Source organism: Magnolia sinica, chromosome 5, assembly GCF_029962835.1.
Source record: "Magnolia sinica isolate HGM2019 chromosome 5, MsV1, whole genome shotgun sequence".
Classification (NCBI taxonomy): domain Eukaryota; kingdom Viridiplantae; phylum Streptophyta; class Magnoliopsida; order Magnoliales; family Magnoliaceae; genus Magnolia; species Magnolia sinica.
In genome coordinates, this window is record NC_080577.1 from 14,057,758 (window position 1) to 14,129,846 (window position 72,089).

Here is a 72,089-nt window from a genome sequence, read left to right on the forward strand (position 1 = left end):
AGCAATATTTTCAGGTGGTTTTTATCTTGGATTGAGGGTCATTCGATAGAATCGATATTCAAATATCGATGATATCGAGGCCGAGTCGATAGCATCGAGAATGGACATAAATTGTCCAGCAAGCTTATCTGGAAAATCCTTTTGATTTATCGATGCATCGACATGACCTTCGATATCATCGACATTCAAATTCCGATGATATCGAGTGTACCTCGATCATATCCTTGACCTGAAATATTTCTAAGGCTTGTCTCTCTCACTTTCAACTGTCGAGAAATCAATCCTCGTGTTGATGAAATTGGAGTTCAAAATTCGATGACATCGACGCATGTTTCGATTCCCTCGACCAGTTGGCAAAATGTTTCAAAAGCGTATGACATTTGAGTTTGTGTCATCGAGCGGGCAGTCGATACAATTGAGAGTATACTCTCGATGATATCGACCTTGCTCGATGATATCAAACTCTTTCATAAATGTGACCGTTATATATCCATTGGAAATTTTGCCTATATATAGAGAGCTTGTCTTTAGTTGCTGGTAGAGAAAGAAGTGAGTGCTTTTGTGTGTTTAACCTTAGATCATATACCCAAAGCCCTTTCTTTCATGGGAGTTCATCCTCCAATCTATCCTCATCATGGACATTCAATAGAGTAGATTGGGGAATGAACTTCCGCATTCAAGGATCCTCCAGCAACCATCTTAATGGCAAATCATTGAGTTGGGATGCCTTGAATGCATGAATGATTGGAATCGCTCTACCTTCCTTATAGGAAAACATTTAGGAGAGTAGGATTCCATCATAGCCTTGACCCAATCCGTCGCCATATATTGGTACATTTTCTGAATTGTGGTTCAAGGAAGCAGAAGACTCTTCATCAACAAAGGAGGAGACCTTCGACAAAAAGATAAAAGAGACTCATCCACTTATCTGTAAGTTATTAGAGTCCAGAGGACCCTTGTGATCATTCCTTTGTAGGATTGGGTCTAAGGTGTTTCTCACCCCTTTCAAGTCCTCTAAGAGGCTTTCTGCGGGAGTGTACGTGGTGGGTGCGTTGTGTTGACCATTTCTCTGTGGAAGCATAAATAGTTAGGGTCTTGTAGAAGATCATTGGCCAATGTGCCTAAAAGTGGGTGCCATATGTTGACCCTTGCTCATGAGAACATAAACATGAGAAATTCCTTATGTAGATCCTTGGCCAGTGTGCCTAAAATCGGGTGTTATGTATTGACCCTTGCTCAGGGGGAGCATAAATAGTCAGCCTAAGTGTAGGTTGTAAAGGTTAAAGTTGAACCTGATTTAAAACCTTGGGTTTGAGGTGAACCGTGTGAAACCTCCTTAGTAAAATCTGGTATACTCAAGGGTTGAGTGCGATTGCCAGGAGTGGAGTAGACAAGTTGTCGAACCACTATAAAAATGATTGTGTTTGAGATTATTATTATCTTTCATTACTTATGTGATTTCCTTAAGTAGTTTCATATTTGATTATTTGAGATCACACCTTACACACACACAGTCATATCCATCATAAACTAACTTGTACATTGCTTATTTCTCTAATAGTTTGTGATTGGATCCTTTTTCGGGCTTGGAAGCCAGTAGAGTTACCGTTGAGTAATCCTAATGTATACTTTCTGTTAGGTTTAGAGTAATAGGATTTTAAATTGTTATAAAATTTTATAAAAGTTCTATTCACCCCCCTCTAGGACATATTGGCATTTTCCTACTTCAACTAAAGCCGTCTTTATCGCAATTTTAGTTATCAAAGGTCCGCCCTTGTTCCGCCAAGCGCATAAAAAAGTATCAACCGAGCTGTTGCAGATTCGACCGTACTTGAAACAGATAGAGAAACTCATCGATAGTCAGTAGGGGCTGCTCTGTCTCAGCCCATAACGCCGAGCATCCGAACAAGTTCCTCCACCCGTTCGGGACTATCTGCCCAGGCGTTATCTGAATTCGGGAAAGCAAATCCCAAGCAATGCCTTGGAGAGGCAGACGCAAGCCGCATTGCAAGGCTACTTAAAAAATTACGACCATCCCCATAAGAGGACGGTCGAGTAACTCACTCGATAGGAGGAGGCGAAGGATGATTGAGTCTGGGATATGGTACTCGACTCTAATCCTGTCTAGATCCGCCTCAGTTAAAATTGAGGGAACCGAACCCCTCTACTCGTCTCTAACCTCCCCTCCCTGGCCGCCGACTCAGCAGCTCTCGCCGATCTCCGGTTAGGGATCGACTCATTGGCTCCCTTGGCCTCCTTATCCTCTTCTTTCGATTCCTCCTTAGGGGGATTGGGTCTGCCAGGGGCAGTTGCCAACGATGCCCCTCTATGAGAGGAACCTGCCGAAGAAGGACGCTCCGCTGAAGACCCAGCTTCTCTTTCCGAGTACTAGAAAGCTTCATTGACACTTATGGCCATCTTCGCCAACAGCGAGGGCGATTCCGAGACATTCCAGAAGTGTCTCGCATTGCCCTCGTCACCGGAAGCTCCCTCCCGGGGGCTCTGGGAACTTTGCATTGTTACGGGAAATAAAAGTGAAAGGGAGGGAGATAGTTGGAACTCACCGGAGATGGCGAAAGGGGCGGACGTGGGAGCAAGAGAACGGAAACAAAAGTGAAAATGGCAAAACGCGAAAGAGAGAGAGCGGGGAAGAAGAAAAATAGGCGTGCGAAAATGAGAGTGGAACGTCCTGCTCCTCCTTATATAGCCATGCCACGTGGCAAGGGCATTTAAGGAGGAGTCGAATCGACAGCCGTTTCGACTCCCCTGCCCGACACATGGCACGTTTCAAACGATGCAAGCGTCACCCTCACCATGCATCCGACACTCATAAGCGGAAAGAGCACCCTGACGGCTGCCCGCTCGTGTGTTCACTCCCCAAGTATAGGGTTGTGATGTAGTAATAAACTTGGTAAGACCGAGGTCGAATCCACAGGGACTGATACCTGTACGTTATCTGAAACCAAGTAGAACTAGAACTAGACTAAGATGTGATCTAAACCAAATAGAATTTAAGGAATAATTATGGAATAATTATCTAAAAACTTTAAGGAATTCAGAGGAAGGAAACTAGGGATTCAGAGGATCCACTTGTAGAGATCAGGGAGATCTTATGCCTGCTTCAAAAATCATGAAAATTAAACTGAACTTCTTCTGATATAATTTTAAAGAGATGAAAGGTATATGAATTAGAATGGATTCCATCACCACACTATGCCCAGGAGACAAAGTTAACAAAAGAATTAAACTAATTACCAACCAATCATCATGCCATGAAGGTCAGGAAGGGTACTATTATCCATACCATGCCCAGGAGACGATGGTGAACAACAGGGCTTCCTAACGTCATAAACATCGAAAGGAAAGGAACATGCTCCAAGCTATCGCAGACCCATTGTAATTTCAGTCATAATAGACCATTAAAACTAAAAACATTCCCTTAAAATCAAACTAATATCAAGTTCAATTCAATGTAAATAAAAAGCACACGCAAAAAGTCCTCCCATCACGCTGCAAGCTTCACCTCTTAGCCCTAGCTAAGAGGTTTAGCCTATAATAGACATGATTAGACTAATCCTCAAAAATAAAGAAAAAAACAAAATTCAAAGAACTTCACTCCCTGTCTCTTCCTCTCTCTTGGCCTCCACGGCTGCCCACGCCAAGCTTCCAGCCCCCATACGGCCCTCTCTCTCTTTCTTCTTATAGGATCTCGTGTGCGTAGCCTGCGCGTAGCCTTTACGCACAGCAGAAAACGGTGCGTGCGTAATAGAGCTTACGCTGGACGTTGGTGGGCCCCACTTCTTGGTGTCAGGTGAAAGATCCACGCCGTCCATTAGATTCTGCTCGAAAAATTATGTAGAATTGACTGGTTTTGGGTTAGATTCGGTGTGGCCCACAGAACGTTTCATTGCACCGTTCGTCTTCCGTTTGGATAAGAAATTCACACGATCACTTGTATGGGACCAGAAAGGAATCATATCCAGGGTCTTGGCCATCCTCCAGAGCAAATGGACGGGTCAGATCATCTAATGGAATGATGGGTGGGGCCCACTGTCAAAACCCAAGTGGAACACGTCCGTCACTGGACGTGCGAAACTTCTCAATTTGGATGTTTTGCGCAAAAAATAGGTGGGGTCCACTGTGATGCCTGTCCTAAAAATCCACTCCCTCCATCAGCTCCTGTATATAGTGTTGGCCCATTCCCTCTAATTTAAAGTAGATCTGACTTCAGGGTGGGCCACACGCTTAACCGATGTATGGACAACATTCACCGTTAAAAATACAATTTGCTTCACGTAAGCCATGCATGGCACATCTATTTACAGATTTGCCCTTCTCTTTTGTTATATCTTCTGCCGTCAGTATCTCCTAATTGCACCATGCAAATGACACAAAATTTCACTAGGATTTGTTATTTTTCATGCTCTTTCTAACGCCTAAGTTTGAGCCTTAATCGCTTCTGGATTGCCATGATGCTCTTTAACGGCTAGCACCCTCTGATTTCTCTGTTGGGCCACTTCCACGAGGATCTAATGGCTGAAATTTGACGTGTACGGTTAATTTATGGTCCTCAGGCCATGTATGAAATTTCGAGCCGAGTGGATGGTGGAAACCCTGTGATCTTGCATTCTGACTAACTTTCAGGCTACTTGAGCTTCAGTTTCTCAATTTTCTCGGATCTCTGGCGTGTATATCCATCGATCTCGGTCCCCTGGAGTTCATTCCTTGCTCTGGTGACTTCGGAGCGTTAAATCCATACTTTTAATACTCTTTTTCAATCAAAGCTCCTTATTACATCCTGCAACAAAAACACGATTAAATTATAATATTAGGCATTATCGTGTACATAAAATCAGGCAGTAATCGGGGTCTGATATGCAATATTTGACCCTCAACATCGTGCGACCTCGATAAATTAACAGATGCGTGTTCTGGACGACGCACGACTCCTGCGAACATTAAATGCTCCATCATAACATCGGTCCCCGGTTCAAACCGACTCAAAAACTCATTACTCCTTAGGATCAACATAGTCGACACAAGGAGTAAGGGGGCTTACTGTTAGGGAAAAATATGACAAGTCCGAGGACCCAGTTATGGAATGGACCAAATCTATTGACACTACTCGGTGATCCGAGGGAATAAGCCCGACCGAGGCAGGGAAGCAAAAAGCCTAAAGGAAAGACTTAGCTTGGATTGCAAGGAATAAACCCCGACCAAGACTTATAAAGTCACGAGCCACAAGGCTAAGTATATAAGATGCATAAAGTTGATTTGGAGAACGAGGAAGCAACATCTAAAGAGACTGATCAAGGCCCAAAGCTTAGAAGTCACTCGACCGATCTTAAAACCGACCCAAATTAGGTCAGTTACATAGTCAGCTATCAGATTAAGAAGGGATCGATTATGGATCAGTTACATTTTATCCGACAGATGGCGAGCAAATTGATCCTTAAAGCTGGCCGAGACTAACTCATCATCAAAGTCGGTCAGGACTGGGCCGAGCAAGGAAAAGACTGTAAATGATAACGCTGTCTCGAAAATCTCGTAAAAGGATCCTCGATCCCGATGATCTCGAGATCGGATAGAGACTAAAAATGGATTAAAATCAAATCTCCAAGATATCAGGAGGAGAATCCCTCCGCGACGGGATCCTCCCATTCCTATAAATATAGGAGACCTCCAAGGTGAAAGGTACGCAAAAAAACTTTCTTAAAACCTCCTACTACGTCCCCTATATTGACTTTTCGAAGGTTCTCCGGCTCTAACCAGGGTCTTCATTGTCTTTTTCTTCGTGTGGGTGGAAGGACGGAAGGAGACTCACTAGTTTTTGCATCAACAATTACTAAATCAACTTTAATATCTCTAATTAGTAAGATATGTAATTTTTGACACAATGGTTGTGATAAGCCCACTGAAATATATGATTTGCCCGAAAATGATGAAATTCTAGGTCTCGGATAGGCCACAAGCACAAGATTATGTCTGAGTAACTAAACAACGATTTTTAATCGTTGATTTACATGGACAATGTTTGGACAGTGCTCGACAATGTTTGGACAGTACTGATTTACATAGACAATGTTTCGACGGTGTTGATCATTATTAGTGGGCCATGTGCCCAATAAAATGATAGTATAGTGACACACATGTTACACTTGTAATTATTGAAATGATGTTGCATGTAATCCAATCTCTGGCGGTGGATTTCAAACCCCCTTGAAAGCCCCTCAAATTCAAGATGCCAAACGACCCCTAATCAAAATGGTTTCCATGTCTCTCCGAATCTAAAATCCCTGTATGCCATCGAAAGATGCGGCCCACCTATATATAATTCTTCAACATGGGCCCACTTGTCAGAATAAAAAACGCATTCTCTGGTGAGAAAGAATGTAGGCCAGCAGCATATAATTCTTGTTCGTTTATATTTATGACCTGGACTCATTAATTCTTCACCACCATCTTAAAATGGTATTTTTCAACTGCATACACCCTAGTTGTACGGCAATCCAAACGGTCCAAGTCCGTGACCCAATCCTGGACGGAACATGACCAGCATTTACAGTGGGAGTGTGACAGTAGCCGGTTCCGCAGTAGTTTACTTCTAACTAGCCATTTGATAGCTATCAATCGGATGGTTTGGATAAGTTCATCAATGTGATTTCATACCAAGAAGAAAGTTACGGTCTGTCCTGCCATTCCCTGCAATCTTTGGATTCTTCTCCGTTAGGCCCTCAATCTGAAAAGTGTGGATTGAAGTAGGTGTGTTCCACGTGTACATTGGCCTGAGCAAACGTGTGATGGTTCATATTCCGGCGCATATAGTATAATAATCACTTGAGGGGGCGTTACCTGATATACTCTGACAGACAGAGTAGGATGCTTGATACACAGGAACTCAGAAATTGTATGCATCGAACAAACTAACTCACCCAGTGTCGGTAAGCCACAGACACAAAATCAGATCAGCTTGACATTACTAACCTCTGATTTTTTAACTTTTTTTTTTTTTTTGGAAAAAGAGATATTTTCATTTTTGACCGTCCACTAAAGGATCTCCAATCCGATAGTCATATGTCAAGTAAATGTATATTTTCATTAATAATATGTGTTTTATCCACACCGTCCGTTCATTTTTTCAGATTATTTGAAGATTTGATAAAAATTTAGCCTGATCTAAATCTCATGCACACCCTAGGAGAACCGTAGTAATTAAATATCCACCATTAAAAACCTCCCTAAGGCTGACTTGTAATGCTTCTCTGACATCCAACCAATTGGTTAGGTCATAAGGTAAAAACAAATGTCAACTTGAGTTTTGTGCAAAACTATTTAATGGTAAGTGTTCAGCCAATAATGTTTGATGAGAAGTCTGAGTGAAAGATATATTGTTACGGGGCTGAGGTCTTGGCATCGAATCCCTAATAGGGTTGCTAACAATGGAGTTGTGAACTGACAGTGGGAGTGTACCAACAAGCTAACAAATAATAATAATAATTGTTGATGAAGTTATCTGGTTCGCCCTCTTAAACCTTCGTGTACCTGCACAAAGAGAGGACAAAGGAGACCCTGGCTTAAGCAGGGGACCCTCCGATGCCAAAGTCAGGCCTGGATTCTGGGTCTAAGCGTATTGAGGGGTTTTTAGATAGAATTTTTTTGCCTTACCCTACCAGACGAGGGAGGTCCTTCTTTTATAGCTGCTGGAGCATTTATTTGTACGAGGATTCTTCCCCTGATATCGTGTGCGGGATCCTCTCCTGGTATCACGGAGACATGATCGTGCCTATCTCCAGTCTTCGTCCGATCCCGTGAGCTTCGGGGTCGGGGATCTTGTCCCAAGATATTCGGGATGAGGCTTTATCTTGCGCTGGCCGATCCGATAAGAAGATCGGCCCGATGCATGCCCGGATTGCTGATGTGTAGTCCGAGCCGGCTCAACTTCTGTCTCGGTTCAGTAAACCATGCCTCGGATCTGACACATCCTTTGGCGACCCGAGGCATAGAGTCCGAGTCTCCGAACTCCGTATCTTTTGTCCCCAACAGTAAGCCCCCTTACTCCGTGTGTTTCATATGACACTTAGGAGTAGCGAGTTTTGAGTCGGTTCATAGCTCAGTCCGAGACAATAAGTAGTCATTTAATGCGTTCTGTGTCGCCTTTGACGGGAGACGGTTCAGTTTCTGACATCGCATGCGCCGTCAGCCGTCAAATCGCTCACCCCGCCAATGAGGGTTGAACACGTAGCAAGGGCATTATTGTCGTCAGTAGACGTGCGCCACGTGTCGAGTGGGGGAGTCGATGCAGGCGTCGAATCATTTCCCCATTAATTGCTTCTGCTACATGGCAATCTTATAAAATGGTGGGGGTCCCGCATTTCGAACTTCTACTGCCATTCCCGGTTTGCTTTTCCTTTGGAGTTTTTTCGGTCTTACATCTTCTTCCTTTCCTCTCTCTTAACTGCCAGCGCCTCCTTTCGCCATTTTCGTTTTCCTTTCTTCCTCCAGTGAGTCTCTCCTTCCTCTTTATTTAGCGATAATGGCGGCTAGAGGTCCTCGAAGTCCCCAGGAGGGAGTTTTCGGAGATGAAGGCGAAGCGCAACGTTTTTGGAATATTACGGAATCGCCTTCCTTACTGACAGAGATAGCAGTTGATGCGAACGCTGCTTTTCTTTCTGAGAGGGTTACTGAAGCTCCGGCGGAGCGCCCTGCTTCCGTTGATCCTTCTCGTGGTGGGTCGTCTTTATTGACCCGCCCGGGAAGGCCTAATTTTCCAAGGGGCATGGAGGAAGAAGAGGAGGAAGAAGAGGAGATGTTGATTGCCGAGGGAACCTCTGGGTCGGTTCCTGTTGATGAGTCGGCACACGCCGAGTCTGAAGGAGAAGGATCGGGGGATGATCTAAGCGGCCTGGTTCCTTCAGTTTTGACTGAGACGGATTTAGACAGAATCCGAATCGGGTATCACATCCCCGAATTGGTTATCACTTATCTCCCCCGTCCGAATGACTTGCCGGATCATCCTCCTGCTGGGGCGGTCGCGATCTACCAAGTCTCAATGCAATGCGGCTTGCGTCTGCCCCTTCAGGCCATTGTCCGGGGAGTTTTATCTCGGATTCAGATTGCCCCGGGGCAAATAGTTCCGAATGGGTGGAGGAACTTATTCGGGTGTGCGGTGTTGTGGGCTGAGATGGAACAGCCACTGCTAACAGTCGACGAGTTTCTCCACTTGTACCAAGTGCGCGTGAACCCGAACTACCCCTGCTTTTATGTCTTCACTGCTTGGCGGGGCGGAGGCGGCTCCCTAATAACTGACCCTCCCACTTCCAACAAACATTGGAGAGAACGTTGGTTTTGGGCCTGTGGTCGCTGGGAGACGGCTGAGTCCGGGTCCTGCGAAGCTCGTGTTCCTCGAACGTTCCAGAGAGCAGGTGACTTGGGTCTTCTCCCTTGCCCTTTTTTATTTTCATAATATTCTGAGTCTGACGGGCTTGTGTCTGGCAGATATTCCGAAGAAGCGGCCAAAGCTCGGCTCCAATGCTTCAGCTCGAATCAAAGAGTTGAGGGCGTTGGATCCAGCAGATAGGTCCTGGAAGGTGCTTTTACAGCCGGAGCGTCTTCATCTCGCAGGTCTAGATTCGGCCGTCACAGGTAATTGAGAATGTATCTTCATGCATCTTCTGAATTTTCCCTGACTTACTTCGTTTTTTTTAAATTATTTTTAGATTTGCCCGAAGCTCGACTCAATCTCAAGATTGCTCCCGAACCGGCTCCCTCGGAAATGACTGGAGCTCGTCCTCCTCTTAGGGCGGTTACGAAGTTAAAGGCTCCTCCGCGATCAGTTCTTCTGTCGGAGCCTCGGCCGCCGAAGAGGCAAAGAGTGGTGCGGAAGGAGAAGGAGCCTGCGAGTTCTTCCGCCCCTTCTGTCGTCGTAATTTCTGACCCGAAAGAAAGGGTGGAAGCGACGGTGGCCGCAGCCTCGGAACCTCAGGCGGCACCCGACTCGGGACATGTTGCGACGGATGTTCCGAGACAGGAGGAAGAGGCTAGGGCTGCGTCTTCCAGAGGGGAAGAAGAGACGAGGACTGCATCCTCCAGAGGGGAGGAAACGAATCAAGAAGGGTCGTCCGTCCTGCAGAAGGTGGTGTCGGGGATGGTTCCCTGGGCCTTAGCCCATGGGGGCGAAAAAGAGTTCATCAGCCTCTATAACGCCCCCTCATCGCAAACCGTCGGCCATGCAGCAAGGGTGTTTTTTGAACTCGCTCCCTGCTTGATTAAGGCCAGCAAGGAGTTATCTTCGACTCATCGGCTGCAGGCTCTTCTGTCGGAGGCCGAAGGGCGACGCGAGGAAGCCGAAACTCAGGTCGGCGTTCTGATAGGCGAGGCGGCCCTTGCCCGGAAAGCTGCCAAAGACGCGAAAGCAGAGGCGGCTTTCTCTAAGGGAGCCCTTGATGAAGCGCAGGCCGAGGTCGCTCGGGTGTCGGCTCTCCTTGCCAGAGCTGAAGAAGAGAACCGACGAGTTCTCGCAGCCCATGCTTCTTGTGCAGATGACTTGGCTCGGGCTAAGCTTGAGGCGGCGGAGCACATTTAGCAGGCCAACGAGAAGACTCGGGAGGCTGAGAAGGCTAGGGACCAAGCCGTCCAAGCTTTCCTTGAGTCAGCGGAGTTCGAGGATGAGAGGGATCGCTTGTTCCAAAGCGGATATCTGGAATGTGTCAAAGACATAAAGAAATCTTTTCCTGACCTTGATCTCTCAGAAATCGAGGGAGGAGGAGCCTCAGAATCCGGACGCCGCTGCTGAAGTCACTGCTAGGGATGAGGCCGGTATATGCGAGAACGCTTCGGGTGCCGCTCCTACCGGAGGACAGTAGCCAGGGCCCCTTGTGTTTTTTATTTTTATTATTATTTTATTTATTATTATTTTTTTTAAAATTGATGTACTCACATGTTGTACTTGCATGCATGCGATTGATGAATGAAAGGAAACGCTCAGTTTTATTCATTTGACTCGGCTTCAATCTTTCTTAGTTCAGAGTTTTTAAACATTGAGTACTAAGGATAGTAAATCTTGAGGTGCTCAGCGTTCCAAGGATGAGGCAACGATTGTCCGTTTAGATCTTCTAGCCGATACGTTCCTGGTCGGATGGTGCCCGAGACGATATAGGGTCCTTCCCAATTGGGCCCCAACGTACCCGATCCAAATTCCTTGGTATTGGAAAATACTTCTCGGAGAACCATATCTCTCATTCGAAACCTCCTGATCTTAACTCGGGTATTGTAGAACCGAGCCACTTGTCGTTGCCGTGCCTCCGTGCGCAGCCACGCCACTTCCCTTTGTTCGTCCAGAAGGTCGAGCCCGAGTGCAAGGAGTTCTTCATTTTCTTCCGCATTGAACGAAGTGATTCGAGCCGAAGGTAATCCGATTTCAACGGGAGTGACGGCTTCGGAGCCGTACGCTAGCGAAAAGGGGGTTTCTCCTGTGGCGGTTCGAGCTGTAGTTCGGTAAGCCCAAAGAATTTTCGGGAGCTCTTCGGCCCATGCTCCTTTGGCCCGGTCAAGCTTGGTCCGAAGATGTTGCTTGATAATCTTGTTAACCGCCTCAACTTGTCCGTTAGTTTGAGGATGATGCGGTGAAGAATAGACGTTTCTGATTCCGAGGTTGTCGCACATCTCGCGAAAGCTCCTATTATCAAATTGCCTTCCATTGTCTGTAATAATGGTACGGGGTACTCCAAATCGGCAGATAATGTTTTTCCATACAAACTCGGTGATCTTCTGCTCGGTTATTTTAGCTAATGGCTTTGCCTCGGCCCACTTCGTGAAATAATCCACTGCTACCACAGCAAACTTCGTCTGACCTTTTCCCATAGGGAGTGGACCTATGAGTCGACACCCCACTGTGCGAAGGGCCAGGGACCAGTCATCGGCGTCAGTGCCTCGGGGGCTTGCCTCGGAATTGCCGCGAACCGTTGACATTTGTCGCATTTTTGGACGAGCTTGCGAGCGTCGTGTTGAATAGTGGGCCAGTAATATCCCTGTCGTAGGACCTTGTGGGCCCAGAGATCGCCCTCCAGAGTGGTTTCCGCAGATTCCTTCATGGATTTCACGTAATACATAGTTCGCCTCACTGGGTTTGAGGCACCGCAGCAACGGAGCGTAGTAACCTTTCTTATAGAGGGTTCCGTTGAGTATGGTGTAACGGGAGGCTCGGATCTTAACTCGTCAAGCCTCGGCACGATCTTCAGGCAGCTTTCCCTCGTCGAGGTATTGGCGGATTGGATTGATCCAGGAAGGTTCCGAGTCGATTGTATTGATGGCCCCGCTAATTGGTTCATTTATACTTGGCTTATCGATGTATTCGACAGGGACGGACCTGGGTATATCATCTTCATCTGCGGAGGCGAGCTTTGCTAATAAATCGGCTTTGCCGTTTTTTGTACGAGGGATCCGAGTGACACGACAGAGTCGAAATCCATTGATAAGTTCTTTCGCTTTCTCCATGTATGCTCTTAATTGGTCTTTCCGTGTCTGGTATGCACCGGTAATTTGATTAACAACCAACTGAGAATCGCTGAAAACACTTAGGTGCGTGACTCCCATGCTAGCGGCGAGTCGGATGCCGAGTAACAACGCTTCATATTCTGCTGTATTGTTCGACGCTTGGAATCCAAGTCGTAAGGCATACTGTATATAGGTATGATCGGGGGTTTCCAGCAACCCCGGCCCCACTTGCCTTCGAGTTGGAAGAACCGTCGACAAACAGCCTCTAGGGAATAGGGCAGGGTAGGGTCGGGGGAGTGGTTGTTGTTGGAACTGCAACATCCTTTGGCATATCGTTGACCGGGAGTTCGGTTGGTGGTGTTCCCTCGGCAATAAAATCAGCTACGGCTTGCCCTTTGATTGCTACCTTCGGTCTGTATTGAATGTCAAACTCACTCAGTTCGATAGCCCACTTTGTGAGTCGGCCGGACGCTTCTGGTTTCTGCAATACCTGGCGAAGCGGAAGATCGGTCATCACGACGATGGTATGGGCATGGAAATACGGCCTGAGTCGGCGAGAGGAAGTTATTAAAGCCAAGGCCACTTTTTCCAAGCTTGGGTATCTCGTTTCTGCTGGCAATAATGCTTTGCTGACGTAATAAACCGGCAGTTGCTTTCCTTCGGATTCTCGTATCAAAGCCGAGCTAACCGCTGCCTCGGATACTGCTAGGTAAAGGAGCAGGGACTCCCCTAGTTCGGGTTTTGATAAGAGAGGTGGAGAACCGAGATATGATTTTAATTGTTGGAATGCCGCTTCACATTCTTCCGTCCAACCCATTGTTTGTCTTCCTTTCAACTGTTTGAAGAAAGGGAGACATTTATCCGTGGCTTTGGACAGGAACCGATTAAGTGCTGCGACTCGTCCAGTCAACCTTTGGATGTCCTTAATGGTTTTAGGGGATTCCATATCAATCAAAGCCTTTATCTTCTCAGGGTTTGCTTCTATTCCTCGCTGACTAACCAAGAAACCGAGGAACTTTCCAGAGCCCACCCCAAAAGCGCATTTACTCGGATTCAACTTCATCCGAAACTTCCGTAGGATGAGGAACATTTCTTCCAAATCATCCACATGATCTGCCGCGTGTATACTTTTGACGAGCATGTCGTCAATGTATACTTCCATGGTTCGGCCTATGAGCCGAGCAAATATTTTGTTAACTAATCTTTGATAAGTTGCGCCGGCATTCTTCAGACCAAAGGGCATCACTCGGTAACAATAAAGGCCTTTGTCGGTGACAAAGGTAGTTTTTGATTTATCTGTTTGATGCATTACAATTTGATTATACCCTGAGTATGCATCCATGAAGCTAAGGAGCTCATGCCCGGCGGTACTATCTACTAGCTGGTCTATCCTCGGAAGCGGAAAGCTGTCCTTCGGGCAGGCTTTATTTAAGTCAGTATAATCAATACAGACTCGCCACTTCCCGCTGGATTTCTTTACAAGCACGACATTCGCGACCCATTCTTGATAGTGTATTTCTTCTATGAAATTAGCCTGGAGGAGTTTGTTGACTTCTTCTTCAATGATGGCGTATCGTTCAGGGCCGAGCGGTCGTCGCTTCTGTCGGATCGGTCGATATGATGGATCGATGTTGAGTCGGTGAGTCATCACAGAGGGGTCGATCCCGAGCATATCTTCATGACACCAGACAAATACGTCGGCGTACCTACGGAACAGGGCTATCAACTTTTCTTTCAAGGGGGACTGTAAAAACGAGCCAATTCGTACCGTCTTGAATTCATCTGTCTCGACCAACGGGACTGAGATAAGATCTTCGACCGGCTGCTCTCGTTCATAATTCTCGCCCCGAGGGTCCAATGATTCGATCGTTGATATGTTGATCGGACTTTTGTCGGCGGTTCCCTTTACAGCTATCATGTAACAACGCCTCGTATCTTGCTGGTCTCCTTTGACAATTCCTACTCCCGACTCAGTCGGAAATTTCAGTGAAAGATGGTATGTGGATACCACGGCTTGGAGGAGACTTAATGAAGGTCGGCCAAGTATTGCGTTGTATACTGAGGGTTGATCGACGACCAAGAAATCAACCATCATCGTCGTCTGATGTGGGGCACTACCAGCAGTGAGTGGTAACGAGACAATCCCTTCGGGCAGTACCTGTCCTTCGGAAAAACCGATCAACGGGGTCCGAACTGGGTGTAGCATGGATCGTTCGATCCCCATTTTGTCGAACGCCTGTGTAAATAACACGTCTGCAGATGATCCCGTATCGACGAGTATTCGGAACACTTTTCGGTTAGCGATAGTCAGGGTGACAATTAATGCGTCATCGTAAGGGTGATAGATACCTCGGGCATCTTCCTCTGTAAACGAGATGCAATATCTTTCCCTTTTCTTCTCCTTTGGTGGCCGATCTATAATCATAAGCTCGGATTTAGGCTGACTGAGCTTCCTCGCGTGATTCCTTCGAGCATTGTTTGAGTCGCCTCCACCTCGCGGGCCGCCGATAATTGTCCGGATTTCTTCCATAGGCTGACTCTCGGTCGGACGTCCCTCAGCTACCCCAGCTTTAACCACATGCTCTTTGAGTCGGCCGTCCCTTATGAGTCGTTCGATCTCTTCCTTTAGGTGTCGGCAATCACTTGTGTTATGCCCGTGATCACGGTGATAATGGCAGTATTTATCCTTGTCCCGCCGATTAGGATTACTCCTGAGCTTACTGGGCCAGTTGACAAAGCCTTCGCTTTTGATTTCCATCAATACCTGTTCCTGAGTCTTGTTCAGGGGGGTATATACGGAAAATCTTCGATCTGGCCGTTTGCCTGACCTTCGCTCATCATGCGCTTGATCATCCTTGCGTTTCCTTCCTCCGGCCGAGTCGGCTTCCTTTTTGGCCGACTCTTTGACCAAAGTTTTGGTTTCACGCAGAATTCGCGTTTCTTCGGCGTTTGCATACTTATCTGACCGTGCCATAAATTCTGCCAGAGTATCAGGCGGAGTTTTGTCTAGAGATGCCAGGAATGGCTTATCTCTAACTCCTTGCATGAGCGCATTGAGAGCCGTTTCTTCTGAATGTTTTCGAACCTGAAGGGATTCGAAATTGAAACGCTTGATATAATCTTTCAATAGCTCTCCCTGCTTTTGAACTATGTTGTTCAGATGTGCAGGGGGCTTCAATTTCTTTTTTCCGCCGATGAAGTTTGTGAGGAAGGCGTCGCTCAGCTCAACGAATGAGCTGATGGACTTTGGTTTCAACTATTTGAACCACAGTCGAGCTACATCGGTCAATGTAAGAGAAAAGGCCCGACACATTACTGCATCCGAGGCATCGTGGAGCTCCATATAGGTTCTGAAGCATTCGATATGCTCCGTCGGGTCGGTCTTGACGGTGAAAGGAGTGATTTGAGGTAAGCGAAACCTCTCGGGCAACCGAGCCTCCATTACCGAGTCCACAAAGGGGGACGCCTTTGCTTCGGATCTGACCGAGTACATATTCCGGCCATGCTTTATGTCTGCCATCTCTTTCGCCATTTCTTCCCGCACTTCTCTTTTAAAATTTTGAATATCGGCTTTCCAAGGTTCACTGCTCTCGGCCGTGCCTTCCATGGAAGGGCGGTTGCGTCTTCTTCGCTCTATCTCGTGTCGAAGATCGGTCGGGGGCAGGGAAGCGTTGGCCGACTGCGCTGGAGATGGTTCTGACTCGCCTCGGGAAAGACTGCGGCGCGGAAGGTTGAGGATCAACCGTCGCAGTCGGTACGTGCGCTGTCTCCCCTTGAGGATGCGGGAGTGGCTGCATTTACTGCTGATACATTCGTTCCAGAATCTGCTTCATCATGTTCATATCAGACCGGATTTCTTGAACCTCCTTGTCCAACCGCCCATCGTCGCGACCTCGCTGATTGTTGCTTGTTCTGGTCGCTCCTCGTTGGCGGTTGTTATGTGGGTTCTGGACCCGCTGGCCCTGTAATCGCAATCTCATTTAAATCTTCTTCTGGGACCGTCCTTCTAGTCATCACCATGGAACTCAATATAGAAGTATGAGATGGCTTCTTTGTACGGTTCCCAGAGACGGCGCCAAACTGTTGATGAAGTTATCTGGTTCGCCCTCTTAGACCTTCGTGTACCTGCACAAAGAGAGGACAAAGGAGACCCTGGCTTAAGCAGGGGACCCTCCGATGCCAAAGTCAGGCCTGGATTGTGGGTCTAAGCGTATTGAGGGGTTTTTAGATAGAATTTTTTTTGCCTTACCCTACCAGACGAGGGAGGTCCTTCTTTTATAGCTGCTGGAGCATTTATTTGTATGAGGATTCTTCCCCTGATATCGTGTGCGGGATCCTCTCATGGTATCACGGAGACATGATCGTGCCTATCTTCAGTCTTCGTCCGATCCCGTGAGCTTCGGGGTCGGGGATCTTGTCCCAAGATATTCGGGATGAGGCTTTATTTTGCGCTGGCCGATCCGATAAGAAGATCGGCCCGATGCATGCCCGGATTGCTGATGTGTAGTCCGAGCCGGCTCAACTTCTGTCTCGGTTCAGTAAACCATGCCTCGGATCTGACACATCCTTTGGCGACCCGAGGCATAGAGTTCGAGTCTCCGAACTCCGTATCTTTTGTCCCCAACAATAATAATAATGTTTAATGAGATGTGGCCCACTTGAGATCTAACTCATTTTTTTCTCCTGAAATAAAATAATCTTAAAAAAATGAATAGATGGTGGGGATGAAAGACATACATTATGGTGGGGTCCACAGTCCACCGATCAGTACCCACTGGGTGCTGGCAGTGTAGTGGCCAAACTGCGTCCCTTTAATACGGGCGCGGGTTGTACTATCCCGCCTGTTCGGAGCTCGGGACAGGTGAAGGCTCCCACTTGATGTATTAATTTTATCCACCCCGTTTATCTATTTTTACATATCAATTTAGGTTATAAAACAAAAATTAGAGAAGAACAAAGGCTCAATTGAACCACAAAGTGGGGAAGTAATTCTTATGGTTGAAATATTCTTGGGAGCCACGGAAGTTTTTAACCAAGATGATATTTATTTACTTTCACTTCATCCATATGTATATGACCGTATAAACAGGTTGGATGGAAAATAAACAACACAGTGGATCCCAAAAAGGTTTCAATGATGGATATCCTTAGCACTGCTGCTTCATGTGGTGTGGGCTACTTTAGACCTTAACCTGCCTTATTTTTCGTCCGGTACTCTAAAATGATACGTGGCTATAGATGGAAGGTTAGAAAAAAATTAATACATCAAGTTGGTTCGGAGTTCAAAACAAGCGGTGTAGTACCTAATCCGCGCCCCTTCATTACACGACACCTTCGCAATTTCAAAGGAACGCGGATCGGGTACTACCCCACCTGTCCCAGCTCGGAAAATGCTGAGTCCGTGAGAGGGGCTCATCGAGATGTATGGGTTTATCCACGCCGTTCAACAATTTCTTCATATAAATTTAGATTATAAACCTGTAAAAAGGTAGATACAAGGCTCAAGTGGACCACATCAAAGGAAGCAATATTGATAATGATGCTGACCGTTGAAACCTTCATAGGTCCCAACGGGATTTTTTATTTTCTATCCAACATTTTCATAAGGTCGTATATATGGATGGAGGTAAAAAACAAATATCAGCTTAATCCAAAACTTCCAGTTTTTAATGGTGGATACTTAATCCCCACTTTGTGGTCCAAATGAGACGTGGATATGACTTATTTTTGGGAATATATTCTAAAATAATATTAAAAAATATATGAACAGTGTGGATAAACCCATAAATCACGGTGGTTCAGTCTGAGGGCAACATGTTCGCAGGTCGGTGTACAGGCGAGGTGGTCTAGTCCCCCATTCGTGGCTGATTGCATATGCCCTCGGGCACAGAGACATACGTGTGCCCGGGCTGTGTGGAGCCTACAGAGTTTTCTGTGACAAATCCACTCTGTCCATCTGTTTTCAAAGACCACAATAAGATAATATATTAAAAATCAGTCATATAAAAAACTCAAGTGAGACACCACAAACGAAACACTTGAAACTGAAATGTCCACCGTAGAAACCCTCCTAGAGTTTACCATGACATTTATATGCTATCCAAATCGTTCATATGGTTATTAATACTCAGATAAATTGTAGGAACAAATATCATCCCTGTACAAAACTTCTGTCGCTCCAGGCATTCAATCCCCACTGTTTCATGTGGCACGGTTTAATGAGTTTTAGATTCCTGTCTCATCGTGGTTTTTAAAAACAGAGGGACGGATTAGATTTGTTACTGACATCTCTATCGGCCCCTCGCGGCCCTGGGCATATATATATATATATATATATATATATATATATATATATATATACACACACACACACACACTTGCAATCCGCTCTCATTTCTAAGGTCCTGCGTATCATCTATCACCCTATGCTGGAATATCAATTTTCTCGCCACTTTAATGGCGCGTCAGAAGAGTTGTTGGGATGCACACAATACGCATGACCCAAGGGCTGGGAATCTTCGGCAGCACCAGTTTTACACAGCGCGTAAAATACGTATGATCTGTGGGCCCCAAAATGTCGTATATCTAAATCCACTCCGTCCATCGGGTGAAAACCCTTATTTGAACGGGCCACAACAGATGGAACAATGTAAAATTGCTTCTATGGCCCGCATTTGTTTTTTTTAGCTTCATTCCGACGAGGATGACCTGATTTTTGGGTACGATGAAAGAGAAACACGTCCGTGGCCCCACGCACAGACCTATTGTCGGCATCCCATCCCCATTTTTTTATATGTGGTATGGTCCACATAGTTCTGGTTATGATTTTTTTTTTTCCCTTGTATTAAAAGAATATAATCGAGGATAAAAACCTGATGTACGGAGTGGATTTTACCCTTACAGCATGATGGGCCCCACAGAGCTGGGTGTTTTACGCGCTGTGTAAAAGAAACGGTAACGAGGACACTGGTTCTGACACGGAGACATTGAAGAGGACAGCACACTCGAAATATCTTCCGGGCATTTATCGTAATTTCAATTTTACTCGCTCGCGTTAGATGGAGAAAAGTCTGCTTGTCATATATATGTGGTGGATAGGATATGTACGAAAGATCAGGAACATTCATTAGGTATGGGCCACTATGGATATGCTATATACCAAAACACAGCTCATCCTATTAACAGGGTAGGGAGAAAAGTATATGTACCTGATCTACTGTTCATTTTATTTATGCATATCTAACTCATTGAAGGAGAATACGGACCCCGTTTCCTGCCGCAGAATCCAAATATCAGTAACCATATGATGAGCGGATCTGATATTGTCTGCAATAGTCATATTGATACATCCGAGAGGCTAGTGTTAACAGAAAGTGTACTCCCTCCATTTCATTACACGCTTACCGATATTAACTGCAATTTGACCAGTAAATCGGATTGCGTACTGAGCTACTCAGTTGGGCCAACCGCGAATGCATATGGTTTATCCACGCCGTCCATTCGTTTTTCCATATCATTTTACAGGTTCAACCCAAAATTGATGCATATACAAAGCTCAAGTGGACCATACCTCTGGAAAAAGTGGAAGCATTGATGTCAACCGTTGAAAATTTTCTAACGCCCCCAATGATGTTTATTTATCATCCAACCTATTAATAAGATCAGAAAGACATGGATGAAGGGAAAACACAAATATCAGCTTAATCTAAAACTTCCATTGTTCCCAAGATTTTTTCAACGGTAGATGTTCAATTCACACTGTTTCCGGTGGTGTGGTCTATTTGAGGTTTGTAATATCCCATTTTTAGAATAAAGCTCTAAAATTATGTGTTAAAAGAAATGGACGGACCGGATACAATGCATGAATGACACTGGGGCCCACGGTGTTTACTCAGTAGGCTTACCGTACTGAGTTACTCAGTTCGCAATCCGCTTCGACTAGAGGTGGAAGCGGATAAAGGGAGGACGCGGATCGCGTACTACCCCTGCCCGTCCCTTGCTCCGAACGGGCAGTTCTGTAGGTGGGCCCACCGTGATGTATCTATACATACAAACCGTCGATCCATTTTCTCAAATTATTTCAAGAATAAACACAAAAATGAGACATATCCAACGTTTAAGTGGACCACACCAAATAATAAACTTGGTTGCATTAAAATGCCGGAAGCAGATTGTTGGTGTACCTCACGTCACCTATATAGCTGCTGTATTGACATCAGCAAATTATGTGAGTCTGATCATGAGGTATGTATTATATCCAAACCGTCCATCCATTAGGCCAGCTGGTAATAAGACTTGATACGAAAAATAAGATAGATCTAATTATAAAGCAGACCACACTGTAAAACGCAGCGAGGGATTGAAGGTCTACCATTGAAACCTTTTTTGGGGTCACAGAAGTTTTGGGTGAATATGAATTTTTTTCCCCTCTTCAATAAGGTCTTTGTAACCTTATGAACAGATTAGATGGAAAATAAATGTTATTGTGGAACCTACGAATTGTTGAACGGTGGAAATCATTATCTCCGCTTCTATTTGTGGTGTGGTCCAAATGATCTTTGGATATGATTAATTTTTTGATAATGCGCTAAAATGATCTCTAAAAATAAATGAACGGTGCAGATATAATAAATAAATCACTATGGGTCCATATAACTTTGATCTCCTTTGAACCGTTCGTACAACTCGGAGCTCGAGGAGCGTCGGTGCTCGTCTTCGCAGACACGTACCTACGGCAGCTATATAGCTAGTGTGAGGTACACCAGCAAATCCGCCTCCGCAAATGCCACAGCTGCCTATGCAAAAGCCAGCCATGTGGCCAGGGTAACAGAAGGCCCACGTCAATGCAACCATAGATAGGGGGGACCGGAATCATCTACTACCCTTCTTTTGCGCGCATAAAACACCTGATCACCACCCTTGTTTTTATACACACACACACACACACATATATATATATATATATATGAATTTTACAAAAAATAAAAAAATAAAAAAATTACCTAATTACATTCCACTGCCTTTTTCAAATAGCAACTTTATAAATTTCTTATTAATTGAAATAATTATCGTTACACTGCGTTCCAGCCTCGAAGTGCCAGCGAATGAGTCGGTCGGGGCACCAGGTGCATCACCTATGTCGGACAAAGGGCTCAAAAATCATATCCTTTTATTCAAGTGGACCGCATGATTAGAAGCATGTACATTTTACAAGGTAACGCTCACATGGATATGATTTTTGGGTCAAGGGCTTAAATTTTGGTATGAAATTTAATCGTTGGAATGAATATCATATAATTACCACCGTTGTCCTTATAGAAATCAAAAGGAACTTTTCTCTTAACTGTTTTACTATGGCGCGAGGCCACCAAAGTAAAAGTTAAGATTGATTCCTTTATCTCTTGAGCGATAATATGAAAGTAAATATTTAATGGTTGGAGTGGACCTTATATAATCATCATGGTAGGCCTTGTCAAAAATCAAGAGTTGTGTCCCATATAATATAGGATTTGATTTTCGGTGGGCCCACCATATATATGTGATACCTACTTTTCCATTAGATGCCTAATTCTAGCCAAGGCAAAGGGGTAATAAATCAGGTTGATTTGTGATTAAGTGGGCCACAAAAAAAAAGTTAGAAGAAAGATGTATGCCTTTGATTTTTACAAAGCCCACTGTAGTGATTATATAAAATCCACTCGGACAATTAGAGTCTACACTATAATTTAGTCATGATGCTTATAAATTAGATCCATATGTGATCTAAGAGAGATAAGGGAAATAATTTAGAGGGTGATTGTTGCCCCATACACTATTTGTAATTATGTGGTCCACTTGAATCGCTAATGTTGGGTTCTTGGCGTAACATGAGATAATCGACCCGATGGTAGGGATGGATTTTACCTAAAGTTCTAGGTAGAGCCCACCCAAGCAGCCAACCAATTTACTCATGCACCCAACTAAAGACACCTTGAAGAAATACAACAGGATGGTGGTGGAATGATAATTACAACAATTAGTGAAAAAGATCTATGTATATTGTGCAAACATAAGCTCTCAGAGCACTAAAGTTATAGTGCTCCTAGTTGCAATTGGACACTTAAACAGCCCAGTTGATTGACCTAGACTGCCCATTAGGTCTGACAAATAGTTCATGGGCTACCATGCAAATATCAGACCAAACTGACGATCTTAACCATCTGATCAATGCCTCTAATATGGACAGACATGATCATTTTACAAAAATAGGTCCAACCAACGAATAGATCCACCTATTGAGAGGTTCCTATCATGGATTGTTTATGATTCTAAAGAATCACTTCTCTAAGACAATCCTAACCTTCCCATGCACGTTGGAAAAAGGTTAGTTGGAAAAAAGATTAGCTATACAAAGTCAGGCAATATCTAGGATGGATTGGATCATCCCATCAAGCAGTAGTTCTTGGAATGTGTTCTAAACAAAATGGACAGTTTAGATCTATCAATGGGACTGTCCAAGTCAGTGGATGCAACTACGAGCAGTATGATCTCACCGATTTGACCTTTTTCAGATCTTCAGATTCTGACGTTTTTCTCATGCTGTCATCATGGAAATCCGGTGGAAAATACAATGATAAAAAAATATTTAGGAAATTTAATAAATAATTCTTCAATTTAAAAATATGAATAAAAATGAATTAATTAAACTTTTAAATATTTATTTCATTAATATGACAACACGATAAAATTGTGCAAAACTAAAAACTGCATGTTATTACTTTTTGATTTTCTCAGGGATTTTCAAAATCTCAGCCATATTTGTCACAATGCTTAGCATTTCTCAAGCAAACGGTGGAATATTGAATGAGGTGTGGATTGCAATAGCGTGGAGATTAGTAAAAGTGGAATGGCAGCATTAGAAAGATTGTGCCTTTGTGTTATCCCGAATATATGGAACCTGTGGATAAGATCTAAACCATCCCTTTCATGCTTAGAATAGTGACTGGGCCATGGTTAAAAAATCACACTACTTAACAAAAATTCTAGCTCTTTATTTGGTGACATACAAATGAAAATTAAGATACAAAAACTAGCAATTACTCCTATTAAGTGAGAAAAGGCCCATTTATAGGGCTCTCAATGGAGCAGGTCAAGTCCGAGATCTGATTCGCTCGGAAATCGTATATTGCGGATTTGGATCTTAAAGTAGGTTCGATTACTAAATGGACCAAATTCGAGTTCATAAAAATAAATCCAAATCATATTCGGGTCGGATCCGAATCTAGTAGTGAGATCAGATCAGATCCCCATTTTTGCATGCTTCAAGCTATCAACCGTTTCAACTTCCACAATAGTAAATTATGTGTGGCTTTTCGACTTCTATTTTTCAAACTTCAATACTCCTGCATGATTTAAATTGAAAATATTCAAATGCATCATTTTATTATTAAATTAAATATATTATCTTATATATTTTTATATTTGTGATGTGGTGGATTCGAATTATGTTTGATCCAAATTCAATGGCTATATAGATTTTTGGATCAGAAATCGATCTGATTATTTATAAATGAATCGGATATAGATGTCACATTTTTTAATAGAGTCGAATTCGAATCCAGCTACAAATTTCGGACTTGGAGCTGGATCCAACTGCATCTGATCCAAATCCAACCCATTGAGAGGCCTACCCATGTATTAAACGGCTAAGATGGAACAAGTACATAAAAATTTATCAATAATCAAATGACAATGGGTTCACATGATATATGATTCAGATTGCCATAACAAATGTGTCAACAGCGTGATACACAATCTAGGGTACAAAAATGCCGTGCCTTCAAAGGAAGGTAATCCGTTCTGAAGGAGAGACTGTACAATAAAGGAATGTCCTGCACCTGGGGGTAGATATTTGGGTCGATGATACATGTGTTGAAAGATCCAAGACATTCATCACATAAAGTATATTGAATATATAATTAATTAAAATAATAAGAGCAGGTTGATTTATAGGTCAAAATTGTACGAGAAAAATAAATAGTTAAGTAAATGAGTAACATCCCACCGTTCAAATTCAATCAACATGTCCAAGTAAGTTGATAATCTTAAAGTGTGAATTGCTCAGATGTCCTAGAGCATGGGCTGTCCACGGGCTGTCCACGTGGATATCTGACATGATTAGTCCCCTCACATGAGGGGCTCACATTGAATCACCACTGTATATTAAATGGGGGTTATTTGTGGGTGTCTGAAAAATCACATGGAAAAGCTTCCTTCATCAATGACAATGTGATGTCCTTTTCTCCAATGACCACAGTTCAACTCATTTCGTTCTCTTTATATCAATTATCTTGTGAAAGGATGCTGTTTGAAATACTTCCTGCCCTCGTTATAAACCATTAGCCTAGTATCATATATGTATCACACGCGCGCGTGCTAATCAACACAATCGTATCCAGAATGCGCTAGTCCGTAGTCTAAAAATCACACTTACTGTGACAGTCCTAGCCGTCTAACTGGAGAGCTCTTGATGTCTGCAAGTGGATAGTTGGAAAGAAAATTGACAGGTGGTCCACATTTAACAGTTAAATCCTGTCTGTTTGGACGGTTAAGATCATATGGGGGAATGGTCCCGTTTAATGGCCCGTTGCTTTCCATCTTTGCCATGCATCTTGAGGCACGGAGGCATTTAGACCAAAGTCAAAGGTTTCATATTTTGGGGGTTTGATAAACCCTGCAGAGTTTTTTTAAGCGGCCCCTTGACACATGCAAGCACACATGCACACGTGTGTTAGATCCAAGCTTTCCTTCATGTGGGCTACAGTGATTAGATCTAGTGGCAAAAAATCAGGCTGTTACATTCTTCAGGTGGGCAAACAAAACAAATGGATGATTAGAACATTTTTGAGTTGTCCATTGTGATGTAGAGTGGTCACGGAGACTTTCATGTCCAGGATGGACCAAAGAAGGCCCGATCGGAGGAGGAGGTGATCCTGACCGTCATAACCTTAATTAAAACAGGCGTATTTCGCAAACCGGAATGATTTGCTCAATGTCTCATATATGATTTTGGGGACGGAGAAGCTAATTTAGCCAATGGTAGAGATAGATTTACAATGACACAACTTCTTTCAAACGAGATACAATGTAAACAAAAAAGTCTGTAATGTGATCATCAATGTCAAGAGCAGTGAGAATCACGTGTCGAAAATAATGGTAAAAAAGTTACAACTGAAAATAGAAAGACACGCGTCTCCGTACATGATTGGATGGATCAATGAAGTCAATAAAACAGAAGTAACCGAATGATGTCGTATATCATTTTCCATTGGTAAATATTATAAGGACAAAGTAATGTGTGACGTATTCGACATGGAAACTTTTCACTTTTTACTTGGTCAACCATGGCAATATAATATTGATGCTATGCATATATAGGCCAGAATAACATATATATATTTATTAAAGATGATAAAAAAGATTACCTTCGTCCTTATGGGAATGAAAAACCAACCCCAAGACTTCTAAAGTGTAGGGACGGTTTCTCATAACCGAACATAATTTTATTAAACAATCTGAAAAAATGAGAGATGTAGATGCATTAGTTAAAAAGAAAAAATATATGGAGCCTGTGAACATCTTAGAGGATTTGAAACCAATGTTGCAAGAGTTAAAGATGATTGTGCTCGATGAACTCCCTAATAAATTACCTCTCATACGAGATATACAAAACTACATTGATCTTGTCTCGGAAGTAAGTCTGCCTAATTGCCCATATTATTAGAAAGAATGTGAGATCTTACAGGCAGAAGTGAAGGAATTGATCCTTACTGTTCAAGTTAAGGAGAGCATGAGTACATATATTGTATCAGCTCAAGAACTTAATGCAAAGTACAATGAGAAGTTTAATAAATATCGGCGCAAATAATTATTTGAGTACCATAAGCGAAGTCTCTTAAGTAACTCGAGGACAAGTTTTTTCCAAATAGAGGGATTTGATGTAGGACATGGCACAGATACATTTCTAATATGGTTGGACCAAAAGAAGGTGAACCATAAATTGGCCATAACTTTTGATTTGGGTATCGTTATGGGGCGAATAACCTATCAGCAACAAAAGATGTTCAAGGTAAGCGACCAAGTTATGGTGTATCTACGCAAGGAGAGTTTTTCGACTGAAACTTATAACAAGTTAAAGAATAAGAAGATTGGATAGGTACCAATATTCTGAAAGATCAATGACAACACTTACATTATTGATATTTTAAATGACATGAAGATTTTGCCTACTTTCAACATTGCGGACCTGACAGAGTATTATGAACCGAAGTAGGATGAGAACTCGAGGATAAGTTCTTTTGAAGTGGAGGGGACTGATGTAGAGAGGGTCGTAGACACTTTCGTGTCCAAGATAAACTAGAGAAGGCCTGATCGAAGGCGGAGGTGATCCTAACTGTCAGAACCTTACAATAGGCGCATCTCGCAAATCGAAATGAGTTACTCGACGTACCATATATAATTTTGAGTAGATAAGCTACTTTAGATAACTAACCTATCTATGTCAAGTTGCACATGCAAAAAATCCATTTTAATTCCATTTTTTACTATTTATAGTAAGTTTTAGTTTGATTACAACTTTTTATCCTTTGAGCTTTAGGAGTTGTGTCCAACATGAAAAGTGCACAGAAAAATTAGGAGAGTAATGTGGTTAATCCAGATAGGACACTTAATATAAATAGTAAATTTATTATTTATAATAAGTTACGAATTTTGGGGGTAAGAGAAGCTACCGTTGAAAATCCATTTTATTTCCGTTTTTACTATCAATACTAAGTTTTAGTTGGATTATAACGCTTCATCCTTTGAGCTTTAGGAGTTGTGTTCAACATGAAAAGGGCTTAGAAAAATTAGGAGAATTAACCTAGTTAATCCAAATAGGACACTTACTATAAATATTAAATTTATTATGTATAGTAAGTTACAAATTTTACAGTTGGAGTTTGATTCTGAAACTTTTTCCAAGATCAATATTACTATTTAAAGGATTGTAAATTTATTTTTTATTATCTACTAATGAAATTAGGAATTTTCTAGAATTTATTTATATTTTCTTATTTTTCCTCATGGATTTGAGGTATCTCCGCGAGGAGTCCAGAGAAGCTCTGTGGATTAGGAGTAGTTATCCCCTCAAGGAAGACGGTGATCGACCTCATCACGCCCATCCCTGCGCTACATTGTTTTCTACATTGTGGCCCACCCAAGGTGTGAAGCAACATTACTTTTAGGTTCAGAAAGTGTTGCCTCTTGATGAAAAGCCTGAATCTTGCATTATCTTGACTGCCCATTAGGTCTGGTTTACTCTTCTTAGGCTGCCTTTAAAAAATCCTACTCATCCGCTGACATGGTTGGAATGGTGACTTCTGGGACATGCAGAAAGAGATGGACAAAAGCATTATTAGAAAAAGATAGGTCTGGCCGTGTATGTTTAAGTTCGAAATTATTAAACCAATGTGATTTTTGGAAACTAGTGGTATATAAGTGGCTAGATAGGTGGCATGGATGCAAATCCAAATGCAACCAGGTACATAGATAGGTTACCATACAAGGAGCCCACTAGATCATATCATTACAATGTCCACCTAGGGTTATCAATGGATACTCAAATTTACATATACCCAATGAATCAGATCTCATTTTGATGAGTTTGGGTTCAATTTTTTGGACCTTTTAAGAAATCGAGTCTAATGTAAGCCTCAACTTTTGAGATTCATTTAAATTTGGGTATGTTCTAGTTCAGGTCGAGTCCAACTTGGACTAGATTAAAATTGGTCTTGGATGGGTCCAATTAATTTTCATGGTAATTTTGAATATATCAAATATATATTAATTATTCTAGCAACATAATAAGATTTCCTAAGTCACATGCACATAAGATAGACCATTTATTCATAACATGTGTCAAAGTGGCAAATGTGTGAGTGATCTAATCGATCCATCGGTGAGCCAGACCATCTAAATGCTCCTATTTAATCTGAACGCAACTAGAAACCTAGATTTTAGAGATGGGTACCCGAACCTGACCGAATCCGGGTCTTTGAGAATGAGAACCAGACCAAAAAGGACCCAGACTCGGCAAGACGCCAAACCCAATTAGCTTGTGTACTGTACCCATTGGACCCAACCCTTATGATGGAAGTAGATTACGTGAGGCTAGGGCTTCATCGAGAGGTTGGTCGAGTATCGAACACCTTTCAAATATGCTTTGCATGGCCCCATCTCTGACACCAGCACATTGCCCAATCAAAGCTTACCACGTTGGGGCCTTGCAATGTCCAATGAAGCTTGGGCCTCACCTAATTGGCTCTCCCTTTTGACAACCCTATGCCCACCTCTTTGTTGCTATTTTGGATCAAATCAAATCCTCTATTGCATCTTTTGAACCACGGTTCAATAATCGCAGCCCATCCACCGTGCCTCAAAATTCTTCTAGATTGAAGTTCCAAGCCATCCTATCTTTGAACTTTTTTCTAGTTGATTGTCTATCATTGCTTTATTTCCTTAGCATTTGCAAGGCCGCTCATCAATGGGTTACTCTTGTCCCGCATCCAATGTAAGCTCTACATTGAAAAAGTTCAAATCCAACGGTAAAAATCTGGACGGATCATATCGTAATACGTCAGGACGTATTCAAGTAAACATCTCTTTAGTATATAGTTTGGGTGGGTTAAGCAGCAGTCGACCCCAGTTTTTCATACATTATAAACCTTATAGCTAGAGTTGTCAACGAGCTGGGTTGGGTTCGGATCGGACAAGGCTAAGATCAGACCCAAGTCCCAGCTCAGGCCTGTGACGGACCAAAATGGGCAGGCCAAGCTCCTGTAAGTTACTAATTGGCCTAACTCGAGCCCGTACCTAGTGCAAGCCCGAACCTATTTACTACATCTGGAATTGGTGCGGTCATCTAAAATATGTTAATTGTTGTTAATAGTAGTTAATAAGTTGTCTAACAATGGAGAATGTTAATTTAGGAGAATATTAATTATTGTTAATTGATATTAGTAAAATGTTAATTGTTATTAATAGTCAATTTATCATTTAAGAAAATATTAAATTATTATTAGTAAGTTATTTAATCTAAATTATCCATTAAATATTTCAAAAAATACATTAAAAAGGGAGGAAAAAAAAAGAAGCAAAATTTTGAATATATCATTGAAAATCATAAATAGGTTGGGCTGGGATGGACTTGGGCCGGGTTGACAGCACTTATACATGACCCAAGCCCAGCCCAAATCAATAAATGGGTTTCACTTTTAGGCCCAACCCTCAGACGAAGTCCGGCCCAAAGCCGGCTAAGTCCAGTAGCCACATGCGCCACTCCGGCCTATTAACGGCCCTACTTACAATGCCAAAAATAATAATAATAATAATAATAACTATCACATAAATCCTAAGAAATGAACAACGCTTGCATAGCGAGCTAACAGGAAAACGTTTAAGTTGCATGAAATCCACCCCGTTACATCACCCCAGATGGTGTGGGCCACCTCATGAGTTCTTTCATCCTGATGGGCACATCAGACGAATGGATTGGATGGCATAGAAACACCACGGTGGGCCCTTTGCAAACTAATGTTGGCCGTCCCATTCCAACCTATTCCTAGCACGTCGCTTGCTTGACTTTGGATGGTCTATGAGTTTTGGTTTCTAAGGTAAACATGAATACTGGATGGACGGGTGGATCTGATGAAAGTTCCTCCCACGTGGCTCTTGCTGCTACGAACGAATTGCTGGAGCCCCGTGCTCTGATCACCATAAGCACTGTGTGGCCCACCGTAATATATGTGTTATATCTACTCGTTCCATCCATTTTTCTGGCTCATTTTAAGGCACGGTCACAAACATGAGACAAATCGAAAGCTCAAGTGAACCACATCACATTAAACAGTGGGGATGAAAACGCCCACCGTTGAAACCTTTCTCAGGACCACAACATGATGTTTATATGCCATCCAAACCATTCACAAGGTGAATCCAACCCCGATGAAGGGTAAATACAAATATATGCTTGATCTAAACTTAATTTGGCCCTCCACGAGTTTTTAATGGTGGGCTAATACCCAACTCTGTAGGGCCCACTGTAATGTATTTGTTTTATCCTCGCAGTCCATCCATTATGCCCTAAAATGAGTCATATCCAAATCTCAAGTGGACCACACCACAGGATATAGTGGGGATTGTCTTCCTTCCGTTGAAAACTTCGTGTTTATTTTCCATCCCACATGTTCATAAGGTTACACAGACTAGATGAATGGAAAACACAATTATCAGCTTGATCTAAAACTTATGTGGTTCCCTAAAAGTTTTTAATTCCTATGGAGTGATCCACTTGACCCTTGAATCCACCTTATTTTTGGGCTGGGCTCATATGGAGTGATCCACTTGACCCTTGAATCCACCTTATTTTTGGGCTGGGCTCATGCCACTTGAAGGGCTTGGATAAAAACATACATCTACGTGAGCCCCACAAAGTGTGGTCATGGCACCAAGACACGGGATTCATTCTCATGTCCCTTTTGTAACTCTTTCACAATCTTCTCGATCTCAGCCATCAGCACCTGCTCTGTCCCACTCTCCAATTCCATCCCATTTTTCACATTCTCATTTTCCTTTATTTCCATTGGAGAGCGATTATGAAACTTCTTCTAACTTCTCAGATGGTAGTTTCTTTTATATCATTATAAAGTTTTTTAAGGTTCCTTGAATTGGAATGCCATCTTCAATTTCACAATAATTACTTGATGATATTTGTGCATCACGTTTGATAATGATGGATGGTTTTTTTTTTTTCCTAAGGTTTCTTAGATTGGATTTGAATGTTCGATTTAAATAAAGTATATTGTTGTATTTGATGTCTCATTTTATAATAACCAATAAAACATTAAGTACTTCCATTTTTATTTTAATTTTTTAAACTTTGTTAATTTGATTTGATTTTATTTTTCTTTGTAAATAGGTCTATTCTTCTATTTTGATGCATCAAATTGAAAAATGTATCAAATACAGGAGAAGAGCATAAAGTACTGAGAAAAACATAACTGCCTTCTTCAAGTAAAGCCTTAATCCACAATGTAGCTTTTGAATCCTTAAGATAAAAGAAGAAATTTGAAATTGTATTATTTAATAATGTATTTGCAATGCTCGATTACACCACCTATATGAAAGGTTTAAATCATAATAGATGTCTTCCTTTGACTAGAATGCAAATTAATTAAAATAGTAAATTTTGTCCAAAGTAAAAATGTCTAAATTAATTTTATTGGAGGATTCCTATCATATTTATGAGAAATTTTTGAAAAAAGACATAAATTCTAAAAATATAAAAATAAAGAGATACTGCAAAAATAGAAATTATTAAAAATATTAATTTTTTCTTCTACTTTTATACTCAAAGGATGTGTTTTCTTGTGAAATATGCAGATTTAACCCGTTACAAGGTTGGTTGACTCAGGTTGGTTGACTCAAGATGGCAGGCTACATAAAGATAGATAGGTTGTGCATTTTATGACAATACTCGATCAAAACATGTTGGGGTTACGTCATGCCTTATGTAGGACTGGGTCAGATCTAACCGAATATGTCCACTTGTATTCAGGTTTCTTTCTGTCCAATTGTACCAAGAATACATCCACAGCCCACTCAACATCAATATTTTGATTAAAGGGTCCACCAGCTCACCTAGTTTTGCACCCACTACTAAATCAAGACTATCTATCTTGAGGTCTCCCTTCGCAATTCAAAGATTACATTAATTAATAAAAGTTGTTTCTGAATCGTGGCTACACATTTAGCATTGGGATTTGTGCTACGGAATCACACAGATATGGATCTAGGATATCAATCCAATGGCACCAAGCAAACACAAGAGAACACAAAGATTTAACGTGAAAAACTCTTTCGGAAAAAAACCACAGCATAAAGGGATAAAATTCCACTATGAAAATGGAAATTACAAAGAGAAAAGACTTATCCGATTCGAATAATCTCGAATCTTACCCTTGTTATACCCTTTAGAAACCCTAAAACCCTTTTAGGAACCCTTGGAACCCCTTTAAAAAGTCTTAGAATCTTTTAGAATAACTATAGAGACTCCTATTTATAGTTTAGGAAACCACACTTTTACACCGACCTTGAAACAATCCGAAAATCGCCTCAAATTTACGCGGTCCGCGCGCAGTTTGCGTAACCTTTAACTAGTCGAACCAGGGCTTCAACTGGTCGAGCATTTCAAAATTTTCAAATACACCGTTGCTGGACTTCGAGTCGAACGAGTTTCGACCAATCGAAGAGACCTTCGACTAGTCGAGCCAGTCCCTCAACTAGTTGAGCAACACGAAAGATTTAAGACACCTTCCAACAACATTTAGATCCATGGGTAGAGAGGAAAATACTGACAAATTCTATTGTTGTTGAATCTAGGTGAAGTGAAAGGATTACTTAAAGAATGTGCCATGTCAGTAGGTGTAGTACAAAACATGCTCTGGCCCACAAATCTGCTAGGTCCACTCATTGAGAAAAATGGATGATTCGGAAGAAAATTAACAACAACTGCATTCAACATATATGTTTGGCCCACTCGATGAGTGCAGAAGCCCGACTTTGGGACTGCTACATTCGTGGCCCATCCGATGAGTGAACCAACCTGAATCTAGGACATCTACATTCAATGTTCATTATAGGCCACACCATATCAAAACAAATGAGCAGAAGATGTAATTGTTGACCTTTTCCAACTGCATTGAGACTAAGAAAAGAAAGAAAAACAATCATACAATGAATGGTAATTTGCATTCCTTAGAGCTTTCAAAGCCCACTTATCATATGTATGTAAAATCAAAATCATGACTTTGGTTTGTATTTTCTATTAGTGCATTTATTTGTCAATTATATACGTTTGTGTGTCAGTGAGCTAGTTGAGTCCTTAGAAGTTGAAGACCAAAGATACATTAATACCTGGGAGCATCAAGAAGTGAAGAATATATAAATTAAAATGACTTGATGAATCTAACATTATATCCAAAACAACCCAATCTCTATATGATCTTAACCTTTATAGCTAAATCTTGATTGATCAACATATAGCCTTAAAAGCCAAATCAGAACATAATAAAAATAGGCTAAAATAGGTGCTAAGTTGCTATCAAATACTCTACCCAAAACAGTAGGTTTTGAGTGGTCCTCGATCCCATCGACAACCTCTCAATGGATCTCGATGGTATCGAAAGCCAACTTGGTGAGATTAAAGAAACAATCTAGTTATTAAATAGAACATTCTTGAATTTTCTTGATGGTATCAAATAGCAATTTGATCCTATCAACATATCCATTAACTAGCTATTTTTCAGTTGTTAGAAACTTTTTTTTTTCTATAAAATGGACATTTAGTTCTTAGGCATAATGATGAGTCTTTTGTGCAATAGAAATATAGGTGATTCTCCCACTTATATCCATCATCCTAAGCCTTTAAGCCAAAGAGATCTAAGTCATCTTCCTTATGATTTATCACTTTAATGGGTATTTCAAGCTCCATTTGAAGATGAACTTGAGCCTATCCATGTTCTAAAGATTAGACCCAAGCTTAAAAGCATAAACTTTATTTAAACTCTCTAGAACACCGATATAGGTGAATCCCCTAGGAAATCAATTATCCAGTAGTTATAAGATAGATTCCACCATCATCCATTGCCTTGATCACTTCATTAAAATATCAAATGAAAGGTGAACGTTCATAGGAGCTGAAGCATTAGCGTCAACAATCAAGGGAGTACAAGGGGAGGTGATTGAAGTATATGAGAACATCGATCAAACAACTCAAGTAAGGCACTAGGATCCTTACTCTTGCTCGGGTGGTATACTCTCAGGAGTTTCAACACCCGGTCAAGGGTTCGAGTATTCATAGGTGGTGAAATCCCACTATGGCTTGAGTGTGTGGTGGTGTGTGTGCGTGCATTAAAATAAAATAAAATAAAAACTGAAGTAAGGCACTACAAATGGGCTTAATTTAACAAGTTGTCAATTATAGAATTCATGCACACTCTTTTCTTGTGCAGAATTGAGTGTGGAGTTTGTGACCTAAACTCGAATAGCTTCTTATGTATGACCTAGGCTCTTGTGCATAGCCAAATTCACTAGACACAGGTGCATACATGTTAGTCTATATGGAGAGCCTTCTGTGGGAGTGTACATAGGGCCTTGGAATAGTATCACTAGTAGTTGTTGGTTAGCCAATAGAAAACCAACTTAGTTTCCACAGAAGCCACTAACACGGGTAGAAATATGTTCCTCCATTACGGGAGTGTACGTGTAGGTTCTTGTGTGAGACCACTAGTGGTTGTTGGTTGGCCAATAAAAAATTAACTTAGCCTCTGCAAGAGCCACAAACATAGGTGAAAACGTGTTTCTTCAACACAGGAGTGTACATGTATGTGTATGTTTTTTTATTAGCTAGGGGAAATCATTGTAAATGTTATATGTGAACTTGATTTAAAGCTTTCAATAGTAAATATCGGTACACTCGATGAAAGTGTGTCCACTGAGAGTGGAATAAAGAAACCGAACCATTATACATACTTGTTTTTTTAATTGTTAATTGAGCACAATTCTATTCATGCTTATTTGATTATCTAGTTAAACTTTATAAATGTTTGAATTGAATTTTATACTAGGCACTGAATTTGCAAAGCACATACAAACTCACTATATCTTATAGACCAGTTGTTTAATTGGTAGATCACTTGTAGTCTATATGATTAGACTCACTTTAACTTAGAAGCTTTAGTGTTAATTTGTCTTATTAGTTTTATTTGGTAAATTATATTAATTAATTAATTTTTTTAAAGTGATTCTAATTACCTTTGCCTTAGGACTTATCCATAATTTTATAACTCCACCAAACTTTTACACATATATATTATGGTAGATAATTCATACAATTTTATTTTTATGTTCAATGTGTAGACTAAAATCCAAATTGTCAATCTAATGCATATACTTATCTTTCATCACATAGGCTATGAATAACCTTACTGAAAAGCCCAGGTGGGACATTTAGCGTATAGGAATGTATTGTCACCCCGAAAAACTATATATCATCCTACAACTTACCTGAGGTTTGGAATACACTGCATTTTGGATTGCAAATTTGAATCCGACATTCCATGCGAGTGGATTGCCTGTGTGACTTGGAGATAATCCTATGCTTGGGATTGTTTGAGGCACACAAAGACGTTTGTGACAATTTCACTCTGTCCATCTATTTTGCAAGATCACAAAAGAATAGGATTATAAAAATTAGGCAGATCTAAAACTAATGTGGGCCATACCACACGAAACAATGGGATCTAAACACATCGGTATGATATTTGTGCCTACAATTTATCTGATTTGTAATAACCCTATGAACGGTTTGGATGGCATGTAAACATCATGGTCAGCTTGAGGAAAGTTTTAACGGTGGACATTTCCATTCTCACTTTTTTGTTGGTGTGGTTCACCTTAGTTTTGGATGTACCTGATGTTTAGAATCCTGTATATCTCTCTTCCCCTAGTCACATGCAATCCGCTTCTACCTTCCATGCCAACATTTCCATGGTGGTCGTCCCCTCCCCGATTTCTCTCATCCTTTCCTTTGGTGTGGTGAACACGAGTGGTTGATCTGCCTAAATTTTGGTATCTAAGACTATCACCTGGAGGTGCATAAAATGTACGGTTTGGATGGAAGTCAAACATAAAGATAAGCCTACTTATCTTAATTAATAAGGCATGTACCCTAGTCTCCTGAGCCCAGACCCTAATTGGACTAAAAATATGTCGACCCTGGCCCTAGAAAAATTGGAAAATGGTATGAGTTTTAAAATAATTTTACAACCACACACATTGTGTGTGTGTGTGTGTATAGACATACCATCTACCAATGAACCCCTACATCCATCATTAGCCCGGCTTAGATTTTGAGAGAGAGGCCCTTGAGCCAAATTTCATGGAGCCTTGTGCATCGAGTGCGGGGCTGCCTGGGCCAGACTATCAGCCGGACATTGCCACACGGTTCTCTCAGGGTCAGGTAGAGTGACATATCAATCAAGCGGCCAATGTTTAGAAAATCGCTTTCAGCGATTAACATCTGCCATTAACTACTTTTATTTTCGTCCGTTGATTGATCGGACGTCTAGGATCACCCAATCTATGCTTTAGTTATTTTCCATCCATGGGAAGGCCCACCAGACAGATTTGATTGATACATCAGCCATATTCCTAAATTAGGAATGTTAATTTGGGGATTAAAATGGGAGGTTGTGATGAATGCGTTGGAATTGTGGCTGTCCAATCTCCCAAACCCAACGGCCTCCTCCCTCATCAAAATTCAAATATAGCCCAAAACAACCATACCCAAGAAACGAGCCCTTCCAAACAGATGTGCCACCCAACGGCAAATACGTTAAAGACAAAAACCACCATAAGTCTAAGTCCAACTGCACCACCTTCTCTCTCTATCTCTCCTTCTTTTTCTCTCTTTCCTTTTCATTCCCTTCTCTCCCCCTCTTTTACCGAGGTAGGGGAGGGACTAAGGTCATCATCAAAGAAAGTTCTCTCTCTCTCTCTCTAAGGTCATCATCAAAGAAAGTTCTCTCTCTCTCTCTCTCTCTCTCTCTCTCTCTCTCTCTCTCTCTCTCTCTCTCTCTCTCTTCTGCTTCTTTGCTACTACTCACTACTAGTATTGAATTTTCATTGGTAATGGTCTTCCGGTCTTTCATGGCCCTTCGAATCTTATTCCTCCTCATATTGGCCTTGGCCCATGTAGCCTCCTCGTCAGTTTGGGACTCTGGGGCCCACTGGCGCCTCGCACATTTCACTGCCACGGGCAACAATGCCCAAGATACCCACAAGACGTGCAATGGGCTAGTCGGCGACTGCATCGAGGAGGACGATGAGATGATGATGGATTCCGAGGTTAGCCGGCGGGGCCTTGCTGCTGCCAGGCGTTACATTAGCTACGCTGCACTCAAGAAGAACCAGGTCCCGTGCAACCGCCGTGGCGCCTCCTACTACAACTGCCAGCGCAAGGGAAAAGTCAACCCATACAGGCGTGCTTGCACCATCATCACAAGGTGCGCCAGGATGCTGAAGTAGAGGAAATGATTTGAAAAAAAAAAAAAAAACAGTTGAGAAAGGAAAAGAAAAAGAGAGAAAAAGAAAAAGAGATGATTTATGGTATTTAATAAGAGGGAATCTTAATCTCTTAATCCATCATTAAGTCCCTAATCTTTTCCATTGTTTCTATTCTTAATTATCATTAATCCATTCATATTTACTATTATTTGTCTTGTTTTAATGTGGGTGCAATAAGAAGACCTCAGCTAGGCTTGGGTGGGTCCTTTTCTTATCTTTGTGTATTTTTTGTGAAGGAAATAAAAAGGTTAGGCAATATGTTATGATAATACATATTAATTAAAGATTGATTTCCACAGTAGTTTTTTTTTTTTTTTTTTTTTTTTTTTGTATTTGACTTAGGACTAGTTTGGATATGAGATTTATGTGATAAATCAAATCACAAGTGATATGATTACAATTCTCCTATGTTTAGAAAAAGGAATTTGTGATATTTCTCAGGTAGTGGAATTGAAAATTATACTCATTGCAGAATTGATTTCTTCTACCATCTCTTATATATCGAAAGGGGTTAACCGGATTGGATAAAGAGAACCGTGTGGTAAAATTCAAATAGTTAGTATTACGATTCTAGTTCTCTTAGTTTGGATTGCAAGTTACGCTAGGTTGCGAGAAAAGGGAATTCAGGACACTTTCTACATGATCTAAAAGGAAATTGTAATAATTGCATGATACTTTTTTTTTTTTTTTTAATACCAGAATTCTCTTATTCAAGCTTTCTTTTTTCTTGCACACACCCATATCATACAAGCACTTGATCCCATAGTCTTAGCATTGAAACAAAGTCAAGCCATGCAATCCATGTAAGCCCGACATACAAATTCATTGGACTACAAGAATTAGGCCTATCAACACACTGAGTTGTTTGGATGCCTATAAAATTTTTAAGTTGTAAGGGAATTTTAGGTAGTCAGATTGAAGCGGTTGTTTGGAAATTTCGATTTACCAGTATAGGCTTTACATGTTATAAGCACATTTTAACTTCTAATTGTAATATAAAGCCCGGTACAAATCATGCTGCATGCTATAAGTAAGGTCTTTACTGCTGAAAATTTTTTATACATAATAAAACATACTGATTGATACACACTCATGATGTGTGGGGCCTATTGTAATGTGTACAATACATCCCATCTATCCATTATATACTTCCATTGATGCTCACCAGTGCCCCCAAAAAATAGTTTAATTGATCCTTAAATGAACCACATGAGAGGGAAGGATCGGATTCGCCATTAAAATCTTTGCCCACCATGGTAGGCGGAGGATATTCAATTCATCCAATGCATGTATACTTTGATGCTTTCCTAAGGCCTAAAAAAAGCAGATCATTTTAATGTGATTTGCCGGTCATTTGCACGTGATTTCCAAATTTTAGTAGGATGTTATCATGAATGCCTACTTTATACACTTTAAACACTTTACAAGCCAGCCAAATACGAAATGTTTACCGGAAACATATTGCCACTTTAAAAGCCAAACCAAATGACATGAATCTGGATCCTCACTTTGTCACATATAGAAAATTTATGTTTTCCTGCATCTTGATTGGTCGGTCGCTATCATTGACGTGTCAACACTGCTACATTAAATGTAGTGTGTGATGATGTGGCCCAAAGAGATTGCAACAAACAGCAAAGGATCCGGATTCAAATAACATATAAACAATTGACACCTAAAGTTCTTTTTAGGTATAAAGGGTTTGCAATTTAAAACTTTCCAAGCATCAAACATCCCCCAAGTTGAGTACAGATAAATATTAAATGTAGCGTATTGGCCAACATTTTCTTACCATTCATTTATTTTGTACACCGTGGTCCATCCAATGAGTGGACAAGACTGATTCTTCAACCAGGAATTCTACGAGTTAGGGCCCACATAATGGACGAGCTGGATTTCGTATATATGTGCCGCATTATTGTTTTTTGAAGGGCATGCTTTGGGGACTGTCCAGGAAACAGTGATGATTGAACACAAAAAGTTTTGGATCAAGCTGATATCTGTGTTTTCCCCTCGTCCATGCTCGTGTGATCTTATAAATAGATTTGACCCTAAGAAGTTTTTTAATAGTGGCCATTCATTGACCCTTTTTATCTATGGTGTGGTCCACTTGAGATTCGGATCTGATTCACTTTTGGGCTAATGTTATAAAATGATCTGGTAAAACAGATGAACGGCATTGATATACAATGCATATACCAAGGTGGGCCCCCACGGTCAGGGTCCCACCCACATGAAGCGGATTGGCTGGTTACCACACACCAGCAACCTATCTGGTGTGGGTACGTGTCGTGCGTAGACAAGCGCTGCTCCTCCAGCTCCGAGTTGTACGAACGGTTCAAAGGAGATCAAAGTTACATGGGCCCCACAATGATGTATTTATCATATCTACACCGTTCATCCATTTGGAGGGATCATTTTAGATCTTGATCTCAAAAATGAGTAATTTCCAAGGCTGAAGTCGAGGAGATCTCATGTCCATTCCGTCTGATGTGTGGCTGAAGTCGATAAGAGATACCGGTCCAAAATCTGACGAAGAGTAGTCTTTTTTATCATATTTTAGGATTGCCCAATGACCCACGCCGAACGCGGATTGCGTCCAGCACGCCGCTGGATGCACTCAATCCGCTTTGCCCTGGCGCTTTTCTGTCAGTACAAATGGACGCGGATTGGATACTGACAGGTTGAGTAGCGAGACTCGCTGCTGAAGTGACGTCGCCAAGTTCCGTGGGCCCACCATGATGTATGTGTTGTATCCACACCGTCCATACATTTGGAGAGATCATTTTAGGGCATGGTACAAATAATGAGGCAGATCCAAGGCTGGGGTGGATCCCACCCCAGAAAACAGTGGGAGAGTGACTTCCACAGTTGAAACTTTCCGAAGGTCCACGATGGTGTTAATTTGAGATCCAACCTGTTTATGTGTCAATGCAGACATGAAAGAAGGAAAAACACAAATATTAGTTTGATCGAGAACTTTTGTGGGCCTTATAACTTTTTAATGGTGGCCGTCACTCTCCCCTCTGTTTTCTTTGGTGGGGTCCTCTCGAGCTTTGTATTTGGCTCATTCTTTGGATCACCTTCTAAAATTATCTCTCCAAATGGATAGATGGTGTGGATACAAAACATGCATTATGGTGGGTCCACATAACCGGGTGACGTCACTTCAGTAGCGAGAGTCTCGCTATTCAACCTGTCAGTAGCTAATCCGCGTCCAGTACAAATTGCTTATGTCTATGACACGTGTCTACAAGGCCGTGCGGATCCCATGAACAGCCCTACACGTGTCTTCGTGGCTTGCTTGATTACATTCGCGTGGGTAGCGGATTCCCTGGAAACACCCACACACACTAACCGCGTGGGCCCACTTTGATCTATTTGTTTTATATCTGCACCTTAACATCTCATTTTAGGACTTGATCCCAAATCTTAAGAAGATAAAAATTTCAATTGGACAAAACACTAGTACAAACAGTGATGAATGACCGGTAAAAACTTTTTATGGCTACAAAAGTTTTAGATCAAGGTGATCTTTGTATTTCCCTTCATTCAGGTATTATTGACATCAACAACAGGTCGGATGGAAAATAAACATTACGAAAACCGTATGATGAGCTCTTTGGAATTTTTAATGATGAATAGCTCAATCACCAATGTTTCCTGCGGGTTGGTCCACCTGAGATTTGGATCTTCCTAAATTGGTCTTGAAAAACGGATGGACGGAGTGGATATATAACAAATCATCAGCATGGCCCCACGCTAAGGGCCGTAACACCCGCTAATGTGTGAAGCAGATTGCGTACTGAGTAGGCTCCACTGTCATTCATGCACTGTATCCACTCCGTCCATCTCTTTTACCACATAATTTTAGAGCTTTATCACAAAAATGAAGCATACGAACGACACCACCGAAAACAGTGTGAATTGGACATCTACCGTTGAAAAACTCTTGGGGCAATCGAAGCTTTAGATCAAGCTGATTAGGTACTGCCCCCGCCTGTTCCGAGCTCGGGACAGGCGCAGGCTCCGATGGCTACTGAGGAGGCACCGTTATGTATGACTTATATTCACACCGTCCATCCATTTCTCCATCTCCGTATTATTTTAAAATACTGGACCTAAAATAAGTTAGATTAAAGGCTCAAGTGGACCACACCACAAGAAACAGCTGTGATAAGGATGCCAACCACTCGTGTCATTTATTTTCCATCCAACTCGTTGGTATGGTCATATATACCTGGATGAAGTGAAAAAACAAATATGGTATTGAACCAAAACTTCCGTAGTTCCTATGAATTTTTCAATGGTAGTAATTTAATCCCCACTGTGTGATCCATTTGAGCTTAGGATCTACCTTCTTTTTAGTCCAGTATTTTAAAATGATATGAAAAAATTAGATGAACAGTAGATAAAATTCATACATCACAGTAGCCTCTCAGTAGCTCTCAAGCCTCCGCCTGTCCCAAGCTCCGAACAAGCGGGGGTAGCACCTCATCGGCGCCCGTTTAAATCAGGTAACACCTAATTTACAACTCCCAATAAGCTGGTGTCAAAGCTGTGGTCCCACCCTGATGTATGTGTTTTATCCATACCGTCCGTCCATTTTACATCTGATTTTAGGTCATGATCCAAAAAATGAGGTACATCTAAATTTCATGTGGACAACACCACAGGAAGGAAAGTGTTGATTGAATGTCCACCATTAAAAAAATCACAGCTCCCACTATAATGTTTATTTGCCATCCAAGCAGTTGATAAGGACACGTACACCTGGATGAAGGGAAAAAGAAAATATCAGCTTCATCCCAAACTTCTGTGGTCCCCAAAAGTTTTCAAAGGTAAACGTTTAATCCCCACTTTTTCCTGTACTGTAGTTCACCTGAGATAAAGGAATATGGAAAACGGATAGACGGTGTGGATAAAACAAATACATCATGGTGGGGACATAGAGCTTTGACACTAGCTACCTGGCTGGTGATCGGGTAACTAGCCAAACTGCGTCCGGGTCCCTCACAGCGATATTCGTACCTGTGCCACGATTCACCTGTTCGATTTCTCCTGGCGCGTAAACGCTTTTATCTTTTCATCGGCCAACTAAGCAGCAGACCCGCCTCTTTTTATCCATCTCTTCTCTGCTGCAACTGCGAAAAACAAAGAAAAAAGAAAAGAAAGGGAAATGGCAGCAGCAGCAGCAGCTGCAAACGGTGTATCTTTCGTCTCTTCGAATGCATACCTGGAGAGTGGGCAAGTGAAAGAGACAAGGGCTTTGATTTCCAATCTCTGCCGTCAGTTCTACACGCTGGGGTGGATTTCAGGGACAGGAGGCAGCATCACTGCTAAAGTCCACGAGGATTCAATTCCGAAATCCCAACAGCTCATTGTCATGTCTCCGTCTGGTAATAAAAGAAAGGAAAGAAAAAAAAGAAGATAAAATGGGATTTTGATTTCTCCTGGAATTGGGTTTCTTTATTTCTTGAATTTGGGCTTCTTCTTTCTTTTTTTTTCGGAATTTCTGTTTTGTCAGGGGTGACAAAGGAGAGGATGGCTGCCGAGGACGTGTATGTGTTGTCATCGAGCGGGACGGTTCTGTCCTCTCCATCTCGCAGGCCTTATCCTCGCAAACCTCCCAAGTGTACCGACCGTACACCGCTCTTCATGAAGGTGTGTATGCAGCTTCCTAATTTAGGATAGCAATGGGCCGGGCCTGTCAAGCCTCTGGCCCAACACTATACAACCCAGGCCCGGCCGGCATGGACCTGGCACAGCTAGCCCAAGCCCAACTTGAAACTTTTGATTGGGCTGCCCCGAACTTTGACCATATCCCTGATTCCCAACGTTTCTAATTCAGCCCTTGATCAGATGGGCGGCACATGCACCAATAAGTAGACGTTTAGATAAACGGAAATCAATGGTTTACATGTATGCATCTGTTGCTTACCCGATTATTGGAATGTCATGTATGTAGAATAGAACACACATAGATATGAAGTGTAGCTGGGGCGGGTTGGGCTTGAATCACCTAAGCCCAGCCCGCCCAAACAATTTATCAGCCCATACATAACAGGACCAACTAATTAGTCCAAGCCCAGTCCGAAGCCCGCCGGGTTCACTGAGCCACCTTACTCTTTTGTGAGGAATATACCACCAAGTGGGTCCCATGCTTTGTAAATCCGTACCATTGTCGGCAGATCCAAGGACTTGATCTTTGGACCTTCTTCAGTTGAATATAGACCATTGATTTATTTATCTTCTTAACCGTCCATTTGTGGGCCACAACTTGAAAGGTTACAGTTTTCCAATGGAGAAGTATTTTTTTTTTTCATTTTAATTTTAATTTTTTTAAATTTGGGGCGAGGTCCAACTACAGTGGAATGCAACAGACCAAAGCATGGGCTCTGCTTATTAGCAATGAAAACACTCATGCATAGCTTTGGCTTGATAATATCCTTTAATTCCTTGTTCTTTGTTTCCCACTTCAATTTCAGTTATTTGTTGTGAGAAATGCTAAAGCGAGATTTGTGCCAGGAGAGATGGAAGTGGTGAATTGTACCAAACATGCTGATATGGCACACTGGTGAGAGATCCAGGCCTAGATGGGACTCAACTTGAACATTCACAATCACTCTCCTGAAATATGTGCTGGTTCATGTACACATTGGATGTAGGCCATTTGGTGACTTTCTAACTAACCATCTATTTTCCATGCGTTTAATTAGCAGCTTCAGAGTGTCATTCGCCGAGGGACCAAAATTGGTATGACTCACCTCAACTCAGTCTGTTCTGGTCCGCATCAGTGTGGTGACTCTCATTTGTTTTGGACCAAAACCAATATGACTCTCGATGCTGTGTCGTATTGGTGAACCTTTCAGACCATGAGTGCCGATCACCCAACGAGTGAGCTGGCCTGATTTATAGCCCAGGGCATGTCAACAGTCGAATCACTTAATGATTAGCCTGGATCTTGCACATGTGCCACATTAGTAGGTGTACCACCAGTCACTTCTTCCACCTCTCCTTGCACACATTTCTGTAGCATTTCCTATATATATATATATATATATATATAGTGTAGTAGAAGAATCGATTAATTGAATCATTGTTGTCATATTTTGTCGATGTTATTCCATTTAAGTAACACAGATAGGGCTGAGCTGTTTTTTGGAGCAGTTGTGTATAACATAAAGGGATGGTGCAGTAGACCCTGCGGAATTGGAATATTGTGGATTTATCTCTTGAAAATAAGTCGTAGGGTGACTTTTCATTTGGGACTGTCCATCCAGTTGCCACTAATGTGGATCACAGATGGGTAAAATACTCATAGAAAGGATGTCAGATTAGTAACCTTCAAAGTGGTGATATAAAGAAAATGGTTAATAAGCATCATTCAATGATGGAAATGAAGAAAAGTGATGGATAGGAATCATAGGATCCCTGATAGATGTGACTTTTGAAACATGGACCATCTATGTTGGGGCCCACTAGATGGATGGTCTCTATTGATACATCACCCTAGCATTCATGGAGAGACGGATCCATCATATTCAGTTTCTAATGGCTGTACCATGTCAACTGCCTATAGCATATGCATAACAAACCATGGTAGCATAGTTGGTTAGGGCACGAGAATATTGGATTTGAATCCTGATTTCCCTGGTAACTACACCATGGTACCAATGTGATGGATCTGATGGCTAATGATTTACATTGAGTGTGGGAACTGAAGAAAAGGATGGATGGGTCCCCCCATAGTTGTGACCTCTGAAGTCTGAAACATGGGCCTCCATGTCAAGGCCCTGTAGATGGATGGTATCCATCAATACATAACCCTTCCATGAGTAATGTGGAGAGATGGGTCCACCATATTCAGTTTCTAATTGCTTTACTTTGTCATCTCCCTATAGCATATGCATAACACACCGTGGTAGCCTGGCTGGTAAGGACACAAGAGTATTGGATTTGAATCCTGATTCCCGTGGTAGACTAAACCATGGTACCAATGTCCCAGAGCTAATTTGAATTCACGAGCAATCTACTCCATCTGTTGCAGCATCTTCTCTTCCAAATTGGTTTTCCATGTATGCTTTTGATTACTTAAAACTGTTTGTAGTTTTTATTTCTTTTACAAGAAATGGTCCTAGAATGTCGTTGATGGTCCTAACTCCTGAGGACTCGCACATCCATGTTTATACTGTTCATGTTTTCTGGTTGCTTCCTACCCTTTATCTTGCATAATGTATTCACAAATTTGTCAATTTAACTGGCTAGTTGGTTAGTTCATCAGCGAGTAGCTGTTTTGAAGAAAAAAGGTTTTTTTTTTTTGTCCATAAAAAAGGAAAGAAAATATATGAGAGATAAGTTCATTCATATGTTTGTTGATTTAATCTGATCTGTAATTCAACTCTATTGGCTTTCCCCGGCTTATCAGATGCGTGATGCTGGGGCTGTTATTCACAGTCATGGAAGGGAGTCTTCTCTCATAACAATGATTCATCCATCCTCAAAACAGTTTCGAGTAATTCTCTGAACTTTGATGATCATGATTTCGAACAAAAAGTTTCACTCTTGCCTCTCTCCCCATGCTCTCTTAGTTTGATGATCATTTTATGGGTATCTGTTGGGTCTGTGTGACCTAATATTTGATATTGATTTCAAGTTGTTGAAGCATTGAGTAGATACCTCATGGAGAATATTTGAACATTTTCAGTCTTTAGGGGAAATTGTGGACATGCTTTCTGCATTATTGAATTTTTAGTGAATAGAGTTTAAAGCTTCATTGATACCATATTGAAGAGAAGGGAGAAAGAGATTTGAGGACACCATGTGTTAGAGAGCAAAATGATCTCCTTAACGTATTTTATTAAGGGCATAATAATACAAGTGGTACGGTGTCCTGATGGAGCACTGAAATAAAACTAAAAACACACACATATTCTGACAATGTAGTAAAAGAAAATTGTATGAAGTATTGATCACAGTAATGTGAATAAGGTGACTCGCTATTGAAGAAAGGCAGGGGCTCCATGAATGCAGAGAATGTCTTGCTTGGACTCCCCAAAAAGTCAATGCACTGTGTGTGGACTAAGGGACTTCTTGTGGAGTGGTGAGAATGGGAAAGGTTCCCCCCTAAGTCAGAGGAGAACACTATGGAAACTAAAGAAAGTGGGAGGTCTTCAAATCAGAAAGCTTAAGAATTTTTCAAAATAAAGGTGCTAACCATTGCAAAAATCTATATGGTGAAGGAAACAAAAGGTTCAACCTGAGTGACACTGACACCATACGAAGTGAAAATTGGAACAGAGTTGAACAGAAGTGATTCTAAGCTGTATATACCAGATTAGCAGAAAATATCACTTCCAAGATCTCCATGCAGTTGCAGCAGAGAAAAAAAAAAAAAACAAGAAGAAGAAGAAGAAGAAGAAGAGGAAGGAAAAGAAAAGAAAGAAACGAAGAAGATAAAGGGGATGTACAATGTGATTTCAATAATTTATAGGCCATCACACCACTAGCAAAGATAGAAGTAGGGCATTACACCACTAGTTTCCCAAAACGTCACTCTCTACAATCTTCAGCCATCATAAGTTAAGAGAAAAAAGTCTTAATCATAAAAAATAACCATATGTAGTTCCATAAGCATCATGGTGTGCCATAAAGGCCGTTATGTAAAGGTGACGGTGGCAACCGTTACACGTTACGAGGTCGTAAAGGCCGTAACAACCATTATGCAAAAAAATGACTTGTAACCACCATTAAACGCCCGTTATGCCCCCTAAAAAGGCCATAACAGCCCCGTAATGGTCTGTTACAGGGCGGATACAGGTTTTTCGATTATTTTTTTTCAACATTACAGGGCAAATGCAGGTTTTTCCTTTGAAGAAGAAGAAGAAGAAGAAGAGACCATAAAGGCCGTTACAGGGGCCGTAACAACCGTTATGACCCATATCGTAAAGGTAACAGTGGTGGTCGTTTCAGCCACCATTACCATTACGAAATACCTTGATAAGCATGACCTGTATATATAGCCTTTCAAAAACCTACTCCCCTAATTAAAACAGAAACAAAGGGTAGCTTGTTAAACAAGTCTTAACACAAAAGGAAACTTTCTTAACTTGTTTAAAATAGGAAACTATCTAACCCATTTCTGTGTGGATAATGAATGTGGGGGTTCTTGCATAAATTGTGGGTCACGATTGATCTCAACTGTGGTTGGTGGAGGTTGGTTGCATCACTAAGTGTAGGCGTCACTGTGTTTGGTCCACGTGCTTGTTCCTCTTTGGAGTAAACCTTTGGCTTAAAGGAGAAATCCACCGTCAAACCATCCTATTTCTTGTAGGAGCTTGGATGAAGAGTGAAGATTTTTCCAATAGTTAAATCTTCCTTTCTTAGATCATATGGATATCTCCATTTCTCCTAATCTTTCATTTTTGTTTTTGATTTCTCTCTTTAATCTCAAGTTGATTCCTTTCATGTCACTCATGCAAATTTATACCCCAGGATATAATGATATAGATTGCCCCAGTTGCCAATTCTCACTTAATGATCCTCTTCAAAATTCAGCTATCATTGGTATCATAATGTTAGGTTCAATTAAATATATATATATATATATCTTCATGGTTTTTCTAAGATCCTCTTGCCAGCTTGTTTCAAAGTGCTGCTCTTGCTTGTCCATCGAAAAAAGAGTGTATTTCTCCCGCCTTCTATGTTGTTTTGTTCTTGTGTAATCTTTGGTTAGAAGCTTATGTGCTTTTCTTTTTATCCTACGGATGGTTATGCTTTTCTTTATTATGTTTCTCTACCCTTTTTTGGCTGCATTCTTCATCCCTTGGTGTTTGTGAGCTCTCACCCTATTGTTGCAGTTAACTCACATGGAGATGATAAAAAGAATTCAAGGGCATGGTTATCATGATGAGCTTGTGGTACCAATAATAGAGAACACTGCCCACGAGGGCAAGCTCACAGTCTCTTACAGAAGCAATACGTTCACATGACCCATTGTGTTTTTTCAGCATAGCGGGTCTTTTGATTTTACTTTTTACTCGGTATCTGTTTTAATTTATTTATTTGCTAATGATATTGAAAGGACACATGATGGTTGCCTTTGCCTCTCTTGCTTTGTGATTCTATATTTATGTACTAGCAATTGAAAACTAAGCGAATGGATTGTGGTTTGATGTTGTTTTATGCTTTTCATCTATTTTCATATTAGGGCCCATTTAGATAGTGGGAAAAGAAAAGAAAAGAAAGAAAATTGTAATGATTATCCAATGATAATTTACCAATATTCCATGAGCACTAATTAAATATGAATGCCCATGGATTTTATTTTTAGGAGTTATATGGATAGCAAGTGGAAATTTCATAATGCTCTAACAATAATCACCTCGTATCTTGTGCATAAGAATTTAACTATGCTGTTTAGGAAATTGTGAAACAAATCGGTGAAACGCATTGGAAAATGCCTGATGAAGAGAGAGGTTTTGTGGAGTCTCCATTAGCCAAAATCTCAAGATCTATGGCAGGCTAGATGCCATTGAGCCACAGTGACCTAGGGGTCGAGATGTGCAATTTTGATTTGAGTAACTCCACATAGTTTATGTTCACGGAATGGCACCATTTCCCAGCTGTATAAATGTACATTATCTACTTTACAGATTTTGGGATTAGGGGGATTTATTTTTAGGTTATTGCTTCAAAATAAATGAATGAATAGAAACAAAATAAACAAAAAAAAAAAAAAAAAAATCAGAATTATAACAAGGGGGGTGTATAAGAAGGGGATTGTAGCAACATAGTATGCAAAATGCAACATAAAATAAAGTAGTAAATGAGTCACTTATATCAACCGAGGGCCTAGAGATGTGAGTGGAGTGAAAAGAATTTTGACACTTCTAAAAGAGGAGATGATCCGAATTCTTAGATCTCTGATTGTGCTCTACAAAATCTTCTATCGCAAGACAGTGGGGCATGATCAACGTATGAGCGCAAAAAGAAGAACACTAGTACTTCTCGAGTAGAGAAGATAACTAGAGCTCTTTGATCCACGACCTACTCTCAGGACCCCCTCTCACACGGAGCTTGGTGAAGGAGAAGACCTTGGAGAGAGGTCACCCTTGCTCTTTAAGGCTTCCTCACTTAGACTTGGGAACCCCGTGATGACCAATCCTTAGAGAGATGGGAACATTTTACCCTTTTCTCCAAGGCTTCCTTCCACCATGACTTATTAGTATGTTGGAAATGAGAGGAGAGGAGAGTATTTATAGGTGGAGCTAATGGCATTTTAGTTATTTTGGAGTCAGTGAGGGTCAAAAGTGCAAATGGCTTGCTATGTTGGCTCTTGGATAAAGGACACCTCTCATTGGGTGATTGGGGATGTAAAACTTATAATTTGGGGGAAGCTCATGGGTGAATGTGTAAAAAATGGGGTTTTTTTTTTTTTGAATGTGTAAAAAATGGGTTTTTTTTCCAATCAGACACGATAAGTGGTGTCTAATTGGAAAAAAAAAGAAGGAAAATAATGTCAAATTAAGGCTGTCATTAAAAGTAAAAATATAATTTTTGCCCCAATCTTTGACCTATTTATGACACCCAAGCAAGGTATTCCATATCGATAATAGTGGGCGTAATGGTCACATTGTTACTACCGATACGGGGGCATGATGACTTTTACAACCCCCCGTAATGGTTCAAAAATTTGTTTTGCTCAAAAAATATCTAGAAAATCTAACATAATGTAAATATTCCAAATCTGTAGTAATTTTTTTTTTCAATATGTTTATGGTAGCGTAACGGTCCACTCTTTGGTGAGAATGTTGTATTGGGTTGTCTGGTGAATTTTTGAACATGGTTATGTATCTCAAATGTTTACACATTACAATTAAACATTAGAATTAGAAATTGGGGAAAAAAAATGTATATATACAACTTTTTTCAATTTTTTTAAACATGTTTTTAAATTAAATCTCCAAAAATGTGACCACAACTTAGTTGCAGAAACCTTCCACCAAGGTGCCACTCCCATTTCAGACTCATGTTTCAGACTCACACCATCTCTCCCACTTCATAGGCTTTTACAGTAGATAAATTTTTCAAAGATGCTTCCCATAGCTCCATAATCCACTCCCACTTCATCTCATGCTTTGCGCATCTGGTATTCCTTCTATTAATGTCTTTTTGAAAGTTTAAAAACCAAGCAGTAACAAAAGATTCAGGACAGTGGTGACAGAATATGTATTTATGGCTGTAGAGGAAATTTTATTTTTTATTTTTTAAAAAAAACAAGGGTTCTTATATAAAAAGGGTGCTGTGGTAGAAGAAGTGCATACTATAGTGTGGAAGAGAGCATCACACATTATCCTCCAATGCAATTTACTTTTGTTGCACTACAGGCTTATGTACCAAAAGGGCAACTTGCCTTTCATTCTTTCCAAAAGTGCAACTTGTCTTTCATTCTCTCTCTTTCTTTTTTTTTCTTTATAAATTTTCTTGACAGCTTTTCTGAAATTTGGTTTGAATTGCATTAGGCGGCAGGCTATCGTTATCTCTTTGATGCTGCTATCAAGCTCCACCAGTTGGGTTTGGACTGGTCTTGTCCAAGTGATGGTCCAGTTCATAATGTCAAAGGTATGTGGGGTGGTGGTCGAAATATAAATGGAGCTGTGAAAGCGGTTCTGACTGATAACGATGTGGTTGAACCATCGAGAGTAAGTAGCAGCAATAGCCTTCTTCATGTCATAATTCTTCAATATTCTGTTTTATTCTACATCATGCTTCTAATCATCATCATGGGATCATCCCAGCTACCTGGGGTCTTACTCACCTTGTGTGATATCTTTATTTTGAGTTCATTGAATTCTAAAAGTACTGTTGATGAGCTCGTAACCTTTTGTCTTGAAATTAAGTCTAATTTATTGAATGAACTTGAAATTTAATTTTCTTTAGCTGCTTGGGATATTTCGCAGAAATGTATACTTCTCGACATTGAAGGCACAACAACTCCAATATCATTTGTTACTGATGTTCTTTTCCCCTATGCGCGTGATAATGTGCGTAACCATTTAATTGCCACATACAACAGTGAAGAAACACGAGATGATATCAAGTTGTTACGTGCCCAAGTAAGATTCTTCAGCTTTTGTCTATTCCATTTATGTTATGACTAGTTCTCTTATTTTCATGGTATGAACTTGATTTTTCTAATTTCGATCATAACTTTGAATATTTACTTGGGCAACCATCAGAAGTTCCATTGGTTACCTCCAGTTCATTTACACTTCTGTTTTGATTCAATAGTCAATGTCACTCTAATTTCAGATGCCCTAGTCTTAGACAAGGGATGGCATTAATCAGGTACTAACATAAACCTACCATGGCCCAAAAAGCTAGGCTAGTCCACTCATTAGGTGGTTTGCTTGTGTATGATAAAAAAAAATGGAAGGCAGAAACAAATGACCCGTGGTCTCTATGCATGTGGACCACCTGATGAATACCAGTCTATTTTTCTGCCTGGGCACATTCACACTGGGCTCCAAACGATCGTCCAGATTTCACACTAGTGTGCCATGTCCATGGGATGCCCAAGTTCCTCATCAGACATGTCCTTGATGGTCAGTACGAGTCAAGGGAATGGCTCCCTGGCCTCTGATTTTTATATATAGGACACAATGTGAACAAAGACACTTTTTAACATCCATTCTCATCAACAAGGTATCTATCACAAGGAATCGAAGGAAGATGCAACAATTTATTCCAATAACTTCCAAGGAAACTTACATAGTACTGTTCTGACATTTCTATCGAACTGATCATATAACGGCTACCTACATTCCATGGCATTGTATAACATTTGCGACAGGTAGAGGATGATTTGGAACAAGGTGTTGTTGGTTCTGTGCCCATCCCACCTGCTGATGGTGGCAAAGAGGCGGTGATTGCATCCTTGGTAGCTAATGTAGAAGCAATGATAAAGGCTGACAGGAAAATTCCTGCTCTAAAACAACTGCAGGTAATCACACTGGGTTTCTGAACAATCACTCTACCCTGCAAGGGCTTGTCTTTGGAACCTGCCTTTCATTTTAACAACTCGCTTGCGTAAGGAGCTTTATGACACATTTGGCATGTGTGGGAGATCCTGACCATTCACCAGGTCGGGTAGGGCACATTCTGAACATCCCCCCGGTCCAAACATCAGATTGTCCACCCATTTTCCAGGCCATACTCATATGACAGAAAGGAATGGATAGAAAAAATGACTGACCATTTTCAACTTATACATGTGGCCTACTTGATGAGTGGTCCAGGACATGCTCAGTGTGCCCTATTTGATGAATGAGAAGGATCTGGCACAGGTATACCACAAGGCATGTGCGGTGTCAAACCCCAGCATCCATCTCATGCGAGAAAGTAAACTCAACAATCCTCCATTTTCTGTGTGCAGGGCCATATATGGAGAACAGGGTTTCAAAATAAGGAATTGCAGGGAGTATTTTTTGAGGATGTACCAGAAGCTCTTGAGAAGTGGCATGCAATGGGCATCAAGGTTATTCTACTTTTTCTTCATTTACTGTTCATGAATCCCATGGATTATTTTATATAACTTCTAGGAATATGCTACAGCGATTTGAGCAAATCATGTCCCAGGGATGATTCGTTCTAAAATAACAACACTTAATGGCCCTGCTTTTCTTTTCTTTTCTTCTAAAGATCTACAGATGATTGTATGCTAAAATTTCAGACCATTTTCCTGTCAACAAATACCACTTGAGTAAGAAACTGGTGCCGTGCAAAGGATAGGCCCACATGAAAACCATGTCATAAAAATCAGACTTGACTCGGCAACAGATGGACCACACATTCCAATTTCATGTAGAATTGATGGTCAAACTCATAGGTGTGGCTCACCAAATGATTGGATCTGCCTCATTTTCAAGAAAAATGGGTTTCATCATGTGGCCTACTGTTTGCATGTTATAAATGTCCTAGAAAAAGTGGCAAGTTGACCAGAAAAATTGAGCTGCATGACAAGTAAGCATAGAGCTAGCTGCATGTGATAATTTCTTTTCACAAACAGGTTGCTAAGCCCGGCCGTGTGCATGGGATCCCATCTAAATGCCACCCCATTTGCTATTGTGGCATACATGTGAGAGCCAATCCTGTCATTTTGTGTCCCACTCTGTAGATGCTTTTTTTTTTTTTAAATAAAATATTTATATGGTCCAAGTATCAAATGTGTGGCCCAGATGTAAGCTGAGTCAAATCATTGGCTCACTTGATGAGACTACTGTTCTGATACTTTTGCCATTTAATTTAAATTTTGGGGCCTACCACTTTCATGGTTTGGATGATTTAGGTAATGGCATTTTGACAAGAAAGATGGTGTTGTATGGGAATCCAGACCATCCAAATCTCTGGCCCAACTGTAGAGTGGAGCATAACTGAAAATTTGCACTGTGAAAAGTAATACTAACCATCTTATTTTTCCCGTTGAATTTGAATCACCCACTATTTTACTAGTAACCATCCATTTGATAGTCATTACTTGGATGATTAGGATTGCTTGGTTGGTGTGATATCAGACATATTGTCCATCCAAGATAGGGCCCCAAAATTTGGATGGTCTGGACAGCTGTACATCCATTCACGTTTGAAGAGGCGCCACGATTTTCAAAATGGTGCTAAACTTTAGGAGTCTAATTCTAGCTTTCTTTACTCAAAAGATGAGCCAACAGGTGTCGTGCATTCGAGAGCAGATGGCTCTCAAAGGGGCAATTTGCTCGAATCATTGTAGCACCACTTGTAACTTTGCCTTCTACTTTTACAGGCTTAGGATGCTTTGGATGCACTGTTTAACTTGAATTTCAGTTATTAGTTGAATAAAGTGGAAATATCCAAATCATAGTTTCATTAGCATTCACATGCAGTGTCTGGGGTTCAAGTTGTGATTGCATTACTTTCTAGTTGGACTTGGAGGGACACAAGTGCAAATTGATGGCTGCTTCCCTATTATGAATACTAGGACCTATTGACTTTGTTCACATTGTCATTGAACTGAATGATCATAATTCAATTCACTTTTGCATACAAATGCAGACTTATTTTGCATTTTCTGGATAGTCATGGTGGCTGTTTGTTTGTTTGTTTGTTTTTTTAAATAAAAAAAATAAAAATAAAAAAATCTCAAACCATTGTATAATGAAGTCCCATTGACGGGATTAGTCACCACGATTGTTTATTGTCATGCAGGTGTATATATATTCTAGTGGTAGTAGGGAGGCTCAAAGGCTAATCTTCGGAAATACGGTGTATGGGGATTTGAGAAAATATTTGTGTGGATTCTTTGATACCATGATAGGGTACGTCTTCTTGGTCCACCCCATCAGAATATGCACATTTGTTCCGTATGAGTATTTCTATTGTTGCTGCATTTAGATCGATGAAAGTTGTTTCATTTGTTCTATTAATATGTGCAGAAACAAAAAAGAAACCCGCAGTTATTTTGAGATCTCGCAGTCTGTGGGAGTAGATAGGCCGTCGGAGATCTTATTTCTGACAGATGTCGTTCAAGAAGCTGTGGCTGCAAAGTCAGCAGGTAGATCTGCCTGTGGCTTCTCCAGAGAAAAAAAGAAAAAGAAAAAGAGGATGATAAAAAATGCTTTTCTTTCTTTCTTCTTTTGAACCATTTGTATTAGTTTATGAATGCAGATCTTGCATTTCATAAGAAAGGGTAGGGCTGCAGCTTGGGTTTGGATCGACCCAAGTCCGATTGGACCAACCCTAATTCCGGTTGTGTCCGGCTGGGTTGTCAAGGTCCTCAGGTTGGTTTTGGGTTGGAAAATGCCAACTCAATTTGAAATTGAGTTGGGTTCAGGTTGAGCAAATACAGGTCAGGTTAAGTCAGGTTGGGAATAATCACATGTATTTGGGCCGGGTTGGGTCAAGGACAGAGGAATTGGGGTTGGGTTTGGGCTGGGCACCTCAGGATGGGTTTTAGGTTGGGTTGCAGATTGTATCCTCTTGAGGTCGGGTTGCACTCGGGTTTGACCCTCAACCCGACCCGACCTGCCTGAATTGTACCCCTATTAGGGGGTCCTTGTTGAATCTTTTCTGCATAAGGCTGCAAATTTTGGCCACATTGTGCCTGGCCTTTTTCCGCTTTTGACATTTAATTTTTGTTTGATCTAACATTATTTTACCCTAGATGGGGATGATCACATGTTACCGATTAAGTTGCCATGGAATCCTTTTTGTATTTAATGGTGAAGTTCCTAGTTGGTACCATGTAATGACTTGTGAGTAAATCTTTCTCTTTACTAATAGAACCTTTTCAATCTATATGTTTCAGGTTTGGAAGTTATGATCTCCATCCGTCCAGGAAATGGACCTCTTCCAGAAAACCATGGATTTAAAACCATTAAATCCTTCTCAGAAATCTGAGCTGATATAATGTATGTTTCCAACTATTGACTTTATGTATGGATCTACTGTATGGATTTATCCAGTAACCAATAAAATTTGCTGTTGATGGGTTTGCACCTTTGCAAATTGGTCGAACTTTTTTTTTCCTTCTTTCCTTGAGTTGCTATGACACCATAAATTGTATGGAAAACATAACATCATATGCACAAAACCAACATGTTTTTGAAAATTTGCAAGTGTATTGGCAAAGTATTGCGACAAAGTATTGCATTCCATGCATTTCCAGAGACGCCTCAACATGAAGCATTGAGTTGTCTAAGAAGTCTGTTGTTTGAGAATGTATGCGACTCTCTCTCTCTCTCTTTTGGGGGGGGAGGGGAAGGTGGGGCAGTGTTTGGCTGTTCAATAATGTGGAAACGATCAAATTGCAACTACCTTAACTGGCATCATATTCAGGGACTTGGCTCTAAATAGCAATCATGATAAAGCCGACCTTGAGAGGAAAGTAATTGCAATTTGGGAGAAACTTCCTCACCAAGGCCACTAGGGAAGGTAAACACAATTGGAATTCAATTCAATAATGCATCTAAATGCAGTTTTAATTATTTATAAAGCACAGGAGTCTTAACAAGTTGCTGAACACTTTCTTAACAGAGAAGAACATAAGACAGCTCGAGGGAAATTGGGATAGACACGCCATGTTTTCCTCCCTACAAGTTTAGTGAGACTGTGTACTTGAGACGCCACCCAAGCTGGTGGCCAATCGGACAAAGTCATTTGTTGCAACCTTGAGGATGTGGGTCCAGTCCCAGCTTACTTCTAAGAATTATATATACATACATACATGCAGATACACTGCACACACATATGAAAGGTTCTAAGAGTCATATGATTCTCAGGCTGCATATGATGCTTGATACACAGGCAATCGGAAATTGCACTTGTCGTATATATTAACTCATAATAAAAGCAACTAGGTGTGCAGTCCGCTGCTGCTGAATCACAATCTCAAGATTAGTTCCTGCCCTCTGATCGGTGGGCACTTCTTTGTTGATTGGATGTTTTTTTATTCTTTACTGCCCACTAAATGTCTACTAATCAAACAGTCAGATAATCAAATAAGCTTAGTTTTTGGTTCACGGTACATATAAGCTGGGTACCCATAATTTGGACTGTTTAATTTGACAACCTGTATGCCATGTGTGCAATTTAAAGTATTTTTTTAGTGCCTGTGTATCATCCATCACACTCCGAGAGTATCATAGTTTTTTCTATATTTCTAAGGTGGCTTATCCCCTTGGTGGCAAAGCTGCTTTGCCTTTGCCTCCACTGCATGGTGATCCAGATCATTCATCTAGTCCCTATTTAATAGGCCACATGACAAAGCTCACTGACCCAAGATCATCACCACCCACAAACAGGTAAGTGAGATTTTATTTTATTTTATTTTTCCTGGATTGCTTCGACTTAAACCATTTATGAACGGTGAAATTTCTGATAAGCCAGGTTCTATGAGGGTAGCCAATCTAAGATGTGACCCTGTATACAACAGTCTAGATTGACACGTGGCGACGCAGAATAGGCGAGCAGCTTGGACATGCCCTCCACCCTAGCATATCTTATAAAAGACAAAACCAGAGCAGAAATCAATTCATCACTCTCTCATTAAATTCATCCCTGAGATTAATGAAGCAAAAAAAAAAAAAAACATGGTTGTTGGATTTTCCAATCTTGGGACTGAAAAATCCAAGACACCGACTTAATGCCCGCTGGCCAGTCCTGTAGAAGACATGAGGGTCAAGATTCCTTGCCTGTACTTCCAGTCACCTTTTGCCAGCTGGCAGGTAGCTGAGCTACGAACAGCACAACCACATGTGGGAAATGCAGTACATTTCTCTCATGTGTCTCTTTAAATTTCAACAATCTTTTCAACTTGTATGCTAAAATCTACATGGGACCCAACTCATATTGATGGGAAATGGACTACTCTCTCCCTTCAGCAATCACCCCTCTTATTAACTCTTTTGTATTTATTATCTGATCTGTCCTTATGCTGAAGACAGACATGGTCAAGTTCCATTGGAAAATGCCTTATTATTATTATTATTATTTTCTTTTGGTGGAGAAAATTGCCTTCTTGTCAAACCCCAATAACAGCAGAAGAAGAGCTTTTTACAGTATAAATGCAGATTAAATTAAGAAACTAGATATTGTGGTTGGAATCTCTAAAAATCACAGATGCTTGACAAAACTGAAATGATTGTGAAGAACCCATTTGGAAGAAAATGCAAAAGAACAGAATCGGTGCAAGAAAAACTTGTTTTTCTCCTTCTCATATGAGCATATAACATCACAGAAAACACCCCTCAATGAACAAAGATGAGAACAGAAAAAAGAAATAAGAAAAGAAAACATCTTATATTGATAAAAAAGCAAAGTGGGATATTGAAATTAAGGTGAAAAAAGAAGAGATCAAAAACACCATTTGAAGCAAGATCTCTATAAATAATCCACAACCCATATTTCATCAACATTGCCAAAATTCTTACAGATCTCAAGAAGAATTCGACGACGCCCGAGGAGATGTCAACGGAAAGAGCGGCAACAGCTGAGGCTCAGACTCTCGTGGGGTTGAGATCGGTGACGGGTGCAAGTAAAATCCTTTCTCGGCGATCGCTTTCTCCTCAGCTGAAACCCCACTGGAATCAATCATCACCATCGGCCTATTAAATGGATCGGGGATCAACGGCGTAACAGGGCTGAGAACAAGGGAGGGAAAATCAAGCATGCTTGGGGAGAGGATCTCAGGTTTCCTTGGTGAGAACCCGTTGTTACAATTGACGTGGAATCCAGGCATGAGTGGGCTGATCTTGAAGTTCTTAAGGCTGCTTCTCCTCTCATAGAGCTTGAAAGCCGGTTTCTTTGGGCCCGTCTTGATGGGCGGTATCGATGTTTTCGATGGATCAACGGTCTTGGATGCTTGCTTGGTTGTCTCAGAGGAGCCTGTGAGCATCTGGACTACTTGCTTGAAGGAGGAGGTGTCTGCTTGGATGAAGGTTGTTGGGTATGAATTGTTTTCAGCTCTTGTGATGGTTTTTGGGGTGAGAGGTATCCCATTGCTACTGCTGCTGCTGCTATTTGGAGAGGTTTGAATGATAGATGAGTTGTCTTTGTCTTGAGGTTTTGAGGGATTTTCCATTGATGGGTGGCTTTTTCTTTTTGCGAGAGAGAGAGAGAGAGATGAGCTGTGCTTGAGTTGGGTGGGGAGAAATAGGGGGAGAGAGAGAGAGATGTGGAAGAAGGTTGATCTGATCAAAGTCTCTTCCACTCTCTCCTCTTTCCCTTTTGAAAATTGGACAGCACTAGGGTGATGGTTCACCACCATTTTCAAAATGGAAGTTGATCCAGTGTCTCGAGAGACATGGGAGGTCCCAGACCGCAATGGCATTGCTGGACTTATGTAATTACACGGACTAAGATCAAAACCATTCATTCAGTAGGTCCTATGCCAAATGAGCTGTAGATAAATTTTTAAAAAAAAATCACAGAAAATCTTTGATCTTCAGCATCAAATTAGAGATGGAAAGACAAAAATCAAGAATTAGTCACATTCAGTTAGAGAGTCCATTTATTAGATGGTTATGGTTGTCCTGATCAAGATGGTGAGTTGTTACTTTCTTGCACATATGTTTCTTAAAGTGAGCGTTATCTCTTCTGAGTACAGCACAAATCACTTCCATGAACCTGTGATACAATCCTAGCCATCCAACTAATGGGGAGTGAAATAAATGGCCGGTGGTCCAAATTTAGCTGTCGAAGCCAAAACATTTATACTGTCTGACCATTGTGATTGAAGCTAGCCAGACACCCGTGCATGAATGCCACGTGTCCGGTGGTGGTCAGCAAGGTTCTGGAAATGGTGGTGAACTACCCCAGAATAACCGTAGCAATCATATGGTACGTGTTTGTTTCTGATTGGGTGTGGTTTGTGAAAGATTCAAACGGATTTAAGGCGGAATTTAAATGCAAGTAAGAAGGGCGATTGGCCATCTGAGAATTTAGCCTTGTAAAGGTCGCCACCATATTCAACATGTCCCCTTGACTTTAGAGCTGACTCCTCTCTCTTTATTTATGAGAGAAAAGACTTCATACTCTGCCAGACGTTGTTAGGTGATACGCGGACACTTATAAATTGCATATTTGGATTGTAACTCAGATCAAACCATCCAAATTATGGGTCATATTTTTGATATATCATGAACCAAAAATAACTTTTATTCGTTTATCTGACAATCTGATTGGAGGGCACATATTGGACAGTTAAAAATGAAGAATATCCAATGGTCCTGTTTCAACAAACAAGCGTCCACCAATCAGAGGTTAGGATTGTTCAATCAATCTGATTTGTGGACTTTTTTCTTTGGTTTTATTTTTAGTTAATGCATGCCTCGTGTTTCTGCGTATCAAGTGTCATACGCTACCGGAGTATCAAATAACTCTCTGTATTAATTTATAATACAAATTTCCATCACTGCCCAAAAACTAGTATTCCAGATTTTCCCTCAGCTTAGTAAAGAAAGGGGCAGTATCAGTTGTTTTATTTTTTTTTCAAGATTAAAATGTTTAAAGGTCCTGACGCATCAGAACGTGAATACTGTCCTGATGCATCTTTTGTACAACTGAGGAACACGTTACGGTCATCCAGACCGTTGACATTATTCTTGTTCTGATGTATCAATACCTCCTTATAATTCCTCTTGGTCACTTTCTCCACAGTGCAAGTGGAAGAGTGATGTATCAATCAGGTCCATTCATCCAGTGGGCCCCACGACGGATGACTTTTTATTTCAAAGTGCCAACCTATAAGACAGTCATATGCGTTACTTTTCTTTAACTGCCTAGTTGAAAGTTTGACATTTACCGTTGTTTTTCTATACCATCACTTTGAAAGACCAGGTCTGATGGCGAGACCGTTTACATTTATATGTATTAGTTAAACATTTTCCATCCACGAGGCGGTGAATTGTAGTAGATGGGATTAACATCATTATTGCACAATGGCGACATGTTTTGAAATACTATGATAATGGAGTCATCCAATCCCATGTTTGGAAAACACCAAATTAAACAAAATCATATTTGGCAGACTATAGAATTGTGGACCATGGAATTGTAATTAACGGACCAAATTTAGAACGGATGTCATTCACTTGTACACATATACAACCAGAATGTCACTTGTAAATAGTGTAGATGGATGGATGGCATGGATATACGCATGCATCAATGTAGGGCCCACATGTGTAGTGGATTTCAAAATCATTGGAAATCCAGTACGGGACTAAATGCAATTTCATCCCACTTAATATCAACATTTCCCATCCTCTCAAATACTTAGGATGTGTTTGGCCGGTTACATTAGGTGGGATTAGAAGGGATGGAACTAGTTTTAAGGTAATGATGATGTTGTCGGTTGATGGGTTGGAATTCCATGATATTGTAATATCCGGGGACACTTTTGATGATTTGTTTGGATAAGTTGGAATATCCCGGGACGACAATGGTTGTCGTGTTTGGCTAGCAATGGTGAAAACCCACTAACTGTGGTGGATGAGATGCTATGGCTTTTGAAGAAGATGTATGACATTTATGTTTATGTCACCACATTCTATGAGGCCCACAGTGATATATGTATTACATCCACATCGTCTATCCATTTTACGAGATCATTTTAGGGCACCGGCCCCAAAATGAAGCATATCAAAATCTTAAGTGGACCACACCACATAAACTAGTAAGATTTAACATCTACCATTGAAAACTTCTAGTGGGCCACAAAAGTTTAGAATCGGTCTGATATTTGTTTTTAACCCTCACCGAGGTCTGTGTGACCTTATGAACATCTTAGATGACAAATAAACATCATGATGGGCCTTAAGAAGGTTTCAACGATGAGAATCATTATCATTGCTACTTTATGTGGTGTGGTCCACTTGATCTTTTTATCTATCTCATTTTTGGGTTTATGGCTTAATATGATCTCTTAGAATGGATGGACGGTATGGATATAATACATATATCATAGTGGGCCCCATAAAACTTGGTGACGCCCATACACCATCGTGCAACATACCAATTTTTCCTCCTCTTGAATCCATGTGGGATTCACTCCGGTAGTTGTAAATCCAACGAGATCGGGAGAACTCAAATTTCTATCTGATTCAGTTTCTAAAGTCTTGAACCAATACCACCAAAGCTAATAACCAAACATGCATGAAATTTGAACCATTAGTTTTTCTAATTCAATCCCATGTAATCCTCCCTAATGCAGTAGGCCAAACAGGCCCTTAGATGGAATTGCTTGGGACCAAATGCAATTCTATCCCACCTAGTACCCTGCGGTATTAGGTGGGATAGAATTGCATTTGGTCCTGTGCAATTCCATCGAACATTTGGAGATGATGGGAAATGTTAAGGGGGCATTTGGCGCGGGGTATGAGATGGGATTAGGTGGGATAGAATTGCATTTGGTCCCATGCAATTCCATCCAACATTCGGAGAGGTTAGGATTAGGTGGGATGGAATTTTATTTAGTCCAATAGAATTGCATTTGGTACCATATAGGATTTCCATGGATTTTGAAATTCACTACACATAGTGAGCCCCACATTGATGCATGCGTTTATCCATGTCATTCATCCGCATACACTGTTTACACATGACATTCTGGTTACATACGTGTACAAGTGGACCACATCCGTTTTGAATTTGGTCCGTTGATTATAATTCTATGGTCCACCAAACATGATTTTGCTTAATTTAGTGTTTTCCAGTAGCAAAATTTTTATCTCAAACATGGGATTGGATGGCTATAATACTATAGAATTTCCAGGTATCCAATCATTCTGCAATAATGATGTTAATTCCATCTAATACAATTCAATACCATTCAATACTACGGACCAAACACGCCCTAGGATTAGGTGAGATGTAATTTCATTTAGTCCCATGGAATTGCATTTGGTCCCACGTTGGATTTCTATAAATTTTGAAATCAAGTACATATGTGGGCCCCACATTGATGCATGCGTTTATTCATGTTGTCCATTCATATACACCATTTACACGTGACATGCTGGTTATATATGTATACAATTGAACAATAACTGTTTTGAATTTGGTCCATTGATTGCAATTCCAAGGTCCACCAAACATGATTTTGCTTAATCCGGTGTTTCCCCACAGCAAAAATTTTATCCCAAACATAGGATTGGATGGCTATAATACCATGGAATTTCCAAACAATGAATAATAATGATGTTAATTCCATCTAATACAATTCAATACCATTCAATTCCGTGTTTGGTCCGTGGAATTGAATGGTATTGAATTGTATTAGATGAGATTAACATCATTATTGCATAATGATGCATGTCTGGAAATATCATGGTATGGTAGCCATCCAATCTCATGTTTGGGATACAATTTTTGCTATGGAAAACATGGGACGAAGCAAAATCATGTTTAGTAGACCTTGGAATTGTAATCAACGGGCCAAATTTACAACGGATGTCGTTCACCTTCACACATATATAACTAGAATGTCACGTAAAAACAGTGTATATGGATGGATGGCATGGATAAATGCATACATCACTGTGGGGCCCACATGTGTAGTGGATTTCAAAATCCACGAAAATCCTGCATGGGACCAAATGCAATTCAATGGGACTAAAAGCAATTCCATCCCACCTAATTCGACCTTTAGGGCCTATTTGGCGGGACCGATCCCACGATATTAGGAGGGATGGGATCGCGATATACCGAGATATGCATGATGAGTCAAACAAACCCAGTGAACTTGTCCCAGGATATAAGCAATCCCATGGATCTTAAAACAATCCACTGACATCACCATCATTACCTTAAAATTGATCCTATCCTTTAGTTGGACGGATTAGAAGGTAAAATCCCGAGATATGCCTGGAGTGCCAAACAGACCCAGTGAACTTGTCTCGGATATAGCAATCCCATAGATCTTAAACCAATTCATTGACACCATCATCACTATCTTAAAATCCATCCCATCCCTCCTAATCTTGTGGGATTCACCCGGCCAAAGAGGCCCTTACCATCCTCTTCAAACGTTGGGTGAAATTGCATGAGACCAAATGCATATCCCACCTAATCCCTTCTAATAGCCTGGGCCAACTAAATGGACGGTCCAAATGATAAATCACCCTTCCACGTGTGCATTTAGATGTGGTCCGTAACTGGACCGTCTAACACGTGTTCCAACCCAAACGAATTATACGAGGGAGCTGATTCGGTGATCCAGAGGGACGGCATTTTCGTGCTTCCATTCCATTACAAACAAGTGACATTGATGGATGAGATCCAAACCGTTAATTGCGTATCTTGAATAGTGAATGGCCCATGGTCCACAAATCACAATGTCTCCTTGACAATGGGAAACCCCACCCATGGATGAGATATCATATCAAAGCAATTTTTAGGAGGAGCATTCAATGACGGATACATACTTTGGGCCCACATTTTTGGACTGTATACACGTGTTTCCATTACAGACAATTTGGACAGTCGTTGGCCTGTTGTCTTCCACCATGGATATATACGCCTCAAGATTCTCCTCCATAGAAGTTTCCTAAAACTTTCGATTTGTGGCCGACAGATAGATGTATGAGAAGAGAAATAAAAGACCGCTGCATATTCAACTGAAAAAGGTTCTACTATCTTTAGCTGCGATATTTTTGGGACATGATCTATCGAATGTAGGAATCAACAGAACAATGGCCTGGATTATCAAAATGTAGGTCCCACTTGTCAGAATTGAACCAATGTGCACCGTGCATACAATACCTCTCGAATGCTATCGCGGAGCAGTGTCTTTTCTCAATATTACATTTCAACCGACTTTGGGTCGAGAGCCACTCTTCTGAGAATTGAATCACTTGGTCAGATTGTAACAGGAGGGAAACTTTGATACTCTGTCTGAGTGTGATGCTTGATACGCAGGCACTAAGAACTTGTACACTTAGGATGCAAGTAACCTAAAGTAAACCATCAGACAAGTCAAAAACCAAAAGTTACACTGATTTAAATTCACTAACCAGAAGATTGATAGACGTTTATTTGACGGTTAAAATGAAAATCAGTCAACGGTGAGTATTAAACAAAGATATATGTCCACGGAGTAGAGTTTATAATCTCTTGGCTTGAATTTTGAATGATGACCTATTTAACGTAATTTAGACGGTTTAATTTGAGCTGATGCGTGCCACGTGTACAGATTCTCAATGCCTGACTATCGATCTTTATGCTCTGCCAGAGTATCAAATAAGTTGCTCGGAAGTTGAAAACAAAAGACAGTCTCTGTTTCGGCTGCTCAACTGTAGCCAGATTTTAATTTTCAACTTCAATATCATTAAAAACGAGAGATTACCTCTCTCAGGTTCTACTACAGGTTAAGATTGCTCCTAGTTGCATTGGGAAACTTAGACAGTCCAATCCATTGATCCAGACTGTTCATTAGGTCCAACGCACTTATCATCGTTGGCCATCAAGCAAACTTCACATCAATCTGACAAATATTAAGCATCGTTCAAATGGGATTTATATACGAATGGTCAAGATTGTTTACATAAAATATATCCAAGCAAAAAATCTGATCCATCCATTTGTTAGAGACAATCAAGGATTGCTCATGATTCTAAAAGAATCACTTTTGTTAGGGATTGTAACCATCTCATCCATGCTTGGAAAAGGGATGCCTAAATGAAAATAAGGCCAAATCAAGTACATCTTGATCGTCAGATCAGTGCCATTGTCGTATGGCTAAAATGAGTTCTGGACTTAATAGACAGTTCAGATCAATTGATTGGACTGTTAAACTAAACTACGCAACTAGAGCATTAAGCATTTATTTAGAAAAACGAAAGAAAAGAAAAATAAATAGAAGAGAAAGATGATGTACTGATTATCAAAATTGTAACTTACGCTGGGAATGCAGCATATCTCTAAAGTCACACCTATCATGCAATCATAACCATCTAAATGTTGGGTATCAAATGACTGGTTCAAGGTAAAACAGTGAGTGTCCCAAAATCAAAGGGAAAATTAGAAGGTTAGTTTTATCTTATTAATGAAAATTTTGAGTTACGGTCCATCCACATTTCAGTCAAACATATGGACAGTCCGGATTGCTGCAGAACTATGCCACCTAAATATTTTAAGAGACACACTACTTTTTAAATGGTGCTGAGCTAACTTGAGAATCTAGCTCTGTTTTAACATTTCCACGTCAGGCGATGCTAACTTGTAACATACTTAATTGTGATGTTCGATCCTTGGACATTTGGTTGTGGGGAGTGGACTTAGTCATAAATAAATAGTATTTGTCCATTAAGGTCTATCCACATGGAGTCCACCTAAAGAGAAAGAGGGTGAGACAAGTAAAAAGCAAGCAGTCGAAACAAGGCTACATGAAGATGTAAACAAGCTTAATTTTAGGAGTGCACATGGTTCGGTTTGGTCCAGTTTTGAAATGAAATTGGATTTGAACCATTCTCAACGATTCTAGGAAAATTAGAATTGGATCCGAACTGTTTGCACCCTAAAACCGAATTGGAACCCGATCGTACGAAAACGGTTCGGTTCTATTCAATTATATGATTGTAAGCTTTTTATAATCTAGTTTAATTGCATGGTTTGTTTTTATAATCCAAACTAATTGCATGGTTTTTTTTTTTTAATTTAAATCCAGTCCAAGCTCCCCTATTAAAAATTTTCACATGAAGTAATTTTGTCATGGTTTATTTTTATAACCCTTTCGTGTTCTCAAAATGATTTTGTTCCAATGTTTACAAGTCTTGTGATTCATTTGATGAATGGTCTAGTTTTTATTTTATTTTATTTTATGTTATATATATATATATATATTGACCAAGGGTTCCGATTTCAGGTTTGGTTTACAGTTTGGTTGGAATCTACATAACGTCAAATTGAGAATTGAATTGAAGTAATTGGTTTTTGGATTTTTGAAATCGAAACTAGTGCACTTTAGAAATGAACCAAACCGTGCGATTTGGCCGGTTCCAATCTAATTTACCGATTCTACCAATTCTGTGTACACCCTTACTTCTGTAACCAAAAAATTAACTATACATAAAGAGAAGAGGTGAGATATGGACCACATACAAATACCATAGGTAATATTAAGTAGGAGTGTCAATGGGCCAAGCTTAGGCCTGAAAATTCCGAATTTTGAATAGCCCGTTGACAACCCTAATATTGAGAGAGAGATCGCCCTATTTTTCATAAAATGACTTTTCATATCATTTGACCATTTAAGGTCATATGCTATGACAAAACTGATTGCAAGGATAAATTACTCCGCCACTCTGCTTTACTTATATAGGATGGATTTTTCTTCAATACAAACATGATCACATTCATTCAGTTGCTCCATGGGAACATGTGTTGATGAGTCACTCTTAAAAAAGCATTCTTGCATGAAACCAACAAATAAAATAATCTACCCAATTACAGTGAATTTTTCAATAACTACCCATACCTATCACCCAAAGCTAGAGACTCATTGAATACTTTAAAATTTTAAATCCAGCCATTTATTTTATAAGCTGGCTCACTAGACATTCCACACGCATGTCAAATTGGCACGTGGGGTGTGTACTTTTTAAAGAAGCACTACACTAACAAGCACACAACTTATGTTATACAATCTTATTCCGAATGAATTGCAGTGCTTGTGTATCACATACTATATTAAAATAAATAAATAAAAAGAAGAAAAAAAAAATTTTAATTTGATCAAGGACTGTTTTTTTTTGTGGGAATCGAATCAAGAAGATGGTATGATTTTAAATTCCAGATGAGAAGCTAAAAAAGGACGAAAAGGCATAAAGGAGTATCAAATTCTCGCTTACTATGGAAAGAGAAAAGGAAGAAGGATCTAACAAGATAGGCCCCACCACAATGTCCATAGCACAATTGTAACATTTGTTATTTCTAGCAAGACCCAAACAAGCCTTTCATCCTTACCATCCTTTAATCACCTGATTAATCATATCTAGCTATCTATGATCAATCCCTGGCCGGTGACCGCAGATGACCCTTTATAATCTTTCATAAGGGAAGATCATAACCATTAAATTGATGAATTTATTGTGACAATTGTCTTAACAGTCTATTTTTAGTGGACTGAATTCTATTCCGGATATTTGTGGTGAGATTCCTGTCCACAGCAGGGCCGCATAAGATTCGTAGTGTAGATTTACTGAAAATGGGTTATTTGTACAGAATAACGACTAGGTGCATCATGATACTGTTAATGTTTTGATGCAAGAGTACTTTGTAATGGCATTTTGAGTTTTGACATATATCTCCTTTCCTTTTTGTTATATGCCAAAGTAATTATCTATTTTCAATATTGTCAAATAAATCCTTTCCTTTTAATTTCTGTTAGAGTTGGGTATTAAAAATGATTATTGACTTTTAATTATTGACCACCAAAAATTATACTTTTATCTTGATGTAGTATAAACGAATGTTTATTTTTCCATTTTGAGCCAAATCCAAATCATGTGTTATGTGATAAAAGGTGATCATCCATAACATTTTATTTAAATCATCCATGTAGTAGATCCAAAACCATCCAAACTTTGTAGATTATCTTTTTGTGTTTACAAAGGTGTAACATCCTGGATTTTTATTGTTTTGGATTTCCAAAAATTTTTAAATTTTTTTTAAAAATGTAATTAACTTATATTATCACTTACTGACCATTGCCACTCAATGTTAATTTATACATGTGGGATACCAGTAAAAAACCGCACAAGTCCGATTAATCAACCATAGGAAGCCAACGATTCCGTCCAATCACTTGAACATCAAGTTTAGCCCCATGATTTACTTACATAGGGCTCAAATCTAATTGACCCATCGCTAACTAATCAAGACAATCATAACAAAATTAAAGATCTAACCGAAGCCGAGTTAGATAAGGCTTGGATCTTGACTAATAGACCAAATTAACCCCGTTACTCTTTTAGCCTAAAACCGACGGTTTAGAGTAAACATGACAAAATCTCTACTTTCACTACTTATAAATAGGTCACATTATGAACATAGTTAATCCAAACCCTAATCATTGCCCACGAGAAATCTCAATACCTAATTCATTCCAGAAATGTCTCAATTTTCTAAATAAGCTCTACACCGCTCATTGTTGGGCCACTAGTTCCAAAACTATAGAATAATGTCCGTCTTACTGGGCTTGACGTCCATCGCGGGAGTCAGACGTGGGTATTGTCCAGAACCGCTCAACCTGAGCCAAAGGACGAGTGCACGAGATGTGCAAATACCCTGAAGGAAAAGGCTGAAACTTAAGTGAATTGGGTCGTCCACTCTTATGTTAAGTTGAGGATTTCAGACCGTTAGTTTATGACTAAACTTCACATGTGGAGTAAGGATATTTCCCTACTCATATTCGTATAGTCGCGGTCCTGATCGACCATCGATGACCGTTGAACAGACTTCTAACCATATTGTCGATCGGCGCATCCAAATGACGAGCTGAACATGTCCATACGTAAATCATCATTAGGGCTAACTATCCTATGGTGTATATCAATATGTACACCCTGTAGTGGGCCGTAGAGACTAAAAAATCATCCCATAAGGCTAGTATAGTAAAAACCCAACCCTCATGGCCATTTACACCAAATCTAGCACTATATAAAGGCCTTATTTGGGCACTCCCTCCTCCCATACGAATTTCATGCCCTAGAGCAAGAGAAAAAGGGAGAACAAAAAAGAGAAGAAAGGAGAAGAGAGAGACCTTGGGGTGTGGATGTTGGTGCACATCCACCCTCTCATCCCCTCTTTAGCCGCCTCGCCGTAGCCGGAGTCGTCGTTGGAGCTTTTCCGACAATTGTTGGAGGTAAATGTTGAATTTCAAGTATAATTTAGGATTTCAATAGCTGTTTATCCCAAATCTCATAAGCTTATATGTTTGTTTAGGTCTTTCAATAATTTTCTTTAAAAACCTAATCTTAGGAGGTCAAAATTGGAGATTTCTTCTTAAAGGTGTGGACTATTATTCTTAGGTGACCTAGCACCAATTTTAGTATGAATCTAATGATTATGTTTAATTGGGTGATGTATTTGGATAATCTAGAGAAAATTTAGGCAAGACCTTACATTTTAAATCCTCTCAATTAACATGGAATGATTATAGAATATTTGTTGTTCTTCAACATGATTGGGTATGAATTTGATGATTGTTTGTTCGTTCCTTACTTGATTTTTATACAATGTTTCCTTATAATATGTATGATACATTAACCCTTGTGTATTTTGTACTACGAGATATATGAAATTCTTGGCTTCTTTACTAACCCACACAACACACTTGGACATTTATTTCGTAATAATGTTAGTAGTTGCATTTATAGAGAAACTTGAATTTATATGTTTAATGTGTGACTACTTGACATCACTTGTGCTAGATGATAAACCATAATTTGTTGAAGTGCTATTAAATATTATCAAATCCCTAGGTTACTCAGGAAACTGAGGTGAGAAAAGGCGGTCCCGTTAGTAGGACTATCCTGAGGCTAGACCAACGGATTTGGGCGGATGCGAACGAGCGATAATAGTTGGACTTCATGGGTTGCTTGTACCCGATGTTGTTCGTCACGTACTCGCCTAAACTCGCATGGTCTAGTCCACTTACTAACCAAACATGTTTGTTAACCATGTCTGCTCACGCCTGTATGGAACCTGGAACACCCTTCAACCATCGAAGCCTATTGATAACCATCTGAAATCGATCCACTGACTCGAAAGCCGGCCATGGTAGAATGGGACACTGTGTCCGAGCTGTCGACCTACGTTGGGGTGACGAGCCTTCTCGTAGTGACCGCGAGCGATCGCTCTTCTCAGCACTCCCCATGTGCTTGAATCAGGGATGGGGAACCCGATGAGATCAAAAATCGCGGGGTCCTAGCCTCGCACGTTGAGGGGTCTTGGCCTCGCAACCAGTTGAGGGTAATGATACGTGGGGTGTACCAGTTTCTCTAATCTGCTGGATGAACAGAATTAACTAAATACTCGGTTAACATTATTCACGCATCGCATTAGCTAGGATTTGGCGACTCAGCAGTTCAGGTCGCAATGAGGGAGTGTTGGTCATGCTTGATCGTTAGACGAAATCGCTCGGGGGAGTGTTGTTGCGAAGTCATGCATCATATCATAATACATGTACATGCATTAACAAGACTGATTTGAGATCTGTGAATGTATGCCTTTCATTAAATTCATCATATAATTGCTGCTTGTTGTAACTTAAAGCTAATAGTAACCACTGAGTTAGCTACTTCCTCCCACTCTGGGATGGTGTTTTATAACACCAACCAGACCCTTTACTAGATGCAGGTGAGGGGGAGCTCGACGAGCCGAGCGAGGTGAGCATGGATGAGGTTGAGGAGCTTCCCTACTTTCAAACTTTCGGCGGATCCTTTTAGTTTGAGTTCGGGCTACCGCAGGGTATGGGCCAGGGCTCTAGTCGCTTTGGGTCATGTATGGGTGGGACTAGTTTCCTATTTAGATGACTTGAGATTTGTGGTTTAGGTACTTTTATATTTTGTAACATTCAATACTGCTTTATGATTTACTTACGCTGCATGCCTTGCTAAACTCTCCATTGTTTATGAGATCATCCAAATGTAATTAAAATTTGAAGCCCATTATGGCACCCATGGCACCTAGAAATTTGGGAGCCGAGTCCCTACATGGCCCTTGAAAAACCGGGGTGTTACAAAAGGGCAAGACCCAAAATTTCTCTTATAGCTATAAAGTGAAAGTCAAAAGTATCATTTCATGTGCTTGACGATCAAATTTAATAGTTAACTATGATAAAAGTTTAGCATAAAATATAT

General features: G+C 40.7%; 2 protein-coding genes across 2 annotated transcripts; one reads left to right on the plus strand and one right to left on the minus strand.

The window, feature by feature from the left end:
• The first annotated feature begins 42,762 nt into the window (after window positions 1–42,762).
• Window positions 42,763–56,227, plus strand: LOC131245506 (probable bifunctional methylthioribulose-1-phosphate dehydratase/enolase-phosphatase E1). The gene is made up of 10 exons (XM_058245024.1): window positions 42,763–43,094; window positions 43,223–43,358; window positions 46,114–46,210; window positions 51,219–51,398; window positions 51,657–51,812; window positions 52,550–52,699; window positions 53,132–53,233; window positions 54,937–55,046; window positions 55,164–55,282; window positions 56,036–56,227. Exons 1-10 carry the CDS (start codon window positions 42,875–42,877, stop codon window positions 56,125–56,127), a joined length of 1,362 nt encoding a protein of 453 aa, XP_058101007.1. The 5' UTR covers window positions 42,763–42,874; the 3' UTR covers window positions 56,128–56,227.
• Window positions 56,228–58,508: 2,281 nt separating this feature from the next.
• LOC131245507 (VQ motif-containing protein 4-like) lies at window positions 58,509–59,402 on the minus strand. The gene has a single exon (XM_058245025.1). It carries the CDS (start codon window positions 59,306–59,308, stop codon window positions 58,664–58,666), a length of 645 nt encoding a protein of 214 aa, XP_058101008.1. The 5' UTR covers window positions 59,309–59,402; the 3' UTR covers window positions 58,509–58,663.
• Between the last annotated feature and the right edge of the window lie 12,687 nt (window positions 59,403–72,089).

Bases quoted from the DNA above. Each gene is read 5' to 3' on its own strand.
- LOC131245507 (XM_058245025.1), bottom strand. From the start codon at position 59,308: ATGGAAAATCCCTCAAAACCTCAAGACAAAGACAACTCATCTATCATT.
- LOC131245506 (XM_058245024.1), top strand. From the start codon at position 42,875: ATGGCAGCAGCAGCAGCAGCTGCAAACGGTGTATCTTTCGTCTCTTCG. The intron at 43,095-43,222 runs GTAATAAAAGAA...CTGTTTTGTCAG, and splicing joins CATTGTCATGTCTCCGTCTG to GGGTGACAAAGGAGAGGATG. The intron at 43,359-46,113 runs GGTGTGTATGCA...TTGGCTTTCCCC, and splicing joins CGTACACCGCTCTTCATGAA to GGCTTATCAGATGCGTGATG.